General features: G+C 37.2%; 5 protein-coding genes across 12 annotated transcripts in view; 3 read left to right on the top strand and 2 right to left on the bottom strand.

Moving 5' to 3' along the window:
- Positions 1–9,751, bottom strand: part of LOC110456822 (beta-1,3-galactosyltransferase brn-like) — a 10,263-nt gene extending 512 nt beyond the window's left edge. Inside the window, exons 1-4 of one of the 3 annotated variants that reach the window (XM_021507813.1) lie at positions 9,679–9,751; positions 8,956–9,035; positions 4,507–4,659; positions 1–1,719 (exon numbers count right to left, since the gene is read on the bottom strand). The exon at positions 1–1,719 is cut by the window's left edge and continues 512 nt beyond it. In XM_021507813.1, the coding sequence (XP_021363488.1) occupies positions 452–1,699 (1,248 nt within the window). In that variant the 5' untranslated portion in view covers positions 1,700–1,719; positions 4,507–4,659; positions 8,956–9,035; positions 9,679–9,751 and the 3' untranslated portion in view covers positions 1–451. Of the gene's footprint in view, positions 1,720–4,506; positions 4,660–8,955; positions 9,166–9,678 lie in introns of those variants that run through there. The other 2 variants (XM_021507814.1, XM_021507810.1) reach the window with 2 other exon arrangements.
- A 4,966-nt stretch (positions 9,752–14,717) lies between these two features.
- LOC110456829 (endoglucanase G-like) lies at positions 14,718–24,823 on the bottom strand. 2 transcript variants are annotated; one of them, XM_021507821.1, is made up of 11 exons: positions 24,745–24,823; positions 23,530–23,712; positions 22,279–22,492; positions 21,350–21,520; positions 20,839–21,183; positions 20,433–20,544; positions 19,517–19,667; positions 18,677–18,821; positions 17,357–17,522; positions 15,870–16,060; positions 14,718–14,841 (listed from the first exon to the last, which is right to left on the bottom strand). In XM_021507821.1, exons 2-11 carry the CDS (start codon positions 23,707–23,709, stop codon positions 14,792–14,794), a joined length of 1,725 nt encoding a protein of 574 aa, XP_021363496.1. In that variant the 5' UTR covers positions 23,710–23,712; positions 24,745–24,823; the 3' UTR covers positions 14,718–14,791. The 2 variants fall into 2 exon arrangements, with proteins under 2 accessions (XP_021363496.1, XP_021363495.1); XM_021507820.1 differs by lacking the exon at positions 24,745–24,823 and adding an exon at positions 24,595–24,702.
- A 3,746-nt stretch (positions 24,824–28,569) lies between these two features.
- Positions 28,570–42,286, top strand: LOC110456820 (endoglucanase E-4-like). Of its 4 annotated transcripts, none has more exons than XM_021507807.1 (12): positions 28,570–28,658; positions 29,448–29,656; positions 30,272–30,488; positions 31,186–31,356; positions 32,271–32,455; positions 33,134–33,293; positions 33,607–33,721; positions 34,471–34,621; positions 35,071–35,215; positions 35,932–36,097; positions 41,695–41,885; positions 42,201–42,286. In XM_021507807.1, exons 2-12 carry the CDS (start codon positions 29,453–29,455, stop codon positions 42,236–42,238), a joined length of 1,743 nt encoding a protein of 580 aa, XP_021363482.1. In that variant the 5' UTR covers positions 28,570–28,658; positions 29,448–29,452; the 3' UTR covers positions 42,239–42,286. The 4 variants fall into 4 exon arrangements, with proteins under 4 accessions (XP_021363482.1, XP_021363481.1, XP_021363483.1 ...); XM_021507806.1 differs by having other exon boundaries at positions 28,591–28,654; XM_021507808.1 differs by having other exon boundaries at positions 28,621–28,638.
- Positions 42,287–46,425: 4,139 nt separating this feature from the next.
- Positions 46,426–57,993, top strand: LOC110456830 (endoglucanase E-4-like). 2 transcript variants are annotated; one of them, XM_021507823.1, is made up of 12 exons: positions 46,426–46,534; positions 47,617–47,814; positions 49,131–49,335; positions 49,445–49,615; positions 50,544–50,728; positions 51,290–51,449; positions 51,714–51,825; positions 53,335–53,491; positions 54,085–54,229; positions 54,906–55,071; positions 56,057–56,247; positions 57,902–57,993. In XM_021507823.1, the coding sequence occupies exons 2-12, from the start codon at positions 47,626–47,628 to the stop codon at positions 57,937–57,939; spliced, it is 1,719 nt and encodes a 572-aa protein (XP_021363498.1). In that variant the 5' UTR covers positions 46,426–46,534; positions 47,617–47,625; the 3' UTR covers positions 57,940–57,993. The 2 variants fall into 2 exon arrangements, with proteins under 2 accessions (XP_021363498.1, XP_021363497.1); XM_021507822.1 differs by lacking the exon at positions 46,426–46,534 and adding an exon at positions 46,572–46,601.
- Positions 57,994–71,332: 13,339 nt separating this feature from the next.
- The window catches only part of LOC110456823 (endoglucanase 13-like), a 10,504-nt gene continuing 9,747 nt past the window's right edge, over positions 71,333–72,089 (top strand). Inside the window, exon 1 of the mRNA XM_021507815.1 lies at positions 71,333–71,439. The gene's annotated coding sequence lies outside the window, so the exon portion shown is untranslated. The remainder of the gene's footprint in view (positions 71,440–72,089) is intronic.

Raw genomic sequence — 72,089 nt, 5'->3', positions numbered from 1 at the left:
AGGCGCCTGGCCTTCTCGGATCACTAGCCGTCCGTCACATGGTCGCGGGTTCGACGCTCACGCGGGGCAGCTGTCACATCTTACAGTAGAATGTACCGGACACTATAAAAGAAATATAAAGTAGAAAATTGGACGGATAGTAGTGCCGGATTAGTGATAATGATAATTATTAATGATAATAATCATTATCACAAGCCCATCATCTATGCTCATTCTGGTAGATATAAACATGGAAATTTACCGCTACGACATAAATCACTTCATTATACAGTAGGCCTAAAATGCATAATTATGACCACATTTCCATTCGTCTTCTTTTTTGGCAATAAATAAAAATAAAATTACACAAATGCATAAGATTCTGAAGATGGAAGATCTTGCTTTGCGAATATTTTTTTTTACCAAAATACGTAAAAGCGCAGAATTCTTGGGTGAAATCCCCTTCGTTGGACTAAGTAGCTCTGACGCTGTAAGCTCTGATACTCTTTCTACCGGATTTATGTAGGTGTCTATTTTGGTGTATCCACCAGGCTTGCTGTAACGTAGAAGTCCGATCGTATCCGTGGGAGGCTATAATTTGTCGGAAACCCTCTCGATTGTACGGAAATTTGTTTATATGTACGCTGTTCATATGTGATGGTTGTACATGCAATTTGTAAGCAACTATTGATATGAACACATCATCAAATATAAACTTTTTGGTATACGGAATAGCTAGATCTAAATCTATAACAAAGTCTATAGACATTAGCATGAATCCAGCCGCGACGAAATCCGGGTAATGGTCAAACGGGTAGTCCTGTCGAGAAATATACCATTTATTAAGCTCATTCCTTATCGGGCGTCCACGTTTCCACATAGCCCCTCTGTACACGGAAGTTCTTTCAAAACGTTGCATATTTTCAATGTATTTCAACAATAATTCTGTTGCTATATAAAAATCATCATCGGTAAATAAGACAAATTTTGATTGGTTACAATGATTTCGCGCCCATTTTATCCCACCAACCGTCTTCAAGGTATTATTGTAGTAGGCGTCAAAGAAGGACATCTGTAAAATATCACCATAGTGATGATGTTCTTGTAAAATTCGTCGTTGAAACATCACGTGTGGCGTTGACCCCAATAGAAATAAGGTCACGACACCTGATTCTGTGTAATTTCCCCATGTGTAACGAATCATTTCCCGCCTTTTAAAGTGGCTCACTCCAGATTTCACCAAAATAAGCAGACGTACGTCCCTGTATTCACACATCCAAGTGGGAGATTTGACGAAAGTGTACGGATAGGAAAATATTGGCTTTATTGATACGTTCTTCGCTGTCTTAAGGTTTGATACTAAATCGTTCATATCAATTTCGAGTGGGTATTCAAATTTGTTAAAAGGAATAAAGCCATTATCGGTGGCACCTCTTTCAGATTTTTGACACAAATCCAAAATTTCCGTCGTTAAATTTTGAGATATACAATTTATAGAATCATTGAACTTAGATGATTCGTTATTTGAACTATCGAATGCAGAATTAATTTTCTTCGAATCCATAAAGGCGATCCACTGCAGCCAGTATGCGGTCATGTGATGTTTCGGTGTGTTTCTATTGGTCAGTTTAATATAGAGAAGAAGATACGTGAGGATAGCCATCAGGAAAAATCCCCACAGGAGCCCGGTACATTTCCCCCGACAGGCGTGTGACGTCATGGCTCTTACCGCACAGGGACCTGTGGACAAGAAGAGCAAAGTGTCATTCAAGATAGCAGAATATTTGAAGTCAATCACTGTAGCCGTTCTTGGGATGAAAGAAAATTTAAAAGTCTCAGCCAATCAGAGGCCAGAGCAGTTAACTTGAAAACAAAATTGGTTAGTGACAAGGACTCCCGCACCTAAATCAGCCAATCGACAAGTGTTTACCTAACAATTGTTCCGGTTAAAATGCCATGCCCGTGAGTAATTTAAATGTGTAATTGCTGACATATTGTTTTATTGAATGCAATCTACAGGTATTTAACTTTGGGAAATTGTAGAATTTTAGTAGATTTTGATATATGATAGCGGATTTATCAAGGCGCTGAAGAGTCAGGAAGTGTTCCAGACCCGCTTCACAGGTTTGGCTTGTAAACTTCCGGTTCTCACCAACTGAAGTCTGTGACGCTAGTAAATCTGTCTAAAGTGCAATGTTCAGCCTTTGTCAGGTATGTATCGATGATTAAAGACAGTTGTCACAAGTGTTGAGCTTTGAATAGTAAAGCTATTAGCTCAAATATTTAGAAATAACATAGAAACCGATAAGAAACATGTTGTTCAATCGCTGTAGTCATTCTCGAGAATAAGTCTCAGCCAAGCTCGCCATTTTGGATTTCTGGATCGACACGAAGAGTAAAAACTAGGTCATAAGGAACATTTGCATCAAGTTTGATGTATATTGTTGCTGCAATTGAGTAAAAGTTGGAAAAGATCTTGGTCATTCTGAGGATAGGGCAGTACTCCAAAGAAAAGAATAACGAGACATAGTTGGGATACCGTAAAGGATATTGTAACCAAATTTGAAAATATGAAACAAATTAATGTACCAGCTATTGAAAAAAAAAATCGAAAACAACTCCAAGGCCATCGTCAATTTTCTGATTGGCTCGAAAAGTAACAACACTTAGGGGGTCACATTATAATGAACACAGTACAGAGTTTGGAATCAATCATGATATATTCAACAAATCAGAGACCAGAGCGGTCATCTTGAATTTCGGATTGCCGTGAAATGTGACAACACTTCACGGGTCACGTCATCGACCATGGCATACTTTTATAAACGTCTAGAATACTCTTATGGAGTGACTGATACCGCACTATGCTGGATACAGTCATACCTGAGTGAACGACGACAGTGTGTTGCCATCGGATCTGCCACCTCACATGACAAAGTACTAGATTTCGGGGTTCCTCAAGGGTCGGTGTTAGGACCACGAAAATATTGTATGTACTCCAAACCGATTGGAGAGATTTGTCGTCGCCATACCCTCGCTATCATTGCTATGCCGATGACACACAAACTTACATGGTCATAAAACCACAGGACAGTTGGAATACAGTCTCAGAAAGTCTGGAAGCTTGTCTGACAGATATTAGTATCTGGATGAACGACAACATGCTTAAACTTAATCAGGAAAAGACGGAACTAATCGGGTTTTTTTCTCCAAGGTGTCAGCAAACAATGGCTCTCCAGCTCAAGGTTGGTGCCAGAACTATTGAGACTGTTCCAGCTGTTAAAAACCTAGGGGTATACTTTAATAGTTCTCTGAACATGGTGAAACAAGTAAACGCTATTGCCAAATCCTGTTACTACCAGATCAGGAACATCGGCTGTATTCGGCAGTTTCTAACTGCAGATACATGCAAGATTTTGGTGCATTCACTTGTTACCTCTCGGATAGATTATGGTAACGCCCTGCTCTGTGGTATATATGACAAACTAACTTGTCGTCTGCAGAGGGTCCAGGACACTGCAGCACGGCTAGTTACTCGTACTCGAAAGAGAGAGCACATCACACCTGCGCTTTATTCGCTGCACTGGTTACCTTTACGATACAGGTCGCAGTACAAAATTCTGGTATACACATACAAGGCACTGAATGGAACAGCTCCTCAGTACCTACAGGAACTTATTACCCTGTATCAGCCGTCAAGATCACTGCGGTCGGAGTCAGAATCTTTGTTGTGTGTCCCAAAATCTCGTACTGCGACCTACGGAAACAGATGCTTTGGAAGGGTTTCTGCTACGTTGTGGAATAGCTTACCATCTGCTATTAGGAAGTCAAATACCCTGGCCAAGTTCAAGAGGGACATACAAACTCACCTCTTCTCGTCTGCATTTTAGAATCTTTGCAAAGACGTCATTTAAATACCATCCTTCTATTTGTTCAATTATGTGCACATTGCTTGTTAAATGTATGAAAGCGATTGCAAGCCTTTGTTGTTTGTTTTAACAATTATAACCATTACTATTATGTTGTAAAGCGCCTTAGAGTAATTTTACAAATTATATAGGGCGCTATATAAATGCTGTATATTATTATCATTATTATTATTATTAAGACCTCCGAAAGAATATTTTTACCAAGCCTGGGGCCAATTGCTTCCGTGGTTCTGAAGAAGAAGTCAAACATGTTCAATAGTTCGATTGTTAACGACATAATGAAGAACCACAATGTACAACGCGGACGAAGACGGATAGCATCAGCTCATACGATCAGTCATCAACCGAATTCATTAATTCAATCTCTACCCAGAGTGCGGACGAAGACGGATAGCATCAGCTCATACGATCAGTCATCAACCGAATTCATTAATTCAATCTCTACCCAGAGTTGTCGTCCCTTACATTCACTCACACGTGTTAGTGAGTGTAAGGGACGACATCACTAGATAGATATTGTCCATTAATTATGTACAAAGGATAAAAGAACCCAACAACATTTAAATGACCAATATTGGTTGCCCAGTTCGTCCATTACCTTAAGTGACCGCATGTGAGTCCACTTGTGGCGTCTCCTCATCGACAGCAGGTGTTGTCCGTCCATCGTCCATTTGTTCGTGTCATCCGCTCTTGAATGTCTAGTTCCAAATTAAGTCTGAGGAACCTCGAGGTATTCATGATTTTTTAGTCCCTGAAAAGATGGACATTTGATAATTAAGTTTATTCATATTCCATAGCTTTATGCTATGTAAAATGTATGGCTATAATGATAAGTTTGGATTGCCAACATATTACCAATATCAAACTGTACATATTTAGTTCGGTTTTTTTTTTAACTCGACGTGAGTAATATATGCTGTTTTACACCAGATATCTGTGTTTTGTGTTAGAGTTATCTCCTTTCCAAATCATTATGTTTCTATTTATATTGTATAAATATACTATACGGTAGTGAAGCGGACGTAAAACCAATCAATCAAACACTATACATTTAATACATTACCCTTTCTAGCTAGAGTACGGTATTTTAAGTTGCTTACAATACTAGATATGGAATCAAAACAATAAACGTTTACAGTCAATACACGTCGATTATCTCACAAAAGCCTCCTTAACAGGTTTTAACTACTGGTCCTAAGCCACATGGATAATACCTCCACATTTTTGTGTACTGAAGGAGTATCGGTGTTTTGATTTACAAAAGTGCCGATTCATCGGATTGTTACACCAAACACACTCTACAGGTCGCACCTACCCCGTTACCGTTTTACAACCTATACCTGGACTATAAAAGTTGTGAAAGCAGGAGAAACAAATCACCACTCTATCCGAAATCAATGACTTTGACAACTTTGAGGAATTAGACTCCGGTCGTCTGCATTAAAGACTGGAGTGTTTACCACTAAGATAAATTCTGAGATACCAGCGACCCTGTTCATTAGCCGTTCTGATGGAAATCACTTAACACTGTTTATAAGTAACGTCAAGACACTGAAAACGGACTTCGGTTTCAAGTGTCTCCTAAATCCGCGAAATGATTTTGAAAAAACCACCACCACCAAACAATTAAATTTGATTTAAACCATCGGAACAAGACATAGTTCAAAGAATCTGAGCTTAAGTTATTATGTATGTTCGTGTGTATCTATTTTGCAATATGTCTTCCATGAACTGATAAAGTTCAAATTATCATCAATAACAGATATTTACACAAAAATCTATCAGGGTTATTGAGTAAATTCAGAAAAAATGTGTACACTTTACCACCTGCGTGCAAAATACATAACTACCTTTTTTTTGTCCAAGATGAAACACTCGTTTGGCGTTGTTACAAGCTAGTGGGATGTGTATGCATACATTTTACACGATTCAACAACATAACCTTATTGGTATTAGCAAAGTGCAAGAGCAGCAATACCATGTAGCGACCGCGCACAGAGAATATATGTAAAATGTATATATGATTTAAAGGGTAAGAAATAATAACGGCAGTGCAGACAAAGGACTATGTTCAACTTTCAGGGTAATCCTCCCCTTTTTTCAAGACAAAAACATGAACACTTACATATCACAACATATACCAAAGATAACCAGTCACTATGAAACAATACTACAATATATAATACATAAACAAAATATCCTCTCGGTAAGCTTGTAACCGAAGGCTAAATATTGTACAAAATTTATCTTGAATACGCAAGGTCAAGCGATTTAATAGAAAAATGTTAATAAATGTAGTGATAAATATTTATACTGTAGATGTTCGTGTAACTACGGCATGTAAAATAAATATATATAAAACATATATATATATATACAGTGTGCCACACGCCCTCACAAGAATACAGTTATATACATGTTAAGAGATACGCCATCAGAAGCATACAGTTGTATTGCATAGAGATACGCCCTCACAAGAATACAGTTATATACATGTAAAGAGATACGCCATCAGAAGCATACAGTTATATTGCATAGAGATACGCCCTCACAAGAATACAGTTATATACATGTAAAGAGATGCGCACTCACAAGAATACAGCTATATACATGTAAAGAGATACGCCCTCACAAGAATAGAGTTATTTCATGTATAGAGATACGCCCTCACAAGAACACAATCATATACATGTATAGAGATACGCCCTCACAAGAATACAGTTATATACATGTAAAGGGATGCGCCCTCACAAGAATAGAGCTATATACATGTAAAGAGATGCGCACTCACTAGAATACAGCTATATACATGTATAGAGATACGCCCCCACAAGAATACAGTTATATACCTGTATATAGATACGCCCTCACAAGAACTCAATCATATACATGTATAGAGATACGTCCTCACAAGAATACAGTTATGTACATGTAAAGAGATACGCCCTCACAAGAACACAATCATAGACATGTATAGAGATACGCCCCCACAAGAATACAGTTATATACCTGTATATAGATACGCCCTCACAAGAATACAGTTATATACATGTAAAGAGATGCGCCCTCACAAGAATACAGCTATATACATGTAAAGAGATACGCCCTCACAAGAATACAGTTATTTCATGTATAGAGATACGCCCTCACAAGAACACAATCATATACCTGTATAGAGATACGCCCTCACAAGAATACAGTTATATACATGTATAGAGATACGCCCTCACAAGAACACAATCATATACATGTATAGAGATACGCCATCAGAAGCATATAGTTATATACATGTATAGAGATACGCCCTCACAAGAATACAGTTATATACATGTATAGCGATACGCCCTCACAAGAACACAATCATATACATGTAAAGAGATACGCCATCAGAAGCAAACAGTTATAATGTATAGAGATACGCCATCAGAAGCAAACAGTTATAATGTATAGAGATACGCCATCTGAAGCATATAGTTATATACATGTATATAGATACGCCCTCACAAGAACGCAATCATATACATGTATAGAGATATGCCCTAACACGAATACAGTTATTTACATGTATAGAGATACACCCTCACAAGAATACAGATATATACATGTATAGAGGTACACCCTCACCATAATACAGTTATATACATGTAAAGAGATCCGCCCTCACAAGAATACTGTTATATACATGTATAGCGATACGCCCTCACAAGAGTACAGTTATTTCATGTATAGAGATACGCGCTCACAAGAACACAATCATATGCATGTATAGAGATACGCGCTCACAAGAACACAATCATAAACATGTATAGAGATACGCGCTCACAAGAATACAGTTACATACATGTATAGAGATATGCCCTCACAAGAATACATTTATATACATGTATAGATATACGCTCTTACAAGAATACAATTATATACATGTATAGCGATACGCCCTCACAAGAGTACAGTTATTTCATGTATAGAGATACGCGCTCACAAGAACACAATCATATACATGTAAAGAGATCCGCCCTCACAAGAATACATTTATATACATGTATAGAGGTACACCCTCACCATAATACAGTTATATACATCTATAGAGATACACCCTCACAAGAATACAGATATATACATGTATAGAGCTACGCACTCAGAAGAATACAGTTATATACATGTATAGAGGTACACCCTCACCAGAATACAGTTATATACATGTATAGAGATACACCCTCACAAGAATACAGTTATATGTTATATACATGTATAGAGATACACCCTCACCAGAATACAGTTAAATACTTGTGTAGAGAAACGCCCTCACAGGAATACAAATATATACATATATAGAGATACGCCCTCACAAGAATACAGTTATATACATGTATAGAGATACGCCCTCACAGGAATAAAATTATATACATATATAGAGATACGCCCTCACAAGAATACAGTTATATGTTATATACATGTATAGAGATATGCCCTCACAAGAATACAGTTATATACATGTATAGAGATACGCTCTCACAGGAATAAAAGTATATACATATATAGAGATACGCCCTCACAAGAATACAGTTATATGTTATATACATGTATAGAGATATGCCCTTACAAGAATACAGTTATTTACATGTATAGAGATACACCCTCACGAGAATACAGTTATATACATGTATAGAGATACACCCTCACGAGAATACAGTTATATACATGTATAGAGATACACCCTCACAAGAATACAGTTATATGTTATATACATGTATAGAGATCCACCCTCACCAGAATACAGTTATATACTTGTGTAGAGAAACGCCCTCACAGGAATACAAATATATACATATATAGAGATACGCCCTCACAAGAATACAGTTATATACAAGTATAGAGATATGCCCTCACAGGAATACAAATATATACATGTATAGAGATATGCCCTCACCAAAATACAGTAACAGTGAGACACTAACGTTTACGCCCTCAGTAGAATACTGTGTCAATTTGAGTGCCCTCCAAATAAGGCAATTCTAGATTTAGTATATAAGACGTTGTACTATACCTCATACGTCTGCTGGTCACAAATACCACGCGTTGGAGTACCGCTATGGGAAACAGCTTGTCCCCGTGAAAACAGTCATACTAACGATGAAATATAAATATCCAATATTAATTCCTATTGTCACAACACGTGTGTATCTAGTACCAGGATGTGTTCTCGTGTCTGTGGGAATACTGTTGCTAAGAATTAGAACTATACTACGCGCATCACACCGACACACACACCGGCCAGTATCGACCGCCTATAGCTTCATGTATGGCTTGCGTCAACAAGCTACATCTCTCAGCATCGTGTTTTTAAATCATTAAATATGCAGCCGACCAAATCATCTAATAGTATTGACTCTCTGTAATTAAGGAATCGATGCGATTGCTTTTGATTTTTTTATCAGATCGATACAGTATTGATAAGTGAAATGGTATGGAGGGAAGAATAGCTATCCATGCGGCCTTCGTCTAAAACAGACGGTGGGAATCAGATTCAACTTTTACCTGCGTGATGGATAAATTAGCAAAGCTATCTAAGGCGTCCTTGGTGTATATTAACAGTATACGTAATTATGGATCGTTCTTTATGTAAAACGAGGGTCACATTCCACATACATATAACACATGTACATTATGTCCCATTTCACAAGCACGTTTTCTATATGGAGGCAATGAATTCAAGCATGTTTACATTTAAAGCGGTTATATGGATTTCGATATATCTGTCGTTACTTACCATTGAGTCATATATAAAAAGATATTCCTACGCCAAAAAAACATTACGTTTGCAGCACGCTCTACTACATGCGTAATACAAGGTGCAGGACGACATTGATCATTTACCACTCCTGTGGACCGTATACTAGTGACAAGGTCGTAGACGACGTTGACTTTATATACCACTCCTGGGAACTGTATGCTGACTACGCACCATTGATAGGGACCGTATTGGTGACAAGGTTATGGTTGAAACAGAATTTAGGGCACTACTCCTAAAGTCGTTAACAAATGACAGAGCTCATTTCATCATCCCTTGGAACCGACCAGTGACAAGGTTCTGGACGACGTTGATTATACATCACTCCCATTGACTGTAATACTGGTGACAAGGTCATAGAAAACGTGAACTATATACCACTCATGGGGACCGTATTTGTTACAAGGTTATGGACGAAAAAGAATTGACGCCACTCCTAAAGACCGTATACAAATGACAAAGCTCTAGCAGAAATGTCTTTATACTACTCTTGAGGACCGTATATACATGTTATAGTGGCAACATCATAGATGACGTTGACTACATACTACTCATGCGGATCGTATACAAATGATAAGGTTATAGACGACGTTGACTATACACTACCCCTCCTGGGGACCTTAAAGTAGTGACAATTTTAGGACGACGTCTATTATAGACTACCTCTGGGGACCGTGTTCCATTGACAAGGTTCTGGACGACGTTGATTATACATCCCTCCGGAGGACCGTATACTGGTGACAAGATCATAAAAGACGTTGACTATATAACACTCAAAGGGATCGTATTGGTGACAAGTTTCTTGACGACAACGAATTTAAACCACTCCTAAAGACGTATGCAAATGCCATTGTTCTGGGCGAGATGTCAAAGTACCACTCTCGATAACCCTATACTAGTGACAAGATTATAGAAGACGCTGATTAAAAACCACTCAAGCTGATCGTGTACAAATGAGGTTGAGTATACACCACTGCTGCGGATCGTATACTATACTTGTGACAAGGCCATAGAAGAGGTTGAGTATTCATCACTGCTGAGGATCGTATTCTAGTGACAAGATCATAGAAGAGGTTGAGTATACACCACTGCTGAGGATCGTATTCTAGTGACAAGGTAATAGAAGAGGTTGAGTATACACCACTGCTGAGGATCGTATACTAGTGACAAGATCATAGAAGAGGTTGAGTATACACCACTGCGGAGGATCGTATTCTAGTGACAAGGTAATAGAAGGGGTTGAGTATACACCACTGCTGAGGATCGTATTCTAGTGACAAGGTCATAGAAGAGGTTGAGTATACACCACTAGTGAGGATCGTATACTAGTGACAAGATCATAGAAGAGGTTGAGTATACACCACTGGTGAGGATCTTGTACTTGTGACAAGGTAATAGAAGAGGGTGAGTATACACCACTGCTGAGGATCGTATACTAGTGACAAGGCCATGAAAGAGGTTGAGTATACACCACTGCTAAGGATCGTATACTATTGACAAGGTCATAGAAGAGGTTGAGTATACACCACTGCTGAGGATCGTATACTAGTGACAAGGCCATAGAAGAGGTTGAGTATACACCACTGCTGAGGATCTTGTACTTGTGACAAGGTCATAGAAGAGGTTGAGTATACACCACTACTGAGGATCTTGTACTTGTGACAAGGTAATAGAAGAGGGTGAGTATACACCACTGCTGAGGATCGTATACTAGTAACAAGGCCATGAAAGAGGTTGAGTATTCACCACTGCTGAGTATCGTATACTATAGTGACAAGGCCATAGAACAGGTTGAGTATACACCACTGCTGATGATCGTATACTAGTGACAAGGCCATAGAGGAGGTTGAGTATACACCACTACTGAGGATATTGTACTGGTGGCAAGGTCATAGAAGAGGTTGATTATACACCACTGCTGAGTATCGTATACTAGTGACAAGGCCATAGAACAGGTTGAGTATACACCACTGCTGAGGATCGTATACTAGTGACAAGGCCATAGAGGAGGTTGAGTATACACCACTACTGAGGATCTTGTACTTGTGGCAAGGTCATAGAAGAGGTAGATTATACACCACTTCTGAGGATCTTATTCTTGTGACAAGGTCATAGAAGAGGTTGAGTATACACCACTGCTGAGGATCGTATACTAGTAACAAGGCCATAGAAGAGGTTGAGTATACACCACTACTGAGGATCGTATACTTGTGACACCAGGTCATAGAAGAGGTTGAGTATACACCACTACTGAGGATCGTATACTTGTGACACAAGGTCATAGAAGAGGTTGAGTATACACCACTGCTGAGGATCTTATACTAGTGACAAGGTCATAGAAGAGGTTGAGTATACACCACTGTTGAGGATCGTATACTAGTAACAAGGCCATAGAAGAGGTTGAGTATACACCACTGCTGAGGATCTTATACTAGTGACAAGGCCATAGAAGGGGTTGAGTATACACCACTGCTGAGGATCGTATACTAGTAACAAGGCCATAGAAGAGGTTGAGTATACACCACTACTGAGGATCTTGTACTTGTGACAAGGCCATAGAAGAGGTTGATTATACACCACTGCTGAGGACCGCATACTTGTGACAAGGATCTGGTCGACGTTGACTATACATCACTCTTAGGAACAATATACAGTTGTGTGACCGCAGCACGCACCAAAAATAGTGCGCGCATACCTATCATACATCGTTCAGACACCGTCCGCACACATCGTTCACACATGGTGCGCACAACTGTGCGATTTAACATCGTTTGCCCCTTTGTGCGCTTCTCTCCGGTACAAGTTGTTGATTAATATTACGGAATGAAAAAAATGTGGAATGCTCGTATGCAATAATGTACACTGTATATATTACTGCACTTTCGCATCACAAATAATTAAGATTATGTACAATTTTACAATGCGTGTTACACAGTATTACTGTGACCGTTAGACTGTCAAGAATGGGTTCGACTCAAAGGTAACAGAACAGGTAAACATCAATTTGATGAGTGACCGAAGTGTTAACTGGTCTGTGCCTGACACATATAGTCTAATAGAGCTGATATGTGATACCGTATGCCAGTTATGAAAACACAACTGGACGTTAAGTATTTGTTATTTGCATTAAAACTGTATACGGGACTGTGTTGTAATTTTACATGTATCGATTAAGATCATTTAAAAAAACACCGAAAACACCATTTCTAATTTTAAGAAAGTATAGATAGAAACATAAGCTTATAGATGTAGCTTGGATATAGAAACATACTTAAAAATCAAGTGTATATGTTTAAATACGAAACCGTTTATATTGTTAAGCTATTCCTCAGTTTACACCAACCACGATTGTTATCGCACAACGTTCGTCCACTGTGCGCACAAATGTGCGAAAGCAATGATCGTCCAATTTTCATCGTTCGCACATCGTGCACACATCGATCGTGCGCACACCGAACATCGTGTAACGTTGTGCGATCCCACAACTGTATATACAATATTTGATATAGCGCCCTATCGAGCTAGCATAAGCCACTCTAAAGCGCTTTACAGTACATAGCTATACAATTAATACAATCAGCAGGAGCTGCCTTATCAGGCGCTAACTACAAGTCCTATACCACCTGGCTAATATCTCCCTATGTGTGTATGCCTGCGCGTATGATGGAGTTGTAATGCGTTCTGTTTGTAGTGGGACCGTGCTTCCAATGGCAACATTTAAAGTGCCAAATCACTTGAATGCTACAACACAGATACCGCAACATCCACCCCAGACCAATCTATACTCCACGTGGGTTGTTGGAGTTGTGTGGGCAGGAGAAAAACACTTTCTCTGAATATTCCATGCGTACGACGACTTTGGGGATCGAACCCCGGCCTCCTGCGAGGAAGCACGGAGTGTTCACGACTCGACCAATCCGCCCATAAACTAAACTACTGTCAATTACACCACCCCTTGGGGCCGTATATCAGTGACAAGGTTCTGGACGACGTTGATTAAACACCATTATCGATGACGGTAATACTAGTGACAAGATCATAGAAGACGTTGAGTATTTACCACTCATTGGGACCGCATTCAAAAGTCAAAGTCATAGACGACGTTGACTATACACCACTTCTAGGAAACGGAAACAAATGACAAGGTTCTTAACGACGATGTATATATATCACTCTCGAGGAACGTATATTAGTGACAAGATCTTAGAATACGTTGACTAATATATACCACTGCTAGGATCGTATACTTGTGACAAGATCATAGGAAACGTTGACTTAACACCACTCCTAGGGACCATATACACATGACGAGATTCTGGATGACGTCTGCTTTTCATCACTCCATAGGACCACATGCAGATGACAAGGTTATGTAAGACATTGACTATGCAGAACTCTAATCGATCGTGTATGTTAGTCATACATATGTGACTCGTTGAACACGCCAGTACCGGTGATAGTGTACGGCGTTATATATGTGTAAGCAACTGCAAGTGACAAGATGTGTGACGATATCTAGATATTTCGTCATTAAATCATTTTACACCTGCTCATCTGAGTTATCACCTCAAAACCTGACCAAAATAGAAAACTAATCAAATGAATAGTAGAAATCCCTTGTGAAATGACTATCCTCAAAATCCAGTTATCGATTTTGTTGTTGTTAAATGAATTTTAATTTAACAGGTGCAATGCGGATGCTACATATGTAATTTAAATTATTTATTCAAGACTTTTTTTTTTTTTATATATAAAAGCCGAGGCTGTGTTTAACTCTTAGTCGAAAAGGAATGCATCTTACTACATTTATGGCAGAGAACGTGGTCGTCTATCGACCAGTTCTGACATAACAGCTATATATAACTCGCGAAGGTTATTTTGATTTTTTCTCTGAATCTATCGTCGATATTTCATACTTGAAGTCTATCGACTTTTCGTAGTGGGTCTGTCTGCAATCTTTTAAAATCTAAATCAGTGCTATGAAGTAAGCTGGATTAAAAAACCATAATGAAATCGGGTGACCTTTTCTATATTTTATCTATTAGAATCAAACAAAAAAATCACAAACATAAAGTGAACAGGGAAGCTGTCTTTATGGTGAACTGGCCGGAAGTAATCCTCTCAGACTCAACGACTCCAGTGCTGAAACGAAATGAAATGAGATTTTGAAACGTGATTTTGAAATGAGATTTTAAAATGTGATTTTGAAATGCTATTTTGAAATGTGATCTTGAAATGCGATATTGAAATGATATTTTAAAATGCGATTTTGAAATGAAATTATGAAATACGATTTTGAAATGAGATTTTGAAAAGCAATTTTGAAATTGATGCAGCGTTCATTTGTATATATGGACCAATTAAGATACACCGTATGACACTTTGATATGCATATGACTGTATGACACCTTATGGTCACCCGGGCATAACCGTGGACTCCACCTGTTACATTTTATACCAAGTATTAAACCCCTGAACATGCCCTTTGACCCCGATAACCTTATTACCCCAGGTACACTCTATATACGATGTCATATGACCACATTGTCGTTTAAATTATAAGTATACCATTCCGGTACATTCCTTTGACCGTGGCAGGTCATCACATGGCCATTTATAATGTCATATTTCATGGAACATGTCATAAGGATTAACTGGAATGTCATGTACCATTTGCATCGTTCATCATCCCTGATAATGCACGTGACTCATTGGCATGCCCTATGGACCGGGTATTTATGACTTACCTATGTATGATCCATGACGTGTAATATGACCCTTCAGATGCTTTATGGCCCCTCATTTATCAAATAATCCCTACTATACCCTCAGACCTCCGACATGTCATCTGGTTACGTAGCACGTCGTGTTTTGACTCTTGTGGCGTATGTTCTTTATAAACCCAAACACGTCAGATGCCCTTATACATGTGTATATGTCATTTACAAAATGTGAACATTCAACATTTGCCCTTTACCTCGTGGCACGCACTATAGGCCCTCTACTTTCACTATATAGCCTAAAATTCCTGATACGACCTATATAACCTATATGACGACTTGCCTTATAACCCTGACATGATCTATAACCTCTGACGTGACCTATATAACATTGAAAATGCCCTATGACCCTCAGATATCTGACCCATGACCTTTTCAGTGCCTACTTACCAGAGCTAGCTCCCTGAAAGCCAGAGTTGTAGTCACAGGCCACCTCGTTGTTGACGTAATTCTCTCGATTGTCCTTGTAATCATCAGTACCGCCAGGACCCCCCACGAGGGCGCCATACAGGGTATGAGGACTTGGTCCCACATTCTTCAGATCCGCGTGGGAACAGGGAGCTGGCATTGAGGGACAGGAACTAAACACAAATAATTGATTAAACAAATGGCCACCCCAAAGCCCTAATTAAAGTTTAAATGGTTAAATCGAAGCTAACAGCAAAGTTTTATTTTGTGTGAAGTAAAAGTAAACACGTACAAAATGTATGTAATTGTACCTACTTGGTTTTGTTCTTACATTATGCATTAAAGATGTGTAACAAACAGGTCGATTTATTTCAGACCAAGGTTTATTTATAGTTCCTCAGCTTTAATTAAGGCTTTTCATTGAATAGCAATGATTCCCTATGGGGCTTAAAAGTTCAGGAAAATATCACTTGCATCGTTTCTTTCGAGAAACTGAAGCCTGACCTATAGGGGAATACTGATCTGGTATGTGTAAGCATTACTACGGGATCATTTCGGCAAAAATCATAAAATTTGGCACATTTCACTTCATCATATTAACCATATCATGACATTGACACTATATAACCCTAACAAATTCAGTTGGCATTCATATAGGCTATGAATGCCATGGACTGATTGTTGACGTCACTATTATTATGACGTCATGATTGTTACGTTGGATGCCACTGACCCTCCCTCGGCAATGGCTGTTTCAATGAACAAGCATACATTTTCAATATATGTTGAATTTTCTATGAGATGAACAAATTCCGAATAATAGTCAATAATAGTATTGAACTGCTTTCACTTGACATTCATATGTAATATGAACTCCAACTGGACAAAGGCAAATCTAACATGAAGCGCTAGCGCGCTTCATTGAATTTGCCTTTGTCCAGTTGGCATTCATATTGTCTATGAATGCCAACTGAAAGCAGTTTTATGGTTAATTTTAACCAGTGGTTAGTGAAAAAATAAAATTGTTGCCAGTAATAAATAAGGGCTTTTAAAAGAAAAGAAATCCTCAAAACACATCCATGTTATTTGTTTCAACCAATCCTAATTAGTTAAATGATATCAGATGTTCTTAATTTTGTTGTTTCCATACACCCCCTTACCACTGGTGAAATCGAACTTAACTTTCAACAACAGGGGCCAGTTGTTCGGTATATAAAAGAAATATCATTAAACACACCAACGTTGTCGCTTTAACAGCGAAAACGACGTTAACAGCCATTCAATATATTTTAACTTTGGCCTCGACTTCGACCGTGACCTGAAAATGAGGGGAACGGAAGTATCCCAATGAACGCTTCCTTGTGAGGTTTTAAATGATAAGAGTTATGCTCTCTTGTCTTTACATTATTCCCTGGTGGTAGGTCATCTGAAAGACATGTTGGGACCCGTATGTACACTTTCGTGCTTACGCAGCTCTGTGATGTGGGTGAGTAGGCGGGTTGACCCCGAAGCCAACAACAAAACTCCTTCCGGTGTCACCGAGTGCGTAGTGAATCTGAGACATCGCCCATGCGCGGTAAGCATCACTATGGATACCGTCTTCGGCAGCAATCAGAGCCATAAACGCCATGTTTGCTATGACAGAGAGAAATATTCCTCATTATAAAACAAAATCGAAATATAGGAAAATGTATATTTAGTTATTTGTTCCCATTAAGGCACTTCATTCGTAAGTACATATTTTAAAAAATTTTCCCCAAGATCGCTGTACGCGTATCCAAAATCCTTATAAAGGGAATGCTTATATTTGTTCATATTTTTCTAACACGTGACTGGTCTAATTATAGCAATGCACTCGGTAATCACGTGGTTTTGTTTTACCTGTGATCATTAATCCTCAGTTAAAATGTTTTTTTTCTCGTGTTGATAAAACCACTGACCTATTGACCTCAACAAAAGACAATAGTAGTAACAAAATTTACATTTCCAAGACTGACACATATAAGACCAAAATCTCAAAATCTGGGTGTGTGATCACCACATCTGATACAACACACTTTTTTAGTGTGTCAGATTTTTACTTTAAGGAGTTGAGTGATTGAAAAAAAAAAATGTTCAAATATCCGCAGTGGAAAATTTACTTTGAAGTTACATGTAGGACTCTTTTGCAAACACGCATGTCAAGATAAAAAAACAACTTAAACATGTCAAATATATACATATTCTAAATAATGCTTTTCCGTCTTTGCGTATTGCAGAGTTATCTTCTCTTGGGAGCAAGTATTGATTGTTATGTCATTGGTCTGTGTGAGAAAATTACGTCGTTTTCTCAAAAATTGACGTTTCTCTCACAAACAAGTGACGTAACAATCAATACCTGCTCCCAATACCTAACTCTGCAATACGCAAAGACGGAATTAATTAAGGTAGTATGCCACCTTATTTTATGCTATTTTGTGTTTGTTTGTTAGAGTGACCTCCTTTTGATTACTATAATCTTCTTTTTCAGAATAACCAGAAATTTAACAATGCAAATTTATTAGTACCTTTCAAACATGTTATCATTTCATTTTGTACTTTTCAAATTTATCGGCAATAAAATGAAAATTATCAAAATAACTAATACAAATATTATACCAATTATACTATGCATATTATACTAGTAACTCTTTTGATAAGGAGATTATTTTCTTAGGTCACGTACCCATGAAACATTAAAATGCTACTCGGAACCAGAAATTTTATTATTTTTTGCGAACAATAAATTTTCGCGATTGTTCACCACTCACATGCATATCTGAGAGCTCCCCACTGGAGCCTGAAAGCCAGTCCCTTTGGAGTATACGGCACTGTTCCGCCCGGCATCCACTCTGTAAATGTGGTCTCTATGTCTTGTAGGTAAACATCCTTTCCAGTTAGTTCGTACAGAAGAATCTGCAGAAAACGTTTCATATATAAAGGTGTTTTTTGTGTGGCAAAGTAATGATACACCGTCGCGACCATGTTCAAACCGTACTCTGGATGAATCTTGGCTTACGAAATTTAAGGTTTCTTTGAATGGTTGTACCTTACACTGAATAGTATTCTTCTTGACGCGTTCAAATGTTGCCCGCTCAAAAATCTCTCTCATGACGCCATTGATATTTTGCAATTTTTTTCTACATGACCACCTTTTTGCTATTGTTTATGTCACCATTGAAGAGATATTAACCTCCATTTGTCATGACCTGGGATTTGTCACGTGACTATCTTGTTATACGAGTACAAATACGAGATCAATAATTGCATTTGTATTAAAATTTGTTAAGAACTACCAATGAATTTTCTTAATACGATAGCAATTATTTTAACATATGAAACACCTGTTTGAGCTACGCTTAGTTGTGGACTGGCATTTTTATGCGATGAACAAAAACTACTGTTCGTGATTATTCCTGCTAACACAGAGCTTGAAATAGAAAATGATGGCACATGATCCGCTTCCTGTTTACCAGAACATATCGTGAAACATATTTGTTTTTTTTTTGTATTTTAAGAAGTGCTCTGATTGTTCTAGACATGCTAGACAAGTTTTGGTGTTTGGGAAATGATCGGCTATTGTCACGTGACATCACGCCGCAAACAGTTACCGTGGCGCTGGCGATTTTCTCGTCCCACGACTGCCCCCAGGCGGCGCCACCAACGTAGAACTGTTCCGCCTGCGTGAGGTATTTTGTTTCGTTGGTGACTTTGTATAACCAAGCACCAGCCCAAGACAACTCATCCTCGTAAGCGTCAGACCTGCACAGCACAGAAAGAGACGTCACTAATTCGTGTGTCCCAAATAAACAACTTTAAACTTAAATTTTGATGCAGACAAGAAGTCTCGCGAATAAAAACCTTATGAAAGTACGCGAAATAAAATAAACACTTGAATAATCTTTTATAAAGCATTTGAGACCAAAAAGTAACCGTTATGATATGGTAACCAACATTTTATTGTGTCTCAAGTTTTTAATAAATAAAACCTGTAACTTACATTTAAGCTTTTATTTTCAAATGTATCAGAGTTATCTCCCTTGAACTGTTACAGCTGGCTCCTTGGCGTTAGTAATTTTTACAAGTTGTAGGATATATCGGCGTAATATATTATCAAGGCCCAAATTACGATTTGTATAAATGTTTTTCCCAGATTTATAGATTCTGAAATCTTGTCGATAGGAGATAGATATGTTATAATAAAGCACAATACACCCTTAACTCAATGACCCCTGAAGATAATTTAAACTTTTCCAATTCAAAGGTTGGTAGAGTTCATTACGAAATTTCAGTGGTGAATGAGTTTAATTGAAACATTAGCACTGGGTAGTTTAGGAGTTTACCTGTAGAACGCCGCGAACATTAGCACTGCGTAGTTTAGGAGTTTACCTGTAGAACGCCGCGAACATTAGCACTGCGTAGTTTAGGAGTTTACCTGTAGAACGCCCCGAACATTAGCACTGCGTAGTTTAGGAGTTTACCTTTAGAACGCCGCGAACATTAGCACTGCGTAGTTTAGGAGTTTACCTGTAGAACGCCGCGGCTGCTGTCACGCTGTCACTATACCGACCATGATACTTGTTTGCAAAGTCGTTCAACTGCTTGGCATGAGTAAGGAGTTTCGCAGCGAAATCGGGGTCTTACAAATAAACAACAAATGTATAGCTAAAAATGGTAATTATTACTTGTTTGATAAAATTATCCACATTTCATAGTTTCTTGGTGATTTAAATGAATTGCATCAAATCTCCTTTTTTTAACCAACTTTTAATTACATTTAATTACATCAAGTGCCATCAGCAGCAATGTCAAAATCTGCCACACTTATCAATAAAAGAAAATTTAAGAATTTGAGTTTTCTGTTTTTAACTGAAGGCTTTCCACCAAAAATTAGTAACAAACATAATGATTTATCATTCAATGTACTTTATACCTTTGTCTTTGAATACGAGATAACTTGCGGCCATGGCAGCAGCGTACTCTCCAGCTACGTCACTTCCGGGTTTCGTTGCGTCTACTTTATAAGATGGTCGGGCGAAGGTCATATCTTCTGGTCTTCCCCAATATGCATGATCGGGGCCACCATCTCCAACTTGGACGTAAAGTTCCTCGGGTGCTGTGTGGCATTTCAACATCCATTCAAGGGGCCACCTAATGCAATCGTAGGCGTATTCTAACTGTCCTGCGTGCTCATAGGCGTCCTTAAATCTCAGCATACTCCACGCAAGCAAGGTCACCGTTGAGGACATGGGTAGACCGAATTTAATATGATCTCCAGCTAAAAATTGTGGAAACGAAATAAAACAGAGAATTAACTTCTATAACTTAATTATAAAAGGAAATAGGGGTTATTGGGGTTCAATAACCTGAACGGCTGTATTCATTTCAAGCATATCTTCTATGTATATTTGCAAGCGTGATGTCCTCGCAGACTTAAAACATACCGTCATACCAGCCCCCTGTGAGGTCCTCCCCGCTTTGCCCGTGATCGTTTAGGGCGGAGTCCCCTCTCCACGGTATCCGGTTTGTGGGAGGCAGTTTACCTGACCGCTGGGCCTCGTAAAACAGAATCGACTTCTCTAAGAGCTCATCGTAGTTGTACTTGGTTCCTGTGGCTGAAAAAAAAATTGTTGTGATAAAAACACTAATTTAAGACTTGAAAGTTACGAATCGCAATATCTCGGCATACTCAGTGTAAGCTCGGAATCAATTCGATAAGTGATTACGTTTCTCGACGGACTCGGCCTAGATGAGCACCACTTATAATTGGCACGTTACATGTAGTTTAGCCACCGTTTTCCGACTCATGTTGCACGTGTTACCATATATAGACAACAGCAGGCTATATTTGTTCTTTCTTTTCCACTTTTTAGTTTATATCTGACGTCATATGTTATAATACGTCCATGTTGAGGGCAGTCTCAAATCACGTTTCGTTCGTTTCCAACGGATGTGGGTGGTGGGTTCGATCCCCGTTGGAAGCCAACCAATCTCTTTGGAGACATTGTAAATAAGGTCAAATGGCTACTTTGAAACTTTATGACGGTCAGAGAAAACATGTGTTTGATGAATACTCGCACGCTTTCTTCGTGATGTGTTAACAATATTGATTTTTTTACTTGGCATAGCCTGCTAAAATGAACACCGCAGGTAGAGTTTTATCAGCTCTCGTATTCATCTTTTCTCAAAATAATCCTATTTTTTAATAACAGGACATTGGCAAATTCATCCCATAATATATATTCATTCCTTTGAAATTTAGATTATGTAAATGGTTAATGCAAAGCAAGTTTAACAACTTAAAAAATAAAACAGGGTAAAAAACTTTATGGTGGTGGAAATAAATATTTTTTGTGATATATAGGATACTTGCATGGAACCACTGTCGGAACTGTTTGTCCGTCTTTCGCGAAGTTGATTAGTTCGGCCACGGCTGTAGGCGCTGTATCGCCGGCGAATTGTCCCTGGAACACAATGTCAAGTTGCGTTCCCGGAAGTGCGATACCGTATTCCGGTCTGTTGCTTATAATCCACAGTAATCCGTCATCAGATTTCTTCACGACTTTCCCAATCTTGTCATCCATCTCCTGTTAAAAAAGCAAGTAACAATACAGGTTGAACAAGTTTATCAAATATTTGGTAGGTCGAATTCCGTTATACTCGCTTACCCGGTGAAATGGTTTAGGCCAAGGCAATGTATTTCTATTCATTTTAACAAGTTTATTTCGAATGTAACATTTATTGCGAATTCTTATTCATACTTCCTAACTTCATTTCAATTCATTTTAACTCAGATACTTCAAATATCCGGGTTTTTGCATATGTTTATTCAGGAATCCAAACTTTTTCAACATCAGCGAAGTTCGAGATTATACTTTACCAGTATCAGAAAAATTGAAATAACACATTGTATCGATGTCCAAATACAGGGGATGACAAAAGATAATTAAACAATCAACTTAAGTACTTCCAAAATTTGGCGCTTTTTCATGATACTTTGCTGTAACGTCATCGCGTGACGTTTTTTGCAGTACACATAATGAAGGCACAGTGCGAAGTACCGTAGTATGTTGTCTCGTTCAACCAGACGCTTGATCACTTGTAACTGTCCGGCGTAGCTTGCGCAGAAATACAAGAGTCAGGTTGAACGAGACTACATATTATGTCGTTGTTGTTAGATCTACTCTCCGCTAGGCTTCACTTCGATAACTCTACCTCTTTGATTGGTCTATTTAATAGCATTGACCCATCCTCATAATTAGCTAATTTACACAAATTTTATCTATTTAAGTTTATATATTGTTGAAAATTTTGAAGGTTTTTTTAATATGTTTGTTTATTTTTGTTTGCCTTCAAGTTACTATGTAACTCAAAAAGAGCAATAAAAAACTGAATTGGATTGAATCTAATTAGCGAAAATATCTCAAAATTTGCAACTAAAGCATTGTTCTGAATTCCTGCCGTAAACATTAAAGATTCATTTTTACGGAATAGTGTAAAAATGTACATGTGAAAACGCATTTTTGGGCGATTAAAAATTGATCTTCCTTTGATCGTTGCTATATCGGAAAGACCCATCACCCTATAGATGACGTCATACCAGAAACAGATACTCTGTTCATACCTGAATTCTGACCATAGGTGAGGAGAACCTGATGATAAGCTCCCAGCCATCAATCAATTCCGTTGCCGGGAACACAAAGTGGCCCTTGATGTTATTTCCCCAGTCGTGACCACTGGTCATCGGCACGTGAGCCATCTGACCTAAGGCCAGCACAGCCGCAAATACGAGATAACGCAGCATTTTCTGAAAAAAATATATACAATGTACCATAACAATCGAAGTCGTTATTTTTCTACTGATCACCATTAGTTCGTTACGTTCATACGAGTTACTTCCCTTTATTTACTTAAGATTGCTATCCAATTGTACAATTGAGCTACCTAGCTTGTCAACGTAAATATCCTGGCACAACTGATACATTTTTATCCAAACGGAAGATAAAATCACAATGCAGGGATCTTTACAGGATTTTCGAAAAATAAGGGAAACCTGTAGTATACTTAAATAAATTCGATCATCCATCAACGCGCGTTCAGAAGTGTCCCGTTTTCTAGATATAGGCAATCAAAGGTGACCGTTCCTAATTACTGGCGAGAATTTTAATGAGCTTACAGGTCATGTGGTACTGTTGCAAGATGTAACATGTGGATTTAAATATCAGACCCTTTTTTTAAAACAAAACAACTCGGGATTGAAATTAAATAAAAATCTTCTCTGACCGTCGTGCTAAGGGCGATTTTGATCGTGGTTTGCATTGCACAGGATTGCTTTGAAACTCTCCATGATTAAAGGTTTTGCATATTAACAAATTATCTATCCAGGGTTTACGTAAATATATGTAACAGTTCAGGATACACGAATTACAGATGGGTAATTTGAAACCATGTTACCTGCATAAATAATGATAATATCCGGAAACATGTAAAAAATCCGCTTTATGTATAGTCAAACCTGCTGATGTGACCACCTCCATTAAGAGACCACCTGTGTTAAGAGGCCACATTCAATGTTCCTCATTGTAATCATTTCATTATTAATCGAACCTGTATTAAAAACACCATCTACGTTAATAAAACACTTTTTAGACTTCCAAAACGTAGTGTATTAATTATAAATTTGACTTACTAATTGACGGCTTGTCATACAAAAGTAATAAAATATATTCCATGAATGTGAAATCTTGAAAACGTCAACAAAGTAGAATTATATAGATTAATTCAAACACAATCTGTGGTTGAGTGCAAGCACACTAAACCATATGACGGTCCTACTTACCTGTCTCCGTCAGCAACAACCAGGAATCTGTCTACAAATCGTATGTAGAGGAACCACTACATAACCACGTGATTTCGATTATGAAAGTTCAAAAGGTCATTGTTCCAAATAGAAATGTTTACATTCTTTTTGAACTCGACACATATACTGTCCCGAGAGGTGACCAATTTACTTATCTCGGGAATACCTCTGTAACGTTCCTACAAAGTCGGCTATATACATAGTTATGTAACATATTACTGACATAGATGTTAACATTCGTACATGTAGTGAAACAGACCTACATTTTTATTTTTAATATTTTTAATTCAAAATTTTAAACTCCTGCGTAACATGATGGACTCGAGCAGCTTGAGTAATTTCAGGTTTAATACATCTGTAATGGAAGTAATATTGAAAGCTCGTAATGGCAATTTCAGTTGGCATATTTTGGGGTAAAGGACTGGGGTTCGAATTCTGGTAAATACAGTTCTTTTCATATATTAGGTTTCTTTTTTAAATATTGTATTGATGTATTTTATATTACATGCACCGTTTCGTAAGTAATTTATTTTCTTTAAATATGTTCTTGTAATCTTGTCACGTGTATTATTTTATATTCAAAAATTGTTCCCACTTCCGATTAAAAGTGTTTACGCTCAGTGGGAAGTCTAGACCTGCTTCTTCCCACTGTATGATGACATGAGGCCTCTTACATTGAAAGCCTGTGGTTTTTGTTTGGGAAACATTGGCGAATTCAATGTTCTAATGTTTTCCAATTACAACAGTTACAATCTTTACATTTCTGTGGTTTTTCCCCGTTGCAGGTGAAATGTCGTCTTTGACAATATTAGTAATAAAAAGAATACCTTCACTATCAAACCTGAAACTCTGGTAAAGTCGTAAGGCATCAACGTTTTGGAGTGGATAAAATATGTCTCAAAAATGGCGTTCCCGTCTTTATGCCCTTAGAAACTGTCCAGGGGTGCATTGTGTTGTCCATTTGCGGCAGCCATTTTGCAAAGTCAAGCATGTTTGAGACAGAGTAAGAGGTTGCTTAACATTAAGAATGTTTTTAGGCATAAAGAAATTTTCATTTAAAGTCATTATTTATTTCCTATTTATATATTCTGAGATCTTTGTAATCGTTTTAGCGGAAATATATCACCGGCATGAACAAAAAATTACGGTACTTAAAGTCGATATTAAAATAATTACAATAGGTAATTAGAACTAGTGTATTGCGGATAGCCGTTACCGTTAGTATAGTAATGATTCTAATTCACTACGTTCAACCAAAATAAAGCATTTATCATATAAAACTCAACACCTATGTATGGGAGTGGCCTCCGACGGTCAATCATTTTATTAAAGGAACAAGTACATGAAATACAAAGGGCACGTGCCCGATCCTTCTTTCCTTCTCCCTTCTCTTCGTCCTGGTAGCCGCTAGGAATTCTTTTTCCAGAATCTTCCATGGAGTTCGTGCCTTTCTCAAAGAAAACGGGGACATTTCATAATTCTATGACTATAATTCTCAAGACTGAAATGACTATGTTACCCTCAAACTACATTTATTTCTCTATAGTCAATATCAGCAAAACTAAAATCATGGTATTTGTAGAAAAGGAATTCCTGATGGCCTTAATTTTACATACAACGGTACTGTTAAAGGAATAGAAAAGAATTTCAAATATCTTGAGGTTATTTTACTAAAACTGGTTTGACACAGTTCAATATTAAACAACTGTATGGTAAAGATTTAAAAGTCACGTGATTTCGATAATGAAAGTTCAAAAGGTCGTTGTTTCAAAAATAAATGTTTACACTCTTTTTGAACTCGACACATATACTGCCCCGAGAGGTGACCAATATATACTTATCTCGGGGAATACCTCTGTAACGTTCCTACAAAGTCGGCTATATACATAGTTATGTAACATATTACTGACATAGATGTTAACATATGTACATGTAGTGAAACAGACCTCAATTTTAATTTTCAATATTTTAATTCAAAATTTTAAACTCCTGCGTAAAATGATGGACTCGAGCAGCTTGAGTAATTTCAGGTTTGAAACATCTGTAATGGAAGTAATATTGAAAGCTCGTAATGGCAATTTCAGTTGGCATACTTTGGGGTAAAGGACTGGGGTTCGAATGGTATTTGGTAGAAAAAGAATTCCTGATGGCCTTAATTTTACATTCAACGGTACTGTTATAGGAATAGCTAAGGATTTTAAATATCTTTGGGTTCATTTCATTAAAACTGGTTTGACACAATTTAATATTAAACAACTGTATGGTAAAGATTTGAAAGCAATGTATGGTGCTATTTCCAAATGTAGGGATCATAATTTGTCAATAGACAGTCAACTTGATATATTTGACAAAGCCATCAAACCTATAGTTTTATATGGATGTGAAGTTTTGGGTTTCTGTAACTATAAACGTATCGAACGATTACATTTAAAAATTTGCAAACACATACTAAATATTAACGTCTACACCGAACTTTATGATATTCCGTCTTTGCGTATTGCAGAGTTATCTTCACTTGTGAGCAGGTATTGATTGTTACGTCATTTGTTTGTGAGAATAACGGCATCAATTTTTGAGAAAACGACGTAATTTTCTCCCACAAACCAATGACGTAACAATCAATACCTGCTCACAAGAACGATAACTCTGCAATAACTTGGAAGGTTTCCGCCGAAACTAGCCAAAGCGTATTGTAAGTTTAGAACATGTAATACTAAGTTACCAATTGAAAGTGGTAGTTGGTTCAATATACCATGTGAAAATAGATTATGTAGTTTATGTTATTTAAGAGAAATTGGCGACGAATTTCATTATCTGTTTACATGTACACATCAACCAATTCTCAATTGTAGGCGAAAACATATGTCCAGATATTATTATCAAAGACCAAACACATTTATATATGAGAATAAAACAATTGTCATTGTCATTGTTACACGTGCGGTTACACGTTACGCGCGGCTACCTGTCACATTGGCCTCACATCCGGACACTAGTACACCAGTACTACCTGGACTACAAACATTACGTATACCGTGACTATAATAAATACAATTCTTATCATACGGAGGGCAAGTCTTCGGACTTCACTGAATGACCTGCTTTATTGCCTTTTCTCTTCGCTAGGGTTATGCTGTTTGATGATATTTAATACTATTTTTAAAGAGAAGCCTAGTTAGCAAATGATAGAAAAAACTACGACAGACAACTCAGTGAAGTCTATGGCGAAACAAGGAGTTTATCAAAGTTTTACAATCCAACAAGTAAATTCGATATGTACACAATCCGTTTTGTTCATAGTCCTTATTTTCTTTGATAGTTTACACTGTTTCGACCAGGTAGAGATGTTTAAATATTAAGACTCTCTGTCAACGAAAGTCTGGGCCAATCTGGGTCCGTTTTCATGAAACTGTTCTCATGCTCAAACTCAGATTATGTGCTCAAAATTAATTTCTTGTTACAGTGATATATAAATAAAATTTCATAATTGGTCTATGAGTTGGAAGAACTTTGGAGAGACCTCACACCGTGTAAAATGTTTACGTATATTTTTTATTGTGTCACATGACTTAATTAAACCGGTTAAAGAAAGTTGGTTTGAGCACATAATCCATGCTTGAGCATGAGAATGGATTCATAAATACGAGCCCAGAGCAATTAACATTAGCTGAAATAAGTAGTTTAGTTATTATTTTAAAACAAAGAAAGCTAATTAAGATTTACATATGTTGATTTGACCACATTTGTATTCACTGCAGTATCGAAACTACGGCTCGAATGACGATTATGTAGTGTGGGCGTGGTTTAGTTTTAAGGTGGCGGTAATCATTTGGGGTTCTTATCACAGCAAGGCTACCGGCTCACGAAGACAACGTAGATACAGTAATCAGTAGGTACACACACATTTACAGAACTAAATGGTGTTATCGCTAGTGTCATTTGCAGTGTCAATTGTAAAATACTATTCTCTTTTGTACTTTTTTACCTGTGCAGTTTCCAATTGTATTTCACTCTTCGTAACTAAATAACTGTAAGTTCGTTTGGAAACGATTCATTATTTCTTAAACATTTTATAAAGTGTTATAATATGGTATATATACAGCTGTACGTTATTGTAACTTTGTGTAAGGTATTAGAGCGACAAGGTTATCACAAACCATGTCGTTTCTGAAGTTTAGATTTCTACAGATATTTAGATCATTGTTTTATTTATAAGTAAATGTAGGTTTAGCCAGGCATCCTGGTTTGACGTGACCTTGCCCCGCCCGAACCCTTTTATTAGGACAAATTCCGGAAATCTTCCTCCTGCAAATAGGTGGCCCCTAACTCGCATTGTCATTACAACTGCTATATTTTAACCACAAGATATTCTACAAGGAGTTTTGAAGAAAACAAGCCCCAGAAATATTCTCAAACAATAATTTGATTATTTTTATTATTATTCATTTTCATCTTATGTTCATGTATACTTTCGCATGTATTCGAGCGAGTTATCATAGTAAAACACGATATTTTATTTTTATAAAGACGCTATCTAACTGTTGTTAACGTTATCGTATGCTATGCAGGATGAGAGAGAGAAAAGCGCAATAGTTCACTTCAGACTAAGAGAAATGTATTTTCAGAGACGTGTAATTTATCCTAACGTTAACGAGCTGCGAGAAATGCATCTTTATTTGCAGACAAAATGGCGATCTTCGCTGTAGTGATGTTGACCTGCTTGTTGCCATGCCTACATGCCATGTTACCGGCTATGGCTAGTGTCAATCTGACGAATATTCACGACTGGGGGACCAGATTTGAGGGCATGTTTCAATTTCCTATTGACGAAGAAGTATATGGATGGGAGATCAAGGTCCATTTTAACTATCCCGTCATCCTCCATCTCGGTGTAAGTAAGCAAATAAATACACGTCCATTTCACGTGAAATACAAAATCGTCGTATGAACTCTCATATGTTCTATAGCACAAAACAAACAAACAGGTTCGAGACCTACGTCGTTTTTCTCCGGGAACTCCGGCTTTCTTTCACCATCAAAACCTGGAACGTCCTTAAATGACCCTAGCTGTTAATAGGACGTAAACCCCAATTAAACGAACAAAACGAACAAACAAACATTGTACTTTAGCATCTCTTCCTGCAGATGCAATCAAAATCACTAGAAATCCTTCCGCCGACAAAAGTTTTTAAAGACGTCCATTGTTTACAAGGGACGGGAGACTCCCGAGCTAGAGAGTTAAGCCGCCGCTTATAAATTGCAAGGGACTACAGGTCTTGAAGTTCCAACTTCTGTTCAGCACGTAAATGTTGTCTATACCCTAGTGTACATGTGTGGACAGAGGAATTCTGATACAGCAAAGTGGTGAAAGTACCTGTTTGAGGAGGGAGAAATAAGTGTTTGAAGATTGTTTGTTTTGTCTTCTCCTGCGTTCGGAACTTTCTGTCGTTTGGTTTTTGTTTATACTTTGAGTAGCTTTTCTGTTCTCTTTTATTTAACTGCACAGGAACACAAAACAACCATTTACAGCACCTCGGCTGACAAGAGAACGTTCGTGTTGGTCAACATCCTCAGTCAGGGCATCATGCATGCGAACGGTACTTTGTCCATGACCATCACCGGTCAGTACAACCGTTCGACCTCTGACCCCCCGATTGCAGCAACGGCAACATTCGTCAACCTGATACACGACGAACAAGTCGTCGCATCGTCACCAGCGGCAGGTATGACGTCATAAGACGATACATTTAACGCTGAAATCACGTGTTGTAGATATCGGGCAGGTCACACAAATAATATATTTTATTAAATAAATATGTTATATAATATGTTTGGTTCAGGATGATTTTGATTCGGATTTGCTTCAAGATTAATCTTTTAATGTGAATTCAGTTCATATGGATATATCTGCAAAAAATAATTACGAAAAATATAGAGAAGTCCGATTTGTTCCCTGCTGTTCCAGAAACGTTGTTTGCGCAATAAGTAGTGTGTGTGAAAGTGACGATTTGTTTCTAAAATATCAGTTTGAAGTGCGCTCCGGGCGCGGGTCGCATATTTCCCGCATGTTATAGAGGGCCGGAGTTCTGACGTTAATCGACGACAGACCGATATGAAAATAGTCGATAAAACGTCAGAATAATTCGGACTACGCAATAAGCTGCTTTTATTTAGTATTTACACAAGGAATGAGGATGTCAACCATCGTGTATTTTTTTTTTATTACATAAAACATCAATGAAACTTGTCTAGGTACGAAATCTTGGTCTTCAGATAAAATACAATGAAACAGTTCCAAGAACTGAGCAGATCTAGAAGAGCCTTAAACCATTGATGATATTGTACATATACCGATACAGTGAAGTAACCTGACTGTATGTGTCTCTCTTTGTATGTAAATCAATTACCTTGTTGTTTCAGTCGCGTCTGAGAAGTACAATTACGCCGAGGTCCTCGAAAAGTCCATCCTATTCTACGAGGCCCAGCGATCTGGGAAACTGCCTCCCACAAACCGTATACCGTGGAGAGGGGACTCGGCCATGAACGACCGAGGGCAGAATGGGGAGGATCTCACAGGGGGCTGGTTTGACGGTAGGTTTATTGTGACGTCACATCCGTTAATATTGGTAAAGATAATGTCATTGAACATCTAGTGTTGTACACTACTAAATTGTTAATACAAATCATATTTATGTAAATTGAAAACAATAAGTTATCACCCCTACATATCTGGGATTGGGAAAAGTATAACCCTGCTGTTGCCCAATGCATGTTGTGAGAGGCAACTTATGTGTGAAGCCCCTTCGGAATTGAGGATTTGCTTTTGTGCCCTCTAATTGGAGACACAACAGAGACCAAAATAAATGTAATGCACCCATTGCGACATTTAGGATCTTTAGATTTTCTCTCTACTTCTTAATAATATTTTTGTTTCCTAACGCCTTGCTTGGCAATACCTGACCTTAGTGTTAAACGTTTGCCCAGGTGAGGAAGGCATTGGGTTCTGTCCCCATGCCAGGACATACCAAATTCCTTAAAATGGTAGTTGCTAAACGTTTGTTCTCCCGATGTCAGTATAATGTGACCAGGTGGCCATAGGATACAGTGCCGAGTGCCTTCGGCATGGCATGTAAATGAAGTAGCACTCTAAAGTCGGAAACAGATCGGCGGTCTCGCTTGGAGACACATTCACAAAAACAAAGCCCAACAAATAAGATTTGGTGTTCTTGCTTCAGTTTCACGAACGTACCTCAACTAAGGGAAATTCATTAAGTTATGATATTAACTGTTTACCGTTTCTTAACCCAAATAATACTTTCCTGTGTCGTATGTTAAACAATTTACTTATCCTAAGAAGTTGTTATATATATATATCTATCTTTTGGCATTACACAAATATCCTTTTGGTGATTCGTGTAATTAGTCCTCGTAAAAAAGTTCCGTACTTAGTTAATTGCATCTACGATGTCCTTTGTTATACTATATATACATTATGTATATTTCAGCGGGTGATCACATAAAATTCGCGTTGCCTCTAGCTAGCAGTGTGTCAATGTTGGCATGGGGTCTCGTCGAGTTTAAGGACGCTTATGTTGGTGCCGGGCAACTGGACAATATGTACGACAGTATCCGATGGCCCCTGGAGTGGATGATGAAAGCACATACGGGTCCTAACGAGCTATATGTTCAGGTCAGTGGGACGCTTGTTACACTTTGTCCACTGTATGGAGGGCTTGATGATTCATTCCCTACTAGCGCTTGTCTTGGTTGAAGAAAAGTGTTTATTTTACTTTTGATAAGCGACCTTACTACCAAGGCCAATTAAACGTTGGCCAGTCGTCGTAATTGACGAAAATTCTTAGTTAAGGATATTTGCTTTTGTCTGTGTAAGGCAAAACTTTGTAAAGCATCATTCGTCCTCACATTTTACATTAGATTTGCAGGATTTTGCTGTTGCTTACTTATGTTTTTTATGGATTTGGAATAAAAAATATAAGGCTTTGTTGAGCTTTTTCCCTTCAAATTCATAACGCGGGGGTATCCACATTTTCCCTTGCCTGAGGTACCCTTGTATTACCTCAGACATGACATGCGAAACATGTTAATAAACGCAATCTCCTTGTCTTTATGATGTTTTTTTTTTCTTTTTCTCGTGGAAGATTGTTTTAAGGGTTTTATGTTTGGCAACTTATGACTCTTTCCCCTCGGGTTGCGATCCCTTCATCTCAATCTTTGTTAGCGTATATGTAGGGGGATATGTTTGAATGGAACTGTTTGGATGGAATTGTGTCTCAGTCCTAACATGCGTTTATAAGCTATTGTTCACAGCTAGAACGTTTCTTCACGTTTGTCTGTTGACCTCCTGCAGGTCGGGGATGTTGACCTTGATCACCACTTCTGGGGAAGACCGGAAGATATGAAAATGGCACGACCAGCCTATAAGATAACTGCTGAAAAGCCCGGAAGTGACGTAGCTGGCGAGTTCGCTGCAGCTATGGCGGCAAGTTATATTGCGTTTAAGGACAAGGGTGAGTTTTCAGGAAGATATACGAGACATGTTAACATAGCAGATGGGATACGTTTTAACATTTTACAGCAGTGAACTAATATATTTATACAACTTGAAAGCAGTTTCAAGTGTTAGAATTTGGGATATGGCAATATGGCAATACATTATCTAAGATCCTGTATATTTCTGATACTTTAAACAGGCGCATCACAAACGAGAGTAATCAAAAGCAGCAAATAAATGAATAAATAGATAAATTAAAAATAATCCAACAAATAATTAAAAAATGAAGATATTTATTCACAACTAATGGCCAAAATATGTTGCTTTAGATCCACAATTTGCGGCCGACCTCCTTAGACATGCCAGAGAGATCTACGCCTTTGCGCTGCAGTACAATGGTACCTACAGTAAAAGTCTCCCTCAGTCGGCTGGTGCTGCTTATGGGTGAGATATCACAAATTCAATTACTGCCATTTCTTGAATTCGAACATCACTCTTTTGTCACGACAATGGATGTTCAAATCGAATGCGCCCCATTAGTGGCTACCAAAACACTATTTGTAATCGAATGCGCCCCATTAGTGGCTACCAAAACACTATTTGTAATCGAACCCGCCCCTTTAATCAACACCGCTCTAGGGTTGCAAACCTTATTCTTGTATAACATACTTTCTGATCGTAATTTTGATATTATGATTTTGTAGATATTTAGCAATACGTTCATGGTTGGATTTAATAAAAAAAAAATATATGCAAGTCTGCGCACTGAAGATGATTTTCCCCAAAAGCCTTTTGGCCGAGCTACGTGGAAACTCTGATTAAGATATACTTCTGTTGTACTGTGCCTTACTGTACCTTAGTGTAAACTGTATAAATTCATGCAGTTAAATATCTGAAGAAAACAAATGCCGTTTAATACATTTCCAAATTCAATCAATAAATAACGCTACGAGTAATTGAAGTTATGACTCTAAAACGGCAGAGAACTGAAACTCTATGTTAGCCCTCCATCCCCTTTACCCCAATCCCCAAGTTACATTACACATAACCACATTTTATTTGAAGTAAAGGAACAGTGATAAAGGATATGAAGTAATTTCTTTATATCATAGAGGTTCTACAATACATATTTAAATGGTCACATTTCCCTACCTTCCGAAGCTCCGTGTGAGCGTCAATTCTTCCTTCTGTAGGTCTTCGGACTACGATGACGAAATGTGCTGGGGAGGGGCGTGGCTGTATTTGGCCACAGGTGAGGAGAAATTCCTGACAGATTCCAAGAAATATCACCATCCGGGAACTAGCTGGGGACAGTCCTGGGGTAACAAGGATATAGGTTGTAAGGTAAGGCGAGACGCTGGGAATTCGGTTTTTATTTTATTTTGTTTAACGTCCTATCAACAGCCGTGGTCATTTAAGGACACGTGTAATGTGTGCGTGTGTACAGGAGGCCGCTTGTTGGTGTATTTGTTTGCCGTATGGTGGTGTTTTTGTTGGCCGTATGTTGGTGTATTTGTCTCCTTTCGATAGCGCTGAGCGGATGCCGACTTTAGAGTGCTACCTCATTGACATATCATGCCAAAATCACCAAGCTCACTATTCCAATCGGTCACATGTTGCCTTTACCCTTAAATTTATCACTTTTGATACCTTTGGTGTATGTCACGGCCCGTGTGTAGGTCTTACAAGATACTGTGAGTAAGGTCAGGTATATTTTTTATATAGAGAGGTTTGGCGTTTAATAAATAATTGTCGTTCTATCGCGTGGTGTATACCTTTCTTTCATGTTACAGGTATTACTGTACAATGTCACCGGAGAAGACAAGTATAAGGCTGATATTACAGGCACATTCACGGATTGGATGCCCGGAGGAAGTCTCCCCTACTTCAAAAGTGGCCTAGCCTTCCGCGACCAATGGGGATCTCTCAGGCATGCTGGTACGTAAACGTAGCTATATATAATTAGGGAAGGAATATGTCAGGCATGCCGGTAGGTATCTATATTTAGTAACGGAAGTGGATCTCTCAGGCATGCCGGTAGGTAGCTATATTTAATAACGGAAGTGGATCTCTCAGGCATGCCGGTAGGTAGCTATATTTAGTAACGGAATTCGATCTCTCAGGCATGCCGGTAGGTAGCTATATTTAGTAACGGAATGGGATCTATCAGGCATGCCGCTACGTAGCTATATACAGCAGCGAATGGGGGACTCTGGCAAGCAGTACCTTGTATTATACTAAATATATTGAAATGTTGATGCAATATTTATAATAGTAATATGCTTTCGTCGGGGATCAAACCAGCGACTCCAGCATTCTAGTCCGCTGCTCTAACCATTGAGCTAAAGGGACCCGCTACCTAGCGCGAAGTTACACTATTAAAACCTGCCACGTTAGTACGTAGCTTTGTATAGAAACATTGGCGTCCCCAAGATATATAATAATATTACGTACCAAATGAAGAAACAAGGACTAGACATGTTCGTGCAGGTAATTGGTAGCTTTATGATTATGTGAAAAAGGGACATCTTGGACAAATACTCCGCAGCTAGATATAAACAAGGGATTTCCCAGACATAAGGTACACTATGTATAATGAAGGAAACTCTTGAAATTGTACGAAAATAAGAGACATTTTCGTATTTTCCTTGCAGCCAATATGGCGTTCGTAGCTTTGGTAGCTGCTGAGCATGGAATAAATAGCGACGCATACCGCGCATGGGCGAAGTCTCAGATCCATATCGCTCTGGGAGACACCGGAAGGAGTTTTGTGGTTGGTTTTGGCGTTAACCCGCCCAGTCATCCTCACCACAGGGCAAGGTCAGTATTAGTTATGTCAATTTGACCTTCAACACGAAAGTCTGAGATTCGATTCTCAGGATAAACGTGTTCTAATTAGGTACTATCGCGTGTCCATAACAAAACGTCTCTGCGTGTCCATAACAAAACGTCTCTTGACCAGTTCTCTTAGTTATCCCTGGTAAACGACTTGTAGGTCCTGTATCTCAATTTACAGTCTAGTTCCAAATTCAAGCTAATAATAATCTGTTCCTCTATATTTCATGCATATTACATTTTTGCAATGTGACTTTACCTGCAGTCAGTTAAAACGCTATAGAAACACAAAGGATGAGTGTTTTTAAGGCCCTTTTTTTGGCCACTGTATATTTGCCCTCCTTGATGTGTTCAAAGATGTCCTTTTGTATTACATGCGCAAAGACTAAGGTAAAAGTTTGACCGAAAGTGAGTTTTTGGGGGTACCAAAAGGGGTAGGGTAAATCACAAATATAATTTGCTGTTTTCAAAATGAGCTTAAAAACCAAAAATGGAATTTCTGTTTTTGAAAACATGTGTACACTAAACAGGCATATATTCGTCACTTAAAGATCGTTCATAAAAAAAACAGAGGATTAAGTCAGGGGGTGCTTTTATCAACGTTTTTTTCAAATTCTCATTACTCTGCCTTGAAAAGAGTATCTGCCCCGAAAACGGAGAAGATATAGTAAATCCATTTACATGTATTCATTTTAGAAGCAGATACTTGTGATTTGACCTAGATTTACATGGCGGGTGTCGTTTATGGAAGCAGGGGACGCTTACCCTTCCGGAATACCTGGTCCTCTTCTTGTTCTACTTTCAAGGGTCTCCATATTAATATTTTGATTGTTCATAATAAGTCCTGATTTACATCTATCAACATATTTCTTTTCTGTTGATTGAGACACGTAGCACATACTATATCATTATTGCATTTTGTGATTGGTTTCGCAAAATTCTCTGTGTTAGATATCGATATTCATGCAAATATACATGCACTGATAAAAAGAGAAGAGTAAGACGCAATAAACAACGAGCGGTGTTCTTGAATGATCATGGTACCGTACCAAAACGGGAAAATATGGTCAACATTATGGTAAAATATGGAGAGAAAAAATAAATAGCTCAATGAACTGTCGAAATAGTAATTCAATAAGATTTCAGAGAGCTATATTAATGTAAAAAAAATTAAATAACCTTACCCCGCAATTTCTCACAAGGAAGTAATGTAAAATGGCTCATAAACACAGCTCTCGGTCATCTATTATTCAGTTGTCGTCCCAACTCCGCGCTGTTTATAAAAACAACTCAACATTCGGGCACTGGCCAAAAATAAGAAATTATCCAAGACACTGTGACGTTTTAAATATCAATACATGAACATCGCTGTTGATATTATTTTATGTTAGAAATACATTCTTTTTATATTTTTTGTGTAAATATTTGACATTTTTTAGTATTCTATCATTGTACATAGTGTACATCTAGATAGGTACGATCCTAAAGAAACGATCATGATTATCCCCAATCGTCCGTCATTACGTCTGTCAGTAAGGATCGTAATACAGTCTCCTGCTAGCTCGTGCAACAGTTCCCTACTATAAGGGAGGCAAGGATCTTGCTAGAGTCCTCTGTGGTAGCTATAAACTAAAAGGAAGGCAAGGATCTGGTACCGTTCCCTTGTGGTAGATATACACTAATAGGGGAGGCAAGGATCGGGTACCGTTCCCTTGTGGTCGCTATACACTGAAAGGGGAGGTAAAGACCGTGCTGCAGTCCCCTGTGGTAGCTATATACTCTAGGGGAGGCAAATATAGTGCTACTGTCCCCTGTAATAGTGAAATATGTACTTGCGGGGGGCACTGATCAAGCTACAGTCCCCTGTGGTAGTTATATATATACTCTTGGGAGGCAATGATCGTGCTACAGTCCCCTGTGGTAGATATATTTATACTATAGGGGAGGCAATGATCGTGCTACAGTCTCCTGTGGTAGTTATATTTATACTCTAGGGGAGGCAATGATCGTGCTACAGTCCCATGAGGTAGTTATATATATACTCTTGGGCGGCAATGATCGTGCTACAGTCCCCTGTGGTAGTTATATTTATACTCTAGGGGAGGCAATTATATTGTAACAGTCCCCTGTTGTAGCTATATTTATACTCTAGGGGAGGCAATGATCGTGTTACAGTCCCCTGTGGTAGTTATATTTATACTCTAGGGGAGGCATTGATAGTGTTACAGTCCCCTGTTGTAGCTATATTTATACGCTAGGGGAGGCAATGATCGTGCTACAGTCCCCTGTGGTAGTTATATTTATATTATAGGGGAGGCAATGATCGTGTTACAGTCCCCTGTGGTAGTTATATTTATACTTTAGGGGAGTCAATGATCGTGTTACAGTCCCCTGCTGTGGCTATATTTATACTCTAGGGGAGGCAATGATCGTGCTACAGTCCCCTGTGGTAGCTATATTTATACTCTAGGGGAGGCAATGATCGTGCTACAGTCCCCTGTGGTAGCTATATTTATACTCTAGGGGAGGCAATGATAATGTTACAGTCCCCTGTGGTAGTTATATTTATACTCTAGGGGAGGCATTGGTAGTGTTACAGTCCCCTGTTGTAGCTATATTTATACGCTAGGTGAGGCAATGATCGTGCTACAGTCCCCTGTGGTAGTTATATATATACTATAGGGGAGGCAATTATAGTGCTACAGTCCCATGTGGTAGTTATATATATACTATAGGGGAGGCAATGATCGTGCCTCAGTCCCCTGTGGTAGTTATATTTATACTCTAAGGGAGGCAATGATCGTGTTACAGTCCCCTGTGGTAGTTATATTTATACTCTAGGGGAGGCATTGGTAGTGTTACAGTCCCCTGTTGTAGCTATATTTATACTCTAGGGGAGGCAATGATCGTGCTACAGTCCCCTGTGGTAGTTATATTTATACTATAGGGGAGGCAATGATAGTGTTACAGTCCCCTGTGGTAGTTATATTTATACTTTAGGGGAGGCAATGATCATGTTACAGTCCCCTGCTGTAGCTATATTTATACTCTAGGGGAGGCAATGATAGTGTTACAGTCCCCTGTGGTAGTTATACATATACGCTAGGGGAGGCAAGGATCGTGTTACAGTCCCCTGTTATAGCTATAAACTATACATGAGACAATGGTTATACTATAGAGGAGACAACGAGTGTGCTACAGTGTCCTGTGGTAGCGGAGGCAAATATACAAGTCATCTGTGGTAGCTAATAGCTATGTACTATAGGGGATGCAAGTATCGTGCATACAGACCCCTGTAGTAGCTATACATTCATAAGAAAGGAAAGATTGTGCTTCAGTCCCAGTACACATTGTACAAATATTATTACATATTATACACAGTACAAATTTTACGACAGTTTATACCGTCCTTATACATAATTTCTGATCCCATTAATGCCTCAGAGTGGTCTAGAGGAGTAGGCTTTCTAATATTTATCTGCCAGCTTCCCCTTTTTGGCATATCACCTCAGCCCCAGGGGTGCTAGAATTACGTTTTTAAACCAAACTTAGTAGGGTTAAATTGTTGAGATCTCAATTGTTTCCAAGACACGGTGGATATATTGAACCCCAACGTAAATCTTGGTGGTGTTGAAGTGACAATGGGTGGGGTAGGGGCACATGTTCCATTTACGCATAGACTATGCAGTCTATAAAGCGATCTTCATCAATAAAATAATACATTTTAGGAGATAGTCGGTAGACCGTTGATCTGAGTAGTTATCAATACTGGTAGCGATACTTACAGGGATTATTAGCGGTAGTCGGCAGGGATTAACTGTAATTGGTCTACCTGATATAGAATTAAACAATAAAGAGTTACCTACCATTTTACTCAACTTGGAATTAGCCAAAATATATCGTATTTTGATGTTTTTCTTTCCCATTTCAAATCATAATTTATATGCAATTGTTCAGAACGCACTAAAATGTCTCCCTCTCAAATGATCGAGAGTTAGAATATTGTTGTAGTATTATATTTAATGTTATATAAACTGCACACCTGCGAAGAAAGATATTATTTTATATAAAAACTGTACGATTTCCTAGCCTTGCTGATGTTATTTCAAACACGGAAGTGCCAAACTGTGCGCTGATGTGCAATCAAAGCTCCCCTAACCCCTGATTGGCCTTTAAGCTTCGATTTTGTCGTGAAGCGACTACACTTTCAACTGCATGAGCGGTTTCACGGTGAGTGAGAGTGAGAGATTTTGGGAGAGTGTGTGTGTGGGGAGAGTGAGATATTGCGGGAGGTAGTGTGTGGGGGAGAGTGATGGTGGGAGAGAGAATGAGTATAGGTGGTTGCTATGGATTATTTGTTGTTGAGCAAGGAGATGCACTTTGGATTTGTAGTCCTAAACAAAAGAAAAAGTGTTTTTTTAAGTAAAACAACTATATAACCAATATCTGTGCCAAGTTGCGTGCCTATCCAAAAATGCCCCATATCTACAATCAGTGCATAAACATTGGAAATAGGCACTACAATTGATAAAACAATGAAATGGGTTAACTTAAACGTTTAAAACAGATGCTTTTTTTGAAGCTAGGAGACTTAAAATTACCAGCAAATCAATCTTTATATATTAAATTTATCATTTTACTGTGGTTGTGGTGGCAAATGCCATTTTTTTTATTTGTAAGATAACTTTAATAAGTAAGAAAACAAATCAGGACCTGGAACTCACTTCAGCCACAGGTGGTGAACACATATTATATGATATATATGATATACAATATTAACTGTTACTATCATATACTTAAAGCATATAAAGTGCTCACTGCAACTTTTAATTCACTTAAGATAGAGAGGTATTTGAAATTGTCAAGTTTGAGATGTGTCCAGAGGCCATAACTCAGTATAAAACAAAAGGAAAGTGTGTAGTAAATATGCGTTATATATAAGTGTGCTCAAATAAGTAAATTGAATCCTCTGTTTTTTATAAATGATTTACAGTGACGATTGAATTTTTCATTCTTTTATATATGCCTGTTTGGTTTACGCATGTTTTCAAAACCAGAAATGGAACTTTTTTGATTTTTAAACTCATTTTGAAAGCAGAAAATTATATTTGTGATTTACCCTACCCCTTTTGGTAATCCCAAACTCACTTTCGGTCGAACTTATACCTTAGTTTTTGTGCATGTAATACAATAGGACAACTTTGAACAAATTAAGGAGGGCATAATCCGAATATACCGGGCCCAAAAAAGGCCTTATTTATAGACACTCATCCTTTGCTTTTGGGGCAAATCCGCAGGTTACAATTTAAACTCTCGCACTAGACTAATAACTAATGCTTTTTGGTTTCGCGGTGTTTCTAGCTCCCGTATTACATTCACGTCGATTTTTTTTTTAAAATAAATTTACAGCAAAATATACACTCTTAACCATAAAAACGTAAAAGTCATATTGATAACAAAAACACACAACCAGCTTATAACAATGTAATGCGTTGTAAGGGAAGCAATATCTTTCAAGCGATGAATTAATTAGTTCTATTATTAATTTGTAACTGTCTACAACCCACTTCCTGTTGGTGCAGTTCCTGCCCATCGATGCCAGCACCATGCTCTTTTGAGGCGCTGACCAGGCCGGAGTCAAGCCCCCACACGGTATACGGCGGACTTGTGGGCGGGCCGAGCCAGGAGGGTAGTTATATAGACGACAGACAGGATTACAAACAGAACGAAGTGGCCTGTGATTATAACGCGGGCTTCCAGTCAGCTGTAGCAGGTCCGTACACTCCCTGATGGCCTATTAAGTATGGTGGGGCAAGTGCTTCGAAATTGCCAAAAAAGTTGCTTATGCAAAAAATAATTTTACAATGAAAAAATATAAACTTTTTTTTTCATAATTATTTTACAGGATTATTGCACACACATCAATCAAAAATTGTACAAAAAAACATGTCTTTGAATGCCCCCCATATCTTTTTCTGTATATGCAAAACTGTCAGTTTCGAGCTTTCCGCGGCATTGATCATGATAAGAACAATTAGCGTTAACTACTATTAAATTCATATTCTGATTGTCTTCATTTCATTTGCAGGTCTGAAGCATCTCTCATTAACTGGACAACTAGCCTAGATTTTAACTGTTTCTATCTTATTAACAATAAAAAAAGGTATATTTCAGACAGTGTCGATTTATTTATTTATTCTTGATCATGGTTTGATCGTGGTTTATCGTCCACGCAACGGTCTGGATAATCTAATGATAGTTAAAGTATCTTTATTTAAGTTTAATAAATATGTCTTGAAATGAATTAACGATACGTTGATGTCTTGAAATGTTATATAGATATTTCGAACAATAAGGACTATATATATAAGATCTTCCATTTGTTTCTTACATATCTTACACATTTGTTTTCGAAATATCTTCTTAAGTCTATGAGAGATCTATTTCAGGTACAATGCATTTCATGTTTTGTCGGCTTGCAACACATAGAGAATAATTCAGTTCAATTCAATTCAATTCAATTCAAATTAGTTTATTATAGTGTCACCCTTACATCCAGTCTATATTAGACTTACGAGACACTTACTCTTCTCCTATCATTCTAGACTGTAAAAGTATTACATATATATACATACTTATGAATTAAAAACAATTTGCCAATATAAAACTATAAAAACAATTGACATTAAAAGACACATTACTGTTTAATTATAGATCAAGTTGCGTCGTCGATTGAGAATATTAACACAGGTTTTGGCACAGGACCTCGCCAAGTAAGTGTTGCTTAGAATTACAACTAACTTTTCCTCTTTACTCATATTGTAAAAATCATTTGTGATTTTACTAGCCTCCTTCAATAGGCCTGAACGGAGATCATCATACAAGTTACATTTTATTAAAACATGTCTCTCTGTTTCTACCAGGCTTTGACACGCGAAACACTTTCTTTCGGTCAAAGGTATTCTCTCTTACCGGCCTGTTTCGATGCGTATCGGTGCAACCCCACACCACTCGTCACATCTCGGCAGATTCCGTACCTAGATGAAGGGAACCGGAATCGGCCGAGGTTAGCCGAATGAACCACACACCTAAACTTAGCTAGCGCACTACGATGCGATTTAGACATTACTAAAAAAACTTTTTTTTTTTTTTTACCTCATAATTAAACTTAAATAATCTGTACGTACGTAGTTTGTTACCTCCAGAAATACAATTTTTGGCTCCGGGACGGTTAAGTTCCCTTTTCCAATTTTCAATAAACAATTCCAAGCCACGGACCTTAGCGTCCTTAAGTATTTTTTTACTATTAATTGGACCTTTGCTATAGTTATCCAAGCCTAGCTCCGTGAGTCTGCAAATTACCCTGAAGTTCCATTTTTTTTAAGGTGGTTACCTATATGCTCACTCCATGCAAATACTGCCTTATTCAATCTATTATCCGATATATTATGACGACGACTCAAATGTCTAAAAACAGCTTGCCATTGGTTCACTATTACTGGAGTCCAACCCATGTCCCCGCTAACAGCTACGTTAGGTGCATAGCGACCAAGGCCTAGATAAAATCTACATGCGCTATTTTGAATAGCCACAAAACTACTAAATGTACATGTGCCCCATATAGCAGCACCGTAACTAATTACTGGTCACACTGTACTCTCATACGGTTTTGTGAAGGTTTTATATGGCAAGCCTCCCATTGATTTAGATTTACCTATTAACAAATCAAGTGCTCTACCCTATAATACATGCCTTTTTCCATAATACACCTAGTAGCAACCCGAGACTCAAATATCAGCCGAAAAGGCATGTTTTATTCTGTTTATTACATACTTACCAATAAAATACGGATAGATATACTATCTTTTGATCTATTTTTCTTTTGAAATATTGAAAAACGAAACTTTTTCCATGCTGATACGGGTTTTGTGATGTGATACGGCGAGGGCTGATACGGGTTTGAGCAATTGTGTCGTATCGCATATACAAAAACCCAGTTACTCATCCTGTTTGTCAAGATAGATGTGACGTAGAGGTCACGTGACATTTAATCCCTGACGAAGGGCTAAGCCCGAAAGGTTGGAAAAATAGTGACTTTTTAGTTTGTCAAAAAAAACCCCACAGTATTTATCAGTAAGTATGTAATAAATGATGATGTCTTTTGTTTGATTTGATTTAAACATATTTTTATTTGCATCTAATATACAAAAGGGATTGGGCACAAGTTGTCCAAATAATGTAAAGTCCTTTGTTTACGTACACTAGTATTAAAATATTGGCATCGCCCTCTAGTTATCATTATACATTTAAATAGTGCATGACATAGAAGGCACAAGAGTCAATGGATTGAAATTAAAAATAATGATGGAAATATATAAATTGTGGTATGATAAGAAAAACAATCAGTAGAAAAAAACTTGATATTAAAATCGATTGTTGACTTTATTTAAATCTGGACCGCAATGAATGTAGTCACAGTGGCGTGCAGAGGAAGGCATATTTCATTAACTCATTCACCCCTGAAGTTTCATAATGAACTATTCCATCCATTGAATTGGAAGAGTTCAAATTTGTCTTCAGGGGTGAATGAGTTAAAGGGAAGGAGAAATCAAGTCAAATGTGAAAATTAAAGGTATTTTCTTTTCGAAGGATAGACACTCAAATGCACAACCAGAAAGCTTAGTTTATGAGTCACATGTGTTCTTTGTTTTATATGAATACAACTGTTCATTCTCTTAAACTGAAATAAAGTGGAAATTTCAAATAAAGTGGGTCTGCTCCGGCGACACACATCGTCTTGTTTGTATGACCTTGATGCCACGTGATTCAATGTATAAGCAGGTCACAGTACAGGACCATACAGGGTTATTAGTCTTTATTAACTTGTTGCTTGAACAGAAGATGTATTCCACTGTATGCATAGCTGATAAAGCCAAAAATTCTTTAATCAGTTTAACGCCTGTAAAAATAAAGGGCAACGCAACACTGTAATTTGTTCAAAACGATGTTATGCAAAATTAATACTGTACTTGGTTGAACCGGGCGTTTTAACATTTATTTACAAGGTAGGTTTATTTAAGATTAAACATTGCTATTCGTGGCGTTGCTCATCAGCTCAAACCGTCAGGTATAAATCGGTGTTGACGTCATCAATATACCCGACTTTGTATGTTGGGAATCACACTGTATTTACATGGAAGAAAGGGAATGTAATGCTCATTTTAATAGCGAGAGAGACCCACACGAGAAGATTAGATCGTAGACGAAATATTTGCATCGAGATCTACCTGAAAATAGGTCACCTGAAATATTTGATAAGACGCCACGATCGTTGTTTTCATATTCTTAGCAGGGGTCTTCACATTTCCATATACTTCAAATCAGCAACTGATGAAAACCTAAATACTGTAAAAATACCATGATACCAAAACCATTAATAAATTAATGCCATTTTTTCATGAATTTCACTACTTAATAGTTGTGAACATATTTTGATCGTACACGCAAGCCCCATTTCACGAATCTTCCTGAACTTAACGAGCTCTCCCTTTCATTACTTTAACTGCATTTATGTTTTCTCGTGTTTTCAGGCTCGTGTTCATAACATATGATTTCACAATATATGTTCATTGTACATTCTAAACGGACGCAAGCCACAGAGTAATATTTGGTGGATTATCAATCACCAATTTATATAATTGCATTCTGATGTGCAGGTCTTACGTTCGACTTTGAGAGGAGCTGGACAGATTTTCTATTGGTTATAACATCACATTACCAGATTATAAATGCTACACCTTTTACACTGACGCGAACGAACTAAGTTCTTTTCAGGGAATCTTCTTAGACAAAATAAAATATAATGCTAAAAATCATGACAAAATGTTTGCAGTTTTCAGAAACTTGATAATAATTCACAATAAAGTACATTGATTACTTAAGTTATAACGAACTCCAATATAATGTTTTAAACTAATATTGTAAATTTTGTCAAAGGGTTAGACGCATTGAAATTTCATGTCAATTCATTAGAGTTGTTTGCTATATTTTGGAGTATTGAATGTCAACTCAAAATGCCTCAAAACGCAACCGGAAGTTGACAGGATTGGATTTAGAGGACCTCAAGAAGAGATTCAACGCTTACAACGGTGTCAACTTCAATGAATACATATTTTTGGCAGTCAATCAACATTTCGTCATAATTTCATAAGACAGACAGATACTCTCAAATGGACATGTACATGGACAACTACGATTACTATCTATATCAGGACACATGCACTTAAGTAACCATTCCACCTATTTAACTGGACCCTGGTGGTAGTAACTCCTTGACCTGTATTGTGGCCTATCCTGATAAGGAGACCAGACCGGTAGTTTATCCAGTTATAGGCTGTAGTGTAAACGAGGGGACCTGCAGAGGTAATCCACTTATCGTTAATATTTCAGAAAAAGTTATCTTTCTATAGCTGCAATGTTGCTGACAACTGTGGGTATCACACATCTTAATTGCCTTGCAATAACGTTTCACGAAATCCTTTCTTAAAGTACAAATAACTAAATGTTGATTTATTGAGGAATATTTAAATAAATAGCAATGTGTCATGCGCATTAATGTAAGTTTCAATGTGAATGCTTCATACTGTGTGTGACTAATTTTTATTTGTTGTTATAACATGATTTTAGTGTCAATAGTTTGTCGAACATTTATTTGATGTCATGTGATTTGTCGTACATTTGTTGGTGTCACATGATTTGTCGTACATTTGTTGGTGTCACATGATTTTTCGTACATTTGTGTGTGTCACATGATTTATCGTACATTTGTTGGTGTCACATGATTTGTCGTACATTTGTTGGTGTAACATGATTTGTCGTACATTTGTTGGTGTCACATGATTTTTCGTACATTTGTTGGTGTCACATGATTTTTCGTACATTTGTTGGTGTCACATGATTTGCCGTACATTTGTTTTGTCGTCATGTGTAATTGTCACATGATTTGCCGTCAAATGGTATGTCCTAAATTTTGTTGGCGTCACATGGTTTGTCGTAGATTGGGTTGGTGTTATATTATTTACTGTTACCTGTACATGGTTTGATGTTCATTTGTTATTTGTCTATTCTCTGAAATGTTTTTGTTTGTTTTGACTGCGAATTGCTTGTTTTGTTTGTTATGTTGACTGATTATGTATTTTCACGATTTTGTTATTAGTATTTTTAACTGGAAATATTTTTGCTAAAATAAAACATTTTGAACAAGAACAATGTTTGCGCATGATCGTTTCCAATTTGCAAAATCTCTACATCATGCTTAGAGCACCTGACTTCTATATCCACAACACTTTATAGAATCATTTAAATTTACTTTATTTTATAGTTTTATATAACATACTACCATAGTTAAGTTCGATTTGTTTTTCGAGCATTATTGTTAGCCCTTTCTGTGGTGTAGCCCTATATGTCCTTGTGTCGATGGACGTTATTGCTTTTGCATATTACAGGAAGGCAATATGGCCGCCGTTTCATTTCTGGTACTAGCTGCCTTTCTGGTGATTGGCAATGAAGCATTGGAGGTGCCGATGAGTGCCGTCAATGATTGGGGAGGAAGGTTCGAGGGCAAGTTTGTCTTCAATATCCCTGAAGAGGTAGCGGGCTGGGAGGTCATTCTCCACTTCGATGAACCGGTAACAGGGTTAACAGTAAGTATTGGTCTGAAAAACTAACTCTAGGGTCATTATACATGTACTTTCCATCCTGTTTTCTGAGTTTCTGTGTCTTCGTCACCTGCCATTGCATCCGCTTCAATTAAATGCTCAAAGAAAGTCCCATTTGATGAGCATTGTAAAACGCATCTACATAAAATAGCATTGCACATATATAATATAAACTTTATTTAGTTTATAACAGATATGAAACAAGTTATTCATCTTATATTAATCACTCTTGTTGGCCCGGATGTTAGCGCGCGGGGGGTCTATATGTTGGAGGAAACCGGAGTACCCGGAGAAAACCCACGTGATCGGGCAGGTGACCCCATACCTTTTCACGTCCGATCGGGGAATCGAACCCCGGTCGCCTTGGTGAAAGGCAACTGCGCTATCCACTGCACCACCCGACCACCATATTGCACGTATAAATCAATATATCAGACAGGTATTCCTCATAAAATACATGTACTCACGTATTTAACATGCGGTCACAAAGCAATTGCCGAGATAGTTTATAACGGCGGTATCCATTTTGGAACACCCGTAACTGAAGGTACGGGCTTTCAGCTCATCAGTGGTTGTATCACTTTAGTTTACACGAACAGGTACACCTTATATAATAGCAATGTCCTTGTAAAAATGGTATTCCGTCTTTGCGTATTGCAGAGTTATCTTCTCTTGAGAGCAGGTATTGATTGTTACGTCTTTGGTTTGTGTGATAAAATTACGTCGGTTTCTCAAACATTGATGACGTTACTCTCACAAACAAATGACGTAACAATCAATACCTGCTCTGAAGAGAAGATAACTCTGCAATACGCAAAGACGGAATAGTCAACCTATTAACGTTTTGAAATATTCGTACAATCAGTTGAAGGCATATTTCAATAGATACCAACCTAGCTTGTTGCTTTATACATATGTTGCTACGTTATATAGCAACCGATGCTAACGGTCGGCTAATAATACGCTACTCTTAGTATCACTGCCATTCACTGTCTTTCTCATGCGTTTGTCATAAAGGTAGCATCTGAAGTGACAATAAATTTCGAAGTGTCCTCTAGAAAAATGGTGCTAATTTAGGATACTGCTTCATGTAATGATATTCCAAGTTGATGTCATGCTTTTTTTCTGTTTAATATTTGTCATCGAGATGATTCTGAGTTAAAAGCATTTGTACTTCAAAAACAGCCTTGTTCATTTTCATCTTTGAAGACGTTTTCTGTTCCTGATCGCTTTTTGTAATATTTGCGAGGGTTTGCGTGTCCAATGGTTGCTAAAATGTTCTATTTCTAATGTTTTGGCAGGAATGGATGGGAGATATCATTAAGACAGCAAATGATAACACAGAGTACGTGCTGGTCAGTAAACCTCACACGGGCATTCAGCACGTCGGTCAAACACTGTCCATCACCGTCCAGGCAGCTTATTCCGGAAGTGCACCGCCTACTGCAAAAGGAACCCTCGTCAACATGGCACATGATGGACAGACTGTGCCCCCAGCTCCAACAGGTACGATAACTAACTCTCTGTATGTCCTTAACGGTGATATTGAAAGCTATGATTGCACATTTTTTCAATTGTGAAATATGTCTCTAATTTGAATGAATGTAAATTGAAGTGCCCGGAGCTAAATACAACTATGATGAGGTTCTGGAGAAGTCCATCCTATTCTACGAGGCCCAGCGGTCTGGGAAACTACCTCCTAATAACCGCATATCGTGGAGAGGGGACTCGGCCATGAACGATCAAGGCGCAAACGGGGAGGATCTCACAGGAGGCTGGTATGACGGTATGTTTCTATAGTGAAATAGTACAATACAAGATCCTGGGTTTCATAGTGTGATAATGCAAGATGTTGCATTACCCCCATTTAAACTCCTTAATGACTGGAACTCATCGGTTGTTTTCCATTGATCTAATCGATGAACTGAAGCAAAATGGGTTCCGAATATTTAAGCATCGTTTTACAGTATGTTAAAGTGACGTATTTATTACGTCCTCGACATGAGTTGTCCTCTTTTGTTGTTAGGTTCAAGTTTTCGTGAAGCAATTTGAACTTAATACAATGTAATGATCAGTAATGTTTTGCAGATATTAAATATTAATGCATTAACAAAAGGAATAATTGTTTGAATGTTATAAAAGGGGGGGGGGGGGGGGGGGTTAACTGGCCTTTTTTTTTTTACATCAAACATGGTAATCTGTTACTTAAAGCTGCATTTATCAAATCACGGATATCCTGCATGTGTCTGAATGTTCCATGTTTTAACTAACCAAATAAAGTTCTGGGCCTGTATTAATGAAACCGTTCTCATGCTCAAGCATGGATTATGTTCTCAATCCTAATGTCTTGTTCCGTTTATAAATTATTAATAAAATCTAATTCTGTCAATCATTTGGGGAAAAAATGTTGAAAATTAAATCCAAATACTTTTTTAATGTTTACATATGACTTCTTGATTGCTTGATATGATTACAAGAAAGTTGGTTTGAGTACGAAATCCATGCTTGAGCATGAGAACGGTTTCATGAATACGGACCCTGGTCTTGTGTAATGACAAGTGTTAAAAACGGTGTAGCCACCAAAGGGATTGACTGTGCGATTGCAAACGGTCGCAAATCAGAAAACTCTAAGCTAATGTCATATGTCATTTATACATATCAGAAACATTCGAGATGTTAATTGAATACAAATTTAAACCATCACTCATACACAGCTGGCGACCATGTGAAATTCGGCCTTCCTATGTCTGCCAGTGTGACCATGCTGGCCTGGGGATTTCTGCAATATGCTGACGCCTACGAAAATGCCGGTCAGACGGAATATATGTATGACTGCATCCGTTGGCCTCTGGAATGGCTGATCAAGGCTCACACTGCTCCTAACGAACTCTATATTCAGGTAAGTCAAATATCATCTTCTTACATGTTGCTAATATAATTGAATTTTAGCTATTCATGCTATATTGTATAACTTAGAAAACACACAACATATAGTGATGACGTTGTACACAGCAGTGTTTAGTGCGGTATTCTAAATAATTCCAAATTCTGATTGGAGTTGCTCGGCGATGAAATTACTGTGCAATGTTATAAATTGTGCAAACGTTTTTGTTTTTATCAAATATTTATGAAGATTCATCTGTTATAAATTAAAAAGGATTGTCTGTCTTTTCAAATTTTATTGTTACTGATAACCATGTTTATTTTTGAGGTTATACGGTATAAACTGAAAGATATTCCTGTTTATTCCTTAATTAGGCAGTATTTTTGCTTTTTTGGTTTGTTGTATCTATTTCCAAATTTGACAGGTGAAATAACTTGTGGGTCTTCTACGTTATCTTTCATATATAATTTAAGTAAAAACATAACATTTAAGTCAAACATAATTACAGCTTGTGTTATTTACCCGCTTCTAATTCTCCATATCATGAACAATCTATTTTCTTTCTCAAAACTTTAGGTAGGCGATGGGGGCCAGGATCATGGATTCTGGGGCAGACCGGAAGACATGACAATGGCCAGACCGGCGTTCAAGGTCGATGCGACTAACCCAGGAAGTGACGTAGCTGGCGAGTATACTGCTGCAATGGCTGCTGGTTACTTGGTTTTCAAAGATAAAGGTAATACGACAATAATCGGTTTGGTTCGAGATAGTCGAGACGACGCAAACTATGATCTATTTAGCCCCTTTCAGGTTTATGGAAAGAATAGCCTTGTGCATAGTTAGAGGCGCCTAATGTGGATCCGGCAGCAAAATCGAGGGCTTTCGTCCATGTCTCCTGCTAAAGGGGCTTCATTTGAAGAAAACATGTGTTTTTTATTGCTTGCTTAAAATATCAATTTAAAAGCTTCATTTTGACAAATTCTTACGTTCCCGTCCACAGATCCGACATTCGCTGCTCAGCTACTCACTAATGCCGAAGAGATCTACAAATTTGCTGTAACTTACAAAGGTATCTACAGCAACAGTGTCAACCAGGCCGCCGCCTATTACAGGTAGGTCATCCACCTTACGAATTTGGGGCGAATTTGTATGAACCGAATACTGTGGTTTCATTTGCCCTCTTATTGTGGGACCGAATGTCCTTTGTTTGATAAACAAACCATCCTCTTTTTTGCGTGGTCATCGTGCATGTTGCTGGGGGTCACTTGTCCTTTGTTTGTTTAAACCACCAGTCTTCTGTTTGTGGTGCCACCATTCATCTTCTTGAGGGACCTCTTGTTCTCTTGTTGTGGGACCGCCTGTCCTTTGTTCGAGGAACAAACTGTCTTCTTGTTGTGTGACCATATTTCGTGTTGTTGTGAGTAATCTGCCCATTGTTTGTTTATTACCTGTCCTCTGTTTGTTGGGTCATCGATCATCTTTTTGAGGGACCACTTGTCGCCTTGTTGTGGGACCGCCTGTCCTCTACCTGTCGTTTGTTTGATTACCTGTCCTTTTGTTGTTGTTGTACATTTGTAGAACTACTTACCCTTTTGTTGTTGTTGTACATTTGTAGAACTACTTACCCTTTTGTTGTTGTTGTACATTTGTAGAACTACTTACCCTTTTGTTGTTGTTGTACATTTGTAGAACTACTTACCCTTTTGTTGTTGTTGTACATTTGTAGAACTACTTACCCTTTTGTTGTTGTTGTACATTTGTAGAACTACTTACCCTTTTGTTGTTGTTGTACATTTGTAGAACTACTTACACTTTTGTTGTTGTTGAACTAATTTACCCTTCTGTTGATGGACCACCTGTGCTTTCTAGTTGAACAAGCTATCCAAATGTTGTGTGACCTCGTCCTCTGTTTCTGGGATCACATCACCAGTCCTCTTATAGCGGGTTATCTTGTTTTCTTGTTGGACCACCCGTGTTTTTTATGATGTGACCACATGCTCTCTTATGGTGGGACTACCTGACCTCATATGTCGGGACCACATGCCCTCTAATATTGGGATCATATGCCCTCTAATGGTGGGACCACATGCCCTCTTATATTGAGATCATATACCCTCTAATGGTGAGACCACATGCCCTCTTATATTGGGATCATATGCCCGCTAATGGTGGGATCACATGCCCTTTTGCATTGGGATCAAATACCGTCTAATGATGGCACCACATGCCCTCTAATTGTGGGACCACATGCCCTCTTGCAGCCGTTGTCCTCTTCTTGTGAAACCGTTTGTCCTCTACTCATGGGACATGAGATTTATTTCCTTAAACATACTCTACTATAAACAATGATCAAACTGTTGTATTTCCTATTGTATAGTGATGTGTTTTGGCGAGGTTGAAATTTCGCATCTGATCTTCTGGAGCACTTAACGAGGTTTGAAATATCGCGCGTAACCCTTATACATTTGTAGGCAAATATATTGTAGTCCTTATGAACTGATTTATTACAAAATCTCTATCCTTTGATCATATAAGTGATTTTTGTGCTAATAGATCGTTGCTAATTGATAAAAAATCAATCAGTCCTTTTCTCCAGTAATGTTCTTGTGCTTTGTATAAAGATCATCAGCTTATGAAGACGAGCTTTGCTGGGGAGCTTTGTGGCTATATATGGCAACAAACAAAACATCTTACTTAACAGACGCTAAGACCTACTACACGGCTGTGGCCGGACCGGACTGGGGTCAGTCATGGGATGACAAGGGCGCTGGATGTCAGGTTCGTTACGTGTCGCACAATAAACCCTATTTCCTAAAATGCATATTTTTGTGTTAAATAGTATGGAACCAGCATATATTTTGGCAGTCAGATGTATACATATTCGGATTTGACTCATCAGTGTGGTACAAATTATAAATGGTGAATATGTTTTGAAAACAACCCGTAATTGAAAACTTATTTTGCGAGCTTTCGGAAACGTCTGTTCTTTTGTCAAGAAAAGAATGCAAATGGCCGGTGTCTCGGCATTAAACCACTGAAGACAACTCTTTAAGCAACAATGTGTCGAAATGTCAAAATAACCCGAGACATATCGCAATATAACTCACTAATACTACAGGGACGGGCAATATGTTTACCCCTTCCGCTCCTTAGTGAATGTTAAAGTCGCCTAGTGCGAGAAAAAATAAAATTAGAAATGTAAACAAAAGAAAGAAAGGAAGAAGACAGCGATCGGTGCTGACATTTATTGTATTAATTAAAATAAAATAAAGGAGTATTGAGTTCATGAAGTGAACGGGTTGTCGGTACAGTAACATCGACTTGCATCATATATTTCTAGTGTAAGTAGATACTGCGTTGTGTATTCGTAGATTCTGCTTTATAACATCACCGGAGAACAAACGTACAAGGACAACATCGAGGCAACGTTTACCGATTGGTTACCCGGGGGCTCTATTCCTTACAGCCCAAAGGGACTCGCTTTCCGCTCACAGTGGGGGTCACTCAGATACGCATGTGAGTATGTCGAAATTGATAAGGGCCTCTCGCATTTAAATCATTGTCTGAATTCTAATATATTCATACAAAAACATCTGCAATGTTATTCTAAGATGCTGACTTATATGTTTGATCTGTTATTTGTTTAATAAAAATCGCCACGTATTAGGATATTTCAACACTCACGTACACACAATAAAATGCATGTGCTTGTAACAATAGGTAAACATACAAATTTTATACTCATGTGTTAATAAAAATAACACCTCGCTTTTTTCTTCATTGTCCCTTCCTTATTGCCATCATTCTGCAATGACAAATTATTTGTTAAGAAATACATTATTTAATAGAAAATTAGAAATTTGACACAGGATAAAACAATGTATTACACAACAAATCATATACATGACACGTAATAATGAAACCGTGCATTGAAAACAGTATATGGCTTAAACTATCTTCCGAATGTTTCTAAATCATTGCCAAAAATTGTTTATTTATTAAGTTATAATAAGGACAAGAAATAAGGCTTGAGCACAAAATCTAAGCTTGAGCATGGGAACGGTTTCACGAACACAGGCCCAGGTGTACTATTTACCTCCGTTTCCCGTGTTGTCATTGCTCGATTGTATCAAAACATAGTCTACTAAATAGTTTTAGACTGAGTTTTAAAAACATTTTTTTCTTTTCAAAGCAAACATGGCTTTCATGGCCTTATTGGCGGCCGATGAGGGTATCCATGTCCCCGAGTACCGCGCATGGGCGAAGTCTCAGATCCACTATGCCCTCGGTGATACCGGAAGGAGTTTCGTGGTCGGGTTTGGGGTCAACCCACCTACCCAACCGCATCACAGGGGGAGGTAAGTCATGGTTGGATTGTCGAACGATTCCATTATAACGTGCCTGTGGATTGTTTAAGTATTGAACGATTTAGTTGACGATCTTTTGAACTTCAGGTATCGACAAATGGATAATTTCGAAAACTCAAGTGACCTCCAAATGTTGCATACCGGGAAACTTTGGCCAAGACAAACTTTTGCCCTTCGCCCATTAAAAGTGTTTTTCGTCCAGTGTTCATTTATTATTATGAATGTTATGTTGTTTATTTATATTCGCTGTAATGATAATTTTGCCATCATTAGGAAGGGCGAAAAAGCTTATTTCCCAGTGGACAGTGTTTTTTTTAGATCAAATAAGTCTTGGGGTCAGTAAATTTATTGAAACTGTCTGCAACAAGCGTTATTACGAAACTTATAATATCGTATCGCTTGAACAAATGAACTGGTAGTCTTTGAAATTTTATTCCAAAAGACATATCATTTTGTCCTGTTCGGTTTGCTTTATATGACGTCTTATTAACAGCTAAGGCCATTTAAGGACGTGTCTCCATGTGTGTAGTGTGTGCGTGCTTGCGTGTGTGTATGCAGGAGACAGGGTATGTTTGTGTGCTTGCCTCCTTGTGATAGCGCGGATCTGATGCCGACTTTATGGTGCTATTTCACTGAAATAATATTCTGCACATGCTTTAGAGATTCGAAGTTATCCATTTCGAATGACAGGAAATGAAAAATGGTTCAATAAAGTACAAAAAAATATTTTATACTGGGAATTTAATTTTCGCCTCTTTCGCCCTCCGTAATGGGGGTGAATTCATCATTACAGCGAACATATGTTAACAGCATAATAAACGTAGTCGTTAAATGGGGAGGGCGAAATTATCATTGGACAAAATTGGTTTCACTGGCGAAGGGCGGAAATTTGACTGGGCGAACATTTCCCGGTATAAGATATAAGATATATTGGCAGAACCATTCAATAAATAGCTTATCTCTCTCTGTGGTTTAGCTCATGCCCAATGATGCCAACGCCATGTTCATGGGAAGCACAGCAACAGAAAGGACCAAACCCACACACCTTATATGGGGCCCTCGTTGGGGGACCTGATGGTAGCGATTCCTACACAGATAGCCGTGGCAACTATATCAACAATGAGGTGGCGTGCGATTATAATGCTGGCTTCCAGTCAGCCGTAGCAGGTACGTTGATACATATTCCAAGCTCTGTGAACAATGTAATAGATAGTGCCCACATTCCAAATACCTAAATGTTTCCTTGGCTTCCAAGCTCTGTGAACAATGTAATAGATAGCGCTCACATTCCAAATACCTAAATGTTTGCTTGGCTTCCAGGTTCTGTGAACAATGTAATATATAGTGCTCACATCCAAATACCTAAAGGTTTGCTTGGCTTCCAAACATTGTGAACAATGTAATATATAGTGCTCACATTCCAAATACCTAAAGGTTTGCTTGGCTTCCAAGCTCTGTGAACAATGTAACACATGTATATAGTGCTCACATTCCAAACGCCTAAAGGTTCGCTTGCCTTTATCTGACTGTACTTTAATATTCCAAGCTCTGTGAACAATGTAATAGATAGCGCTCACGTACATTCCAAATATCTAAATGTTCGCTTGCCTTCGCAGCTCTGTGACCAATGTAACATATAGTGCTCACATTCCAAACACCTAAAGGTTCGCTTGCCTTTATATGACTGTACTTTCATATTCCAAGCTTTGTGAACAATTTAATAGATAGTGCGCACATTCCAAATACCTAAAGGTTCGCTTGCCTTTATTTGATCGTAATTTTATATTACAAGCTCTGTGAACAATACTATAGCTTAGTAGCTTGGATTCACATATCTGATTCCTAAATGCTCACTTGCCTTTATTTGACTGCAGTTTCATATTCCAAGCTCTGCAAACCTTGACATAGCTTGGATTCACATTTTGAATGCTTTAATGTCCATTTACCTTTTTATGACCATATTTTTATGTTCCTATATCTTCAAATGATAAAATAGCTTGGATTCTTATTTCAAATACCCAAAGGGTCACATGTCTTTAAAATGGCAATACTTATACAATCTCATCTAAAACATAAACAGTATTTGGATGCAAAAGTACAAGATAAGTAAAGAATATGGCGGCGACGTTTATAAAATTCAATCATATATATATATAAGTATTTAGTTTGAAATGAACAGTTCTTCTCTAAATTTTGAAATTCTTAACATTAAGGATTTTTAGGCACCTTTGACCTCTACGATAACCGATGAGTCCAAGAAGGAGACAAAACATCTGTATGATGCAGTTTTCTTTATTTTTTATCTTTCCATTATCGGATTTTTAAGGTTCAGTTACCTGTGCGTTTCTTTCATCTTTGCATCACTCCATAGTTCTTCAACAAATATAAAAGCTATTCAATTGGTTGTATAGGTGTTAATGTTTCACCAGTTCCTTCAGTTATGTTTTCATATTGACATCCATTTAAAATTTGTGTGATGATACTGTGGTATATCAGCTTTTAATACCTTCTGTATATAAAATAATCACATTACATGAACGTGAATTTTTTTTTTTCTGTAGAAATTTTAAATTTCATCTTCCAGAGGTTTCTCATTGATGCCGACTTTTTTGTATGACATTTTAACCTATGTTCTTTGTCATAAGATGAAGCAATTCGTCGGAATGGAATGAAAACAATTTTGGAAGAATTGTAAATAGTTCAAATACGAGACATCCTGACATAAATAGCCATTGTTGTTTGAGAATTGGAAGACTTTTCATATTGTGACAAATCTTGCGTTCTAATATCTGTTACTAAGATTCGCTTTATTGTTTTCCAGGGTTGCTGCATCTTACGCTCGAGGGTGAATTACCGTAGTGCAAGACTGAGGTCTTCTGCTGTTATTTAGAAATAAAATTACAGTTTATTGTTGCTTGTGATTTCTTGTATTTTTATTAAAGAATCACAATCGATCAAGTATGGATCTTCGAAAATTTCTTAAAAAATCATTCTATATCTAAACATTGTTTATATCATATTTATGCATATCTTCAAAGTATATACTACCTATCGGTTGCCATCAAATAATTCTGTTTACGAGCCTAGATAGCAAAACAAGTAGTCACGTGGTAGTCGGTGGCAAATGTCAAGGTTAACATAATGCATAATGGAAAAATCTGGAAAAGAATATGAGTGGGCAGGTTTTGTACTGGCACAAGGGTTCGTAATGCTATGAACGGAACTTCACTGAGACCTGTGAAATCCCAGATAATGTCAGAAAACCAATCTTGCAGAAGTAGGTGACATTGTGAGGGTTTACAGACCGATATGATCTGTCTGGATAAGACCTGTCAGGTTAATAATCGGCACATCTAAAGTGAACCTGATAGTGAATGCGTTATTGCAATTATCTGTTAATGAAGCCATTAACTTGGGGGTCTGAACTAGTTCTAGAAATTAAATAACAACACTTGTTCATGCTCAGAGATGAAGAATAAGGAAATGCAACCCTCGGGATTTTCAAATTTGCGCGAAACCCATTGTTAGCTGATTGTATCCAACTTGAAACCCTTCTGCTTGTTCTGCTTGCAAATTCTCATCCCTGGGCATGACAGGGTCTAATAATAATCTGTGCTTATAATGTTCTATGGTAGCAATAAAAAGTAGAGGAAAGAAAACCATATAACAGAACTTAAGTAGATACAAAAAAACAACAACACAAACGTAAATAAACGACAACACACGACAATATTGTCGAGGACGTGACATTACATGGATTTGACCTAGATTTCCATTATTGGCGTCGTCGATGAAGCAGAAAACAACTACCCGTCCAGAATACCTTGTCTTATTCTCCTCAAATATTTAGAAGGAGCTCAAAGTAAATCTTTCCTTGAATACTTTTTTTTTTTTACAGTTTTATCGGTTTGGAAGTTTCAGTTACAGTTTTATAGACATTTTTTTTACATTTATTCATGTATCCTAACAGAGCACTAGGTACTAAGGAATAGTTGCCGTTTCCTCCACTTGTCATGTTTCCTGCACCTGTCATGTTTCAACTGTCAGAAGGCAACTAAACTACGTTAAGGCATATAATCCAAGCCTTTAGTTTGATAAATTAAAGAATGATAGATAATAAACACTATTTTATTCATCATGAATCAAGGTGACGTAAACAGATGCAAACACGCTGAATGCTATTCTCAATTATGGCGATGTCTTATATTTGTCCTCGACAATGAATGAACTCCTAAACACTAAACTCGTAAGAGGATATTTTTTAATTTGATTAATTTCCTATTCTCCATATTGATCGCAATAAACTTAAATGAAAATTTATAAAGACATAAATATTCAGGCTTTAAAACTGTTGTATTGACCATTACGATCCAATCTTCTGTATTGGTTACCATCAAATACTGTAAACTAGGACAGATAATAATCACCCCTCAGGGCACACAGTACAGCAGTCTGAGAAAATCAGAGGTTATATTGCAGAGTGTGTAGGTCATAAACTGGCACAATGGTTCGTTCACAGTACTATGAACGGAACACCAATTTTTTAGGTTCATATACAGAGAATGAGGACATCCATTACTCAAATATGATATATCAGAGATAATGTTAGAAAAACAATCTTATGAATGGATACAACACTACGAACAATGAATTAACCAGAATATCGATGAAAATAATTATTACAATGTAAATCCATCAAAATAGCATCATGTTGGTTAAAGAGTTAATATCTTGAAGCAAGATTGTTGTTATGTGGAGGAATACTTTCTATTTCAACAAATTGTAGAAATACAAATAATACACCACTGCGTCAACACAATGGCAACATGTAGAGGCAAAACCGAAACGGAAATTGACATGACAAATTGAATAAATGAATAAATAAATAAATAAATAACGAGAACGACATTACCCTGGTTCTTCGTTTGACGTTTTTATGACATTATCATGTTGGTTAAAGAGTTAATATGGTGGGCGTCTTTGATGCAGACAAGCTCCTACTTTTCCGAATTACCAATTCTTGTTGTCCATGAACTTTTTCGAGTGTCTTCATGTCAATCTTTTCTTTGTTCCAAATTTAGCCCATTATACTTGATTTTGTGTTTGCATAATGTTATTATACATGTTTGAAATAAAAAGGGTGGGTAGGTAGTAAATCAATTGTATTTTTCAATATTTTTATAAGGTTTATATAGACGAGTCATCTATAAATTAACAGTACTTCTTTGATAATTGCAAATTTTGTTTTAGGGTTAATGGAAAAGATAAGGGAAGGAACATGTAGGGTAACTGTTTTTGGCCTCATATAGGTTTTGGTGGTGGAGGGAAACCGGAATACCCGGAGAAGAAACGCCGACCTGTGACTATTTCCTGGGCCCATATAAGAAAAAATATTAAATTCATATAATTTATGTAAAGAAATGGTCATTTAATAAAAACAATTGCTGCATTGACCGTTATATTACAAATTTCTGTATTCGTCACCATCACAGGTGTTCATCAAAGACAGATAAGAAACACCCACTTCAACGATATTACGAAAACAGAGACAACAACACAAAACGGTCACGTGGTACATTATAGTATGTTAAAAAGTCAAGGTTGACCAAATGAGTTGATTATCTGCACACGGACAAGAATTGGCAGAACAAACTAGTACAAAGGTTGATAGCACTAAGAACAGGGCCCGTATTCATGAAACCGTTCTCATGCTCAAGCTTGGATTCTGTGCTGAAACCAACTTCTTTGTTACTTGCTTGGAGGATGTCACCGAGGGGGTTAACAACAACACTTGTTCATGCTCAGAGATGTAAATTAGGAAATTCCACCCTCGGTATTTTCAAATTGCCGTAAAATTTGAAACCATTCTGTTTGGAAATTGTTACCCCTGGGCATGAAAGGGTCTAATAATAGTCCGTGCTTATAATGTTCTAATGTAGCAATAAAAGGTATAGGCAAGAAAACCATATAACCGAACTTACGTAGATTCAAAAAGTCAACAACACAGACATAACAAACAACAACATCCGATTCTCTAGTTGAGGACGTGACATTAAATGGATTTGACCTAGATTTCCATTATTGGTGTCGTCGATGAAGCAGAGAACATCTACCCGTCCAGAATACCTTGTCTTATTCTTCTCCAACATTTGGAAGGATCACCATGTAAATATTTCCTTATATAGCTTTTGTACAATTTTATCGGTTTAGAAGTTTGAATTACAGTTTTATAGACATTTCTTTTACCTTTATGCATGTATCCTAACAGAGCACTAGGTACTACGTAAATGTTGCCGTTTCCTGTACCACATTAAGTACATGTCTTGTTTCATCTGTCAGAAGGCAATTAAAAGACATTAAAGGCACATAATCCACGCCTTTAGTTTGATAATTTTAGGAATAATAGATCCTGTCCTCGACAGTGAATAAACTCCTGAATACTTAACTCGTATGAGGAGTTTTTCGGAATTTGATTGATTTGCCTATTCTCTATATTGATCGCAATAAACTTAAATGAAAATTCATAAAGACATAAATATTCAGGCTTTAAAACTGTTGTATTGACCATTACGATCCAATCTTCTGTATTGGTTACCATCAAATACTGTAAACTAGGACAGATAATAATCACCCCTCAGGGCACACAGTACAGCAGTCTGAGAAAATCAGAGGTTATATTGCAGAGTGTGTAGGTCATAAACTGGCACAATGGTTCGTTCACAGTACTATGAACGGAACACCAATTTTTTAGGTTCATATACAGAGAATGAGGACATCCATTACTCAAATATGATATATCAGAGATAATGTTAGAAAAACAATCTTATGAATGGATACAACACTACGAACAATGAATTAACCAAAATATCGATGAAAATAATTATTACAATGTAAATCCATCAAAATAGCATCATGTTGGTTAAAGAGTTAATATCTTGAAGCAAGATTGTTGTTATGTGGAGGAATACTTTCTATTTTAACAAATTGTAGAAATACAAATAATACACCACTGCGTCAACACAATGGCAACATGTAGAGGCAAAACCGAAACGGAAGTTGACATGACAAATTGAATAAATGAATAAATAAATAAATAAATAACGAGAACGACATTACCCTGGTTCTTCGTTTGACGTATTTATGACATTACTTGGATCTGACCTAGATTTTAATGGTGGGCGTCTTTGATGCAGACAAGCTCCTGCTTTTCCGAATTACCAATTCTTGTTGTCCATGAACTTTTTCGAGTGTCTTCATGTCAATCTTTTCTTTGTTCCAAATTTAGCCCATTATACTTGATTTTGTGTTTGCATATTGTTATTATACATGTTTGAAATAAAAAGGGTGGGTAGGTAGTAAATCATATGTATTTTTCAATATTTTTATAAGGTTTATATAGACGAGTCATCTATAAATTAACAGTACTTCTTTGATAATTGCAAATTTTGTTTTAGGGTTAATGGAAAAGATAAGGGAAGGAACATGTAGGGTAACTGTTTTTGGCCTCATATAGGTTTTGGTGGTGGAGGGAAACCGGAATACCCGGAGAAGAAACGCCGACCTGTGACTATTTCCTGGGCCCATATCAGAAAAAATATTAAATTCATATAATTTATGTAAAGAAATGGTCATTCAATAAATACAATTGCANGAGACAACAACACAAAACGGTCACGTGGTACATTATAGTATGTTAAAAAGTCAAGGTTGACCAAATGAGTTGATTATCTGCACACGGACAAGAATTGGCAGAACAAACTAGTACAAAGGTTGATAGCACTAAGAACAGGGCCCGTATTCATGAAACCGTTCTCATGCTCAAGCTTGGATTCTGTGCTGAAACCAACTTCTTTGTTACTTGTTTGGAGGATGTCACCGAGGGGGGTTAACAACAACGCTTGTTCATGCTCAGAGATGTAAATTAGGAAATTCCACCCTCGGTATTTTCAAATTGCCGTAAAATTTGAAACCATTCTGTTTGGAAATTCTTACCCCTGGGCATGAAAGGGTATAATAATAATCCGTGCTTATAATGTTCTAATGTAGCAATAAAAAGTATAGGCAAGAAAACCATATAACCGAACTTAAGTAGATACAAAAAGTCAACAACACAGACTTAAAAAACAACAACATCCGATTCTCTAGTTGAGGACGTGACATTAAATGGATTTGACCTAGATTTCCATTATTGGTGTCGTCGATGAAGCAGAAACCACTACCCGTCCAGAATACCTTGTCTTATTCTTCTCCAATGTTTGGAAGGATCTCCATGTAAATATTTCCTTAAATTGTTTTTGTACAGTTTTATCGGTTTAGAAGTTTGAATTACAGTTTTATAGACATTTCTTTTACATTTGTTCATGTATCCTAATAGAGCACTAGGTACTACGGAAATGTTGCCATTTCCTGTACCACTTAAGTACATGTCTTGCTTCATCTGTCAGAAGGCAATTAAAAGACATTAAAGGCACATAATCCACGCCTTTAGTTTGATAATTTTAGGAATAATAGATCCTGTCCTCGACAGTGAATAAACTCCTGAATACTTAACTCGTATGAGTAGTTTTTCTGAATTTGATTAATTTGTCTATTCTCCATATTGATCGCAAAAAACTTAAATGAAAATTCCTAAAGACATAAATATTCAGGTTTCAAAACATGGTGTCGTATTGACCATTACGATCCAATCTTCTGTATTGATTACCATCAAATGCTGTAAACTAGGACAGATAATAATCACCCCTCAGGGCACACAGTACAGCAGTCTGAGAAAATCAGAGGTTATATCACAGAGTATGTAGGTCATAAACTGGCACAAGGGTTCGTTCACAGTACTATGAACGGAACATCAATTTTCTAGGTTAATATACAGAGAATGAGGACATCCATTACTCAAATATGATAAATCAGAGATAATGTTGGAAAAACAATCTTATGAATGGATACAACACTACGAACAATGAATTAACCAAAATATCGATGAAAATAATTATTACAATGTAAATCCATCAAAATAGCATCAAATTGGTTAAAGAGTTAATATTTTGAAGCAAGATCGTTGTTATGTGGAGGAAGGAGAATAATACTTTCTATTTTAACAAATTGTAGAAATAAAAAAATACACCACTGCGTCAACACAAGGGCAAGATGTAGAGGCAAAACCGAAACGGAAGTTGATATGACAAATTGAATATGTGAATAAATAAGTACATAAATAATGAGAACGAAATTACCCCGGTTCTTCCTTTGATGTATAATTGACATTATTTGGATCTGACCTAGATTTTAATGGTGGGCGTCTCTGATGCAGACAAGCTCCTACTTTTCCGAATTACCAATTCTTGTTGTCCATGAGCTTTTTTAAGTGTCTTCATGTCAATCTTTTCTTTTTCCAAATTTAGCCCATTATACTTGATTTTGTGTTTGCATAATGTTATTATACATGTTTGAAAGAAATAGGGTGGGTAGGTAGGAAATCAATTGTATTTTTCAATATTTTTAAAAGGTTTATATAGACGAGTCATCTATTAATTAACAGTACTTCTTTGATAATTGCAAATTTTGTTTTAGGGTAAATGGAAAAGATAAGGGAAGGAACATGTAGGGTAACGGTTTTTGGCCTCATATAGGTTTTGGTGGTGGAGGGAAACCGGAATACCCGGAGAAGAACCGCCGACCTGTGGCTATTTCCTGGGCCCATGTAAGAAAAAATATTAAATTCATATAATTTATGTAAAGAAATGGTCATTTAATAAAAACAATTGCTGCATTGACCGTTATATTACAAATTTCTGTATTCGTCACCATCACAGGTGTTCATCACAAACAGATAAGAAACACCCACTTCAACGATATTACGAAAACAGAGACAACAACACAAAACGGTCACGTGGTACATTATAGTATGTTAAAAAGTCAAGGTTGACCAAATGAGTTGATTTATCTGCACACGGACAAGACTTGGCAAAACAAACTAGTACAAAGGTTGATAGCACTAAGAACAGGGCCCGTATTCATGAAACCGTTATCATGCTCAAGCTTGGATTCTGTGCTGAAACCAACTTCTTTGTTACTTGCTTGGAGGATGTCACCGAGGGGGGTTAACAACAACACTTGTTCATGCTCAGAGATGTAAATTAGGGAATTCCACCCTCGGTATTTTTCAAATTACCGTAAAATTTGAAACCATTCTGTTTGGAAATTCTTACCCCTTGGCATGAAAGGGTCTAATAATAATCCGTGCTTATAATGTTCTAATGTAGCAATAAAAGGTATAGGCAAGAAAACCATATAACCGAACTTACGTAGATACAAAAAGTCAACAACACAGACATAACAAACAACAACATCCGATTCTCTAGTTGAGGACGTGACATTAAATGGATTTGACCTAGATTTCCATTATTGGTGTCGTCGATGAAGCAGAGAACATCTACCCGTCCAGAATACCTTGTCTTATTCTTCTCCAACATTTGGAAGGAACTCCATGTAAATATTTCCTTAAATAGCTTTTGTACAATTTTATCGGTTTAGAAGTTTGAATTACAGTTTTATAGACATTTCTTTTACATTTATTCATGTATCCTAACAGAGCACTAGGTACTACGGAAATGTTGCCATTTCCTGTACCACATTTAGTACATGTCTTGTTTCATCTGTCAGAAGGCAATTTAAAGACATTAAAGGCACATAATCCACGCCTTTAGTTTGATAATTTTAGGAATAATAGATCCTGTCCTCGACAGTGAATAAACTCCTGAATACTTAACTCGTATGAGGAGTTTTTCTGAATTTGATTAATTTGCCTATTCTCCATATTGATCGCAATAAACTTAAATGAAAATTCATAAAGACATAAATATTCAGGTTTCAAAACATGGTGTTGTATTGACCATTACGATCCATTCTTCTGTATTGGTTACCATCAAATACTGTAAACTAGGACAGATAATAATCACCCGTCAGGGCACACAGTACAGCAGTCTGAGAAAATCAGAGGTTATATCACAGAGTATGTAGGTCATAAACTGGCACAATGGTTCGTTCACAGTACTATGAACGGAACATCAATTTTCTAGGTTAATATACAGAGAATGAGGACATTCATTACTTAAATATGATAAATCAGGGATAATGTTGGAAAAACAATCTTATGAATGGATACAGCACTACGAACAATGAATTAACCAGAATATCGATGAAAATAATTATTACAATATAAATCCATCAAAATAGCATCAAATTGGTTAAAGAGTTAATATTTTGAAGCAAGATCGTTGTTATTTGGAGGAAGGAGAGTAATACTTTCTATTTTAACAAATTGTAGAAATAAAAAAAATACACCACTGCGTCAACACAAGGGCAACATGTAGAGGCAAAACCGAAACGGAAGTTGATATGACAAATTGAATAAATGAGTAAAATAAGTACATAAATAACGAGAACGAAATTACCCCGGTTCTTCCTTTGACGTATATATGACATTACATGGATCTGACCTAGATTTTAATGGTGGGCGTCTTTGATGCAGACAAGCTCCTACTTTTCCGAATTACCAATTCTTGATGTCCATGAGCTTTTTCAAGTGTCTTCATGTCAATCTTTTCTTTTTCCAAATTTAGCCCATTATACTTGATTTTGTGTTTGCATAATGTTATTAAACATGTTTGAAAGAAATAGGGTGGGTAGGTAGGAAATCAATTGTATTTTTCAATATTTCTATAAGGTTTATATAGACGAGTCATCTATTAATTAACAGTACTTCTTTGATAATTGTTTAAGGGTAAATGGAAAAGATAAGGGAAGGAACATATAAGGTAACTGTTTTTGGCCTCATATAGGTTTTGGTGATGGAGAAAAACCGGAATACCCGGAGAAGAACCGCCGACCTGTGGCTATTTCCTGGGCCCATATCAGAAAAATTATTAAATTCATATAATTTATGTAAAGAAATGGTCATTTAATAAAAACAATTGCTGCATTGACCGTTATATTACAAATTTCTGTATTCGTCACCATCACAGGTGTTCATCAAAGACAGATAAGAAACACCCACTTCAACGATATTACGAAAACAGAGACAATAACACAAAACGGTCACGTGGTACATTATGGTATGTTAAAAAGTCAAGGTTGACCAAATGAGTTGATTATCTGCACACGGACAAGAACTGGCAGAACAAACTAGTACAAAGGTTGATAGCACTAAGAACAGGGCCCGTATTCATGAAACCGTTCTCATGCTCAAGCTTGGATTCTGTGCTGAAACCAACTTCTTTGTTACTTGCTTGGAGGATGTCACCGAGGGGGTTAACAACAACACTTGTTCATGCTCAGAGATGTAAATTAGGAAATTCCACCCTCGGTATTTTCAAATTGCCGTAAAATTTGAAACCATTCTGTTTGGAAATTCTTACCCCTGGGCATGAAAGGGTATAATAATAATCCGTGCTTATAATGTTCTAATGTAGCAATAAAAGGTATAGGCAAGAAAACCATATAACCGAACTTACGTAGATACAAAAAGTCAACAACACAGACATAACAAACAACAACATCCGATTCTCTAGTTGAGGACGTGACATTACATTGATTTGACCTAGATTTCCATTATTGGTGTCGTCGATGAAGCAGAGAACATCTACCCGTCCAGAATACCTTGTCTTATTCTTCTCCAACATTTGGAAGGATCTCCATGTAAATCTTTCCTTAAATAGCTTTTGTACAATTTTATCGGTTTAGAAGTTTGAATTACAGTTTTATAGACATTTCTTTTACATTTATTCATGTATCCTAACAGAGCACTAGGTACTACGGAAATGTTGCCATTTCCTGTACCACATTTAGTACATGTCTTGTTTCATCTGTCAGAAGGCAATTAAAAGACATTAAATGCAAATAATCCACACCTTCAGTTTGATAATTTTAGGAATAATAGATCCTGTCCTCGACAGTGAATAAACTCCTGAAACTTAACTCGCATGAGGAGTTTTTCTGAATTTGATTAATTTGCCTATTCTCCATATTGATCGCAATAAACTTAAATGAAAATTCATAAAGACATAAATATTCAGGTTTCAAAACGTGGTGTTGTATTGACCATTACGATCCAATCTTCTGTATTGGTTACCATCAAATACTGTAAACTAGGACAGATAATAATCACCCGTCAGGGCACACAGTACAGCAGTCTGAGAAAATCAGAGGTTATATCACAGAGTGTGTAGGTCATAAACTGGCACAAGGGTTCGTTCACAGTACTATGAACGGAACATCAATTTTCTAGGTTCATATACAAAGAATGAGGACATCCATTACTCAAATATGATAAATCAGAGATAATGTTGGAAAAACTATCTTATGAATGGATACAACACTACGAACAATGAATTAACCAGAATATCGATGAAAATAATTATTACAATGTAAATCCATCAAAATAGCATCAAATTGGTTAAAGAGTTAATATCTTGAAGCAAGATTGTTGTTATGTGGAGGAAGGAGAATAATACTTTCTATTTTAACAAATTGTAGAAATAAAAAAATACACCACTGCGTCAACACAAGGGCAAGATGTAGAGGCAAAACCGAAACGGAAGTTGATATGACAAATTGAATAAATGAATAAATAAGTACATAAATAACGAGAACGAAATTACCCCGGTTCTTCCTTTGACGTATATATGACATTATTAAGATCTGACCTAGATTTTAATGGTGGGCGTCTTTGATGCAGACAAGCTCCTACTTTTCCGAATTACCAATTCTTGTTGTCCATGAGCTTTTTCAAGGGTATTCATGTCAATCTTTTCTTTGTTCCAAATTTAGCCCATTATACTTGATTTTGTGTTTGCATATTGTTATTATACATGTTTGAAATAAAAAGGGTGGGTAGGTAGTAAATCATATGTATTTTTCAATATTTTTATAAGGTTTATATAGACGAGTCATCTATAAATTAACAGTACTTCTTTGATAATTGCAAATTTTGTTTTAGGATAAATGGAAAAGATAAGGGAAGGAACATGTAGGGTAACTGTTTTTGGCCTCATATAGGTTTTGGTGTTGGAGGGAAACCGGAATACCCGGAGAGAACCGCCGACCTGTGACTATTTCCTGGGCCCATATAAGAAAAATTAATAAATTCATATAATTTATGTAAAGAAATGGTCATTCAATAAATACAATTGCTGCATTGACCGTTATATTACAAATTTCTGTATTCGTCACCATCACAGGTGTTCATCAAAGACAGATAAGAAACACCCACTTCAACGATATTACGAAAACAGAGACAACAACACAAAACGGTCACGTGGTACATTATAGTATGTTAAAAAGTCAAGGTTGACCAAATGATTTGATTTATCTGCACACGGACAAGAATTGGCAGAACAAACTAGTACAAAGGTTGATAGCACTAAGAACAGGGCCCGTATTCATGAAACCGTTCTCATGCTCAAGCTTGGATTATGTGCTGAAACCAACGTCTTTGTTACTTGTTTGGAGGATGTCACCGAGGGGGGTTAACAACAACACTTGTTCATGCTCAGAGATGTAAATTAGGAAATTCCACCCTCGGTATTTTCAAATTGCCGTAAAATTTGAAACCATTCTGTTTGGAAATTCTTACCCCTTGGCATGAAAGGGTCTAATAATAATCCGTGCTTATAATGTTCTAATGCAGCAATAAAAAGTATAGGAATGAAAACCATATAACCGAACTTACGTAGATAAGTCAACAACACAGACATAAAAACCGATTCTCTAGTTGAGGACACGGACAAGAATTGGCAGAACAAACTAGTACAACGGTTGATAGCACTAAGAACAGGGCCCGTATTCATGAAACCGTTCACAATCTCAAGCGTGGATTCTGTGATCAAACGAACTTTTTGTAGGTCGCTTATAACGTGTTAAAAAGTCCAATGTAAACATTGAAAACAGAATGTGGCTTTAAATCTCTTTAACATGTTTCCAAATCATTGAGAAAATAATATTTATTTATTAAGTTATAACAAGGACAAGAAATCAGTCTTGAGCATTAAATCCATGCTTACGCATGAGAACGCTTTCATTAATACAGGCCCAGAACTTTATTTGGTTAGTTAAATCATAGAACATTCAGACACATGCATGTTTGCCACCATAGGATATCCGTGATTTGATAAATGCAGCTTTAAGAAACAGATTACCGTGTTTGATGTAAAAAAAGGCCAGTTAACGTATTCAAATTAACCTATAAAATAAATTCATATTTTGAACAATATCATGACAAGAAATGGTCTCTTAAACATATTACTCTCGATTTTTTTTTAATATATATTCCTTCTTATATCCAATAGAAGGCAATTTTAACCTTTTACTATTACTAAAAGAATCGATATAATTCGTGTAAAATCATTTTAATAACAATATCAAAAATCCATTAACCCTATTAACCATTGCGTTATCATTTTCTGCACTGTTCATTATCAGAGGCGTTAAACAGGGGCAGCCATGGAACGCCTAGTGGGACACCCACTACACTAATATTACGAAATCAAAGGTAGTATCTCAAAACGGTCATGTGGTACATTGTACGATTTAGCAAGTTAAGCTTTCACAAGTATTCATAGCAAAAAGCAAAAAGAAACCGCAAAATATGCAGATTTAATACAAAAAGAAAGGAAATACAATTAGATAAGTTTGGTAACGAAAAGCAAAATATGCATATTTAAAACAACGAGGAACCCAGTACATTCACAGAAAATGCGTTCAGCAGGTGTAACGAAGGTGCAAGACAACATCAACAACAACAACAACAACAACAACAACAACAATAACAACGTTACAATGTTGTACAGTATGTGGCTAAACTTGAATGTTTTTCAGTTAAAGCTTAACAATAATCCGGTTAACAGTATCATATCTATGTCTGTAAAGTATGTTTAAAGAAATTTAACAAAGAGTGACACATTATCTTTCAATTACATTGATCTACGGTAATAATAAAATGTCTGCGGCTTCTGATAAAATATTGTGTGTTTACGAACATTGAGCTGTACATTACAAGGCCATAACCTAATTTAGGTGCATTATGTTTAAGTACAACATTATGTGCTTGATTAAGGTCTAGATGAACTATTTGACCCTGGGAATTGATGAGTTGGTCATTCGTGTGTAGGCTATTTGAAAGACGTGAATTTCTACTGATAAGGTGGGCGACCTAGGTATTCCACTTACCGCCTGACTATGAACGCTTTGTAAATATGTAACGCAAGTATTCGACCAGATAAGACTGTCCAGGGTATTTAAACATTTCCAGGGGCGCCTTTAGATCATTGTGTGGCGGACTTAATTGAAAGCACCACCTCTCATGTAAGTACCGTTTCATGATGCTTCCCGTGTCGTTTTGGTGTCTCCCTAGTTATTGCTGCATTAAGTCAATTAGAGTTCCTGGTGTGTACTTATGTACTGAGCTATCATATTCATGAGCTATAAAATAAGATGAAACTTGTTATGAAAGTTTATATTGGGGTTTTGATGATACGACCTTTTTTTTTTGAGGACATGACATGAATTTGATTTGATCTAGATTAACATGATAGGTTTTATCGATGAGGCAGAAGACGCTTAGCGTTCAGAAATACCTATGTAAAATGTTTGACTGTTGCAATTTCAAGTACATTTGAACAATTACTAAATAAGACGTAACCACGTATTTTGCTGAAAAAACACCTTGCATTGTGTTTTACCTTTCTTTAGAGCAAACAGAAAAATTGGTCTATCATACGGAGTGTTCATAGGTTTATGTTGTTTTCTTGTCATTATTGACATAGTTCGGGCCTGTTTTCGTTTGTTTACAATGTATTGCATTTTTATTTATTTATTAATTTATCATTTATTTATTCATTTTTGTTTGTTTGTAATCATTTGAATCCTGAGGAGACGATATGTTTTATTTTGAACTTTAATTTCATAATTAAATCCAGTCCTGCTTGAAAATTTGTAAATTATCACATCCTATA

This window comes from Mizuhopecten yessoensis, unplaced genomic scaffold (genome assembly GCF_002113885.1).
Source record: "Mizuhopecten yessoensis strain PY_sf001 unplaced genomic scaffold, ASM211388v2 scaffold8853, whole genome shotgun sequence".
Lineage (NCBI taxonomy): Eukaryota > Metazoa > Mollusca > Bivalvia > Pectinida > Pectinidae > Mizuhopecten > Mizuhopecten yessoensis.
Note: the sequence above shows the minus strand (reverse complement) of the source record. Positions and strands in the feature narration are given on the sequence as shown.

Coding starts and splice junctions, on each gene's coding strand:
- LOC110456830 (XM_021507822.1), top strand. Junction 47,815..49,130: donor AACCGGTAACAGGGTTAACA/GTAAGTATTGGT, acceptor ATGTTTTGGCAG/GAATGGATGGGAGATATCAT. Junction 56,248..57,901: donor CTTCCAGTCAGCCGTAGCAG/GTACGTTGATAC, acceptor ATTGTTTTCCAG/GGTTGCTGCATCTTACGCTC.
- LOC110456820 (XM_021507807.1), top strand. CDS start 29,453: ATGGCGATCTTCGCTGTAGTGATGTTGACCTGCTTGTTGCCATGCCTA. Junction 29,657..30,271: donor CCGTCATCCTCCATCTCGGT/GTAAGTAAGCAA, acceptor TTAACTGCACAG/GAACACAAAACAACCATTTA. Junction 30,489..31,185: donor CGCATCGTCACCAGCGGCAG/GTATGACGTCAT, acceptor TTGTTGTTTCAG/TCGCGTCTGAGAAGTACAAT.
- LOC110456829 (XM_021507820.1), bottom strand. Junction 19,668..20,432: donor GCAGCCGCGGCGTTCTACAG/GTAAACTCCTAA, acceptor TGTGCTGTGCAG/GTCTGACGCTTACGAGGATG. Junction 14,842..15,869: donor CTTTCAGGGAGCTAGCTCTG/GTAAGTAGGCAC, acceptor ATTTCGTTTCAG/CACTGGAGTCGTTGAGTCTG.